A 72,089-nucleotide genomic window follows, 5' to 3' on the forward strand; every position below is an offset into this window, starting at 1 on the left:
TGAGTCAAAGAATGGAAGAGCTTACGAGGGACCGAGAAAGGCAATCCGAGCACAATCTGTGCGGATCTCAAGAAGCACATACATACGATCCATATAGTTAATTTGATTTGTATCGCCAGGATCAGGATAATAAGGAGACTCACCATCCTAGGAGGTCTCATTGGGATTTAGGTTTGAGATTTGAAATTCTTGAATTAAAAAAAACAGAAACTCTCGAAGAATTCCTGTATTGGATTAGCGAAGTTCGTGATATCCTAGAATTTAAAGAAGTTCCAAAGGATTGACGGGTGAGAATAATTCTCCTAAAGCTTAAGGGTCGAACTACAGCTTGATGGCGCAAGCTCAAACAAACCCTGAGGCATCAAGTTCATGCACCTATTGAACGATGGGAGCACATGGAGCAAAAATTGTGCGCTCAATTTCTTTCACTTAAATACCACCGAGAACTATATCATAAATATCAAAACTTAAAATAAGGTACAAAGTTAGTGGATCAATACATTGAAGAATTTCATGATTTGGTTGCGCGAAATGACATTCGAGAGAGCGATGAGCAACTAGAAGGCGCGTCAATGTTGGACGATGTATATTAGGCATTTAAACTTCTAATTACAAGACATATTGAACTTTGTTGAATGTTGGATGATGTTCGAAGCTCATTAGAAGGTGCGTCAATGGGAAAGGGCTTCTCAACTAAAGACCTTAATTAGGTCTAGTCAAGCTGCTAAACCTGCAGAGCGGGCCCTAGTGGTTCCTAATGCTAAAGTTGTCCCACCCTACTGACACCCCAATGCTACTAACCCACCAATGGTTGTGAGTCAAAATGCCCCGGTAGGAGTTCAAGCGAGAACCACTACTTCTAATGTCCCCATTAAATGCTATACTTATGGAAAACCTGGTCATAAGTCCACTGAATGTCGTGAAAAAACTTTATTCATCGAAATATCTCATGAAGAAGAATATTCAAATTTTGATCCTGAGTTTGATGCTATCTATGATCCCAAAATCAAATCGTTTGAAGAAGAACCATAAGAGAAAAAGGTTGTGGAAGAAGATGTGTTCTTGCCAGATAGAGAAGAAACACTCATTTCTAGGAGGGTTTGTTTAGCTCTTAGTCAAGAAGCGAGTGATCGTTGGCTTAGAACCCACATTTTTGAGTTTGCCTGTACCATAAATGGAAAAGTGTGTAGATTTATCATAAATTCTGGCTGTTGTGAGAATGTTATATCTGTTGAGGCTATGACCAAATTAAAATTAGGTTATAGAACTCACCCCTGTCCGTATCAGATGTCTTGGCTTTAAAAGAGCATAGATGTGCGTACTGATCGACAGTGTTTGGTCAAATTTTCTATTGAAAATATCTATTTTGACCAAGTGTAGTGTGATGTGCTTCACATGGATGCGAGTCTGTTATCCATAATGGTCGAACTAACACTAATTCCTTTACCTTTGAGGGAAGAAAAATCCAATTGAAGCCATCCAAAGAGTTGCCTCCATATGTTTTCACATCTCAAACATCATCTACCACCCCAAACTCCCACCCTACTACTTTCAAGAGTGCTGCCTCGAAGGTAAGCTCTCTAGTGCATTTATTAAACAACATGAACTTTATGAAGTTTTAAATCAATCCAGTATGTGTTACTTCTTGTTTTTTGTTGATGCTAACACTGCGCATAGTGAGTCAAATCTGAATGTCGTGAATTTTAGAGTGTCACCTTTGCTTGAAGAGTTTAAGAAAGTTTTCCCTGAAGAATTACCAGCTGGATTACACCCACTTCAGGATATCCAATATCATATCAATTTTCATTCAGGGTCTGTTTTACCACATGCTCCGCATTATCGAATAAGTCCTACGAAGTATGAAGAACTTCGTAGACAAGTTGAAGAGTTGTTAACTAAGGGTCATATTCGTGAAAGCCTTAGTCCTTGTGTCGTTCTTGCTCTTCTAGTACCTAAAAGAATGATACTTAGAGAATGTGCATTGATAGTCGAGCTATCAATAAGATTATCATTAAGTATAGGTTCCCCATTCTAAGATTAGATGATCTTTTGAACCAATTGATTGGTTCAAAAATATTTTTCAAATTGTATTTTAGAAATGGATATCATCAGATTAGAGTTAGACCTGAGGATGAGTGGAAGACCGAACTTAAAACTCGTGATAGGCTTTATGAATGGCTTGTGATGCCTTTTGGGTTGTCCAATGCCCTATCGACATTCATGAGAATCATGAACTAAGTCTTCAGACCTTACATCAGGAAATTCTTAGTTGTCTATTTTGATGTTATTCTTATCTATAGCCAAAGTGAATTGGATCATTTGCAATACTTAAAGTTAGTGTTTGAAATTTTTAGAAGAAAGCAATTCTATGCTTCGGTCGATAGGTGTGTTTTTCTGACCACAGAAGTTTTATTCCTTGGTTATGTGGTGCCGACCTCAAGCATATATGTAGACCCATCCAATGTTGAGTCTATTCGAGATTGGCCTATGCAGGACCCATCCATGGCCTGTGCAGGACTCTCATTTTTTCCAATCCTGCTCTTGCAGGACCCATCCATGGCCAACATGCTGGAGAATTTAGCTAATCCTGCTGAGAAAGCGCGTTTAGAGGAACGGATGTCACGCATAAAGGAAGACCCATCTTTGAAGCCTATTCTAGAAGAGATTGAGAGTGGAGGTCCGGCTTCTATGATGAAGTAAGCACTACCTAAGTTGTAGCCTTGGAGTTGGAATTTGTAGGTATACTAACAGTGGGCTATATCATTCATTCCTATTACCTGTTTCTTCAGGTATTGGAATGATCCTGAAGTTTTCCATGCAATGGGCAGTGGTGCTGCTGGAGAGGCTGAAACTTCTGCTGATCTATCTGCACCAGCTGAAGGTGAAGAAGATTCTGGATATGAAGATGAATCTTCGGTTCACCACACAGCTAGTGTTGGTAATGTAGAGGTGCGTTGTTGGTTGTCCGTTCAGTTTCATGCAGATAATTTTTCTGATGTTTTGTTTTCTGCTGGGTTTAATGATATCATTTGCATGTCCCACGACATTTGCCGCTTACCTTTTAAAAATCATTTTTTCGTAGCTCCATGACGCATGTTCCGTGCAATTTTAGGTGACGCGTCAGTGAGTGTTCGAGACCTCCATGTTGTTGCTTATTGTCACCTGAAAAGATACATTAGCTGTTTTGGCATAATTGACAAAACATGGTGCTATAATGGTGATAATTGTCTATTTGCTTTCTGATTTGCTTGTAATACACGTTTCATTTAGTATCCCAGTTTCTTGTTACAATAATTTTTTTTGTTTAAAGTTTCCACAGTACAGGATTTTGGGAGGGCGAATGAAAACATTGCAATGTTTGAAGGAGCAATTTAATGGTTCCAAAAGAGGAATCAGTGTTTTTTTTTTTTTTGAAAGAAGGAATCAGTGACTTTTATGCAATTATGGTTTGGATAATGTGAAAATCTTTTGCATTCTAGAAGTTGTGGCTTTTTCTACGAGTTTACCAGCAGGGAAGCTTGTTCTTGTGCTCCACATTCAGTTCATTTTTTTAAATTTCATCTTTATGTGTCCTTTCAGTTGTCTGTTGCAATGCCTAGGGGTGCACACGAGCTGGGCTTGAGACGAGCTCAGGCTCAAAAAGCTTGGTTTGTTCAAGCCGAGCTTGAAAGTAGTGTGTACAAACTCAGGTCCAGTTCAAGCTCAAGTTTGGCACAGCTCGGCTTGAGCCAACTTTGATTTCATTAAAAAAATTAAAACAACAGTACAAAGGGCAGGAATTGAACCCTAGACTTCATATGTAATCACCAAACACCCTACCCACCTGGTTGAAACCGTTTTCTATGCTTATTATTAAACAAACATTCTACATATCCTATCACTAGCTACCATATGACTATTAGTTGAGTTTAGTTGGGTTAATCGAGTTTAATCAAGATCGAATGCCTGATCAAGCTCAGCTCGTTTACTTAGACGAGTCCGAGCCAGGCCAATGCTGCTCTTTGTGCAGCCCTCGCAATGCCTGGTAATAGGTGATTTGGACAACCTCAAACTAGCTTTATTTCACGCTGCAAACTTTTATCACAATGACATTGGATTTGAGATCATCTGCTGAAGCGGGCCGCGTTTTTCAATGCCAAACACATGGATGTCCAGAATATAGATAATATATACAGTTTTATAGTGTCGAGCTTTTATAGTGTCAAGGACGAGCTTTTCCTTACTTTTAATTCTATTTTAGTCCTACATCACGTCTTCAACAATAGGCATCCTTTTGACGCCCGCTTTTTATTGGCTAACATGGAGAAGTGCCTTGGTATTCGAGTACACCCTTCATGGTTTTTTGACTTCTACGCTTCTTTTTTCATGCGGGTCTACAGGGTTTGAAGAATGCACTAGCATCTGGGGCAGACAAAGCTGAGGAAGACTCAGAAGGCCGGACAGCTCTTCATTTTGCTTGCGGTTATGGTGAGGTAAATCCATTTTCTTTGGGAAGCCCAGTGGTGTTTTCTTGCTCAATCTCTTGCCCTTTAAACAGAATGCCTTGATTTCCCCAGCTCTTCATATGCTCATTTCTAGTCCATTTCCTATTCGAGGATATATAAATTTATCCAGATAATTGGATGGGGACATACTTGCAGTAGGAGACGTGTAAGGAATTGCTCTTCCTTGTAGGTGGTACTCATGATTTGCTGAATCATGTAGGTGGAATGTGCTCGGGTCCTTCTCGAAGCCAAAGCACAAGTAGATGCACTTGACAAGAACAAGAATACCGCCCTTCACTACGCAGCAGGTTACGGTAGGAAGGAATGCGTTGCCCTTCTCCTTGAGCATGTAGCTTCTGTGTAAGAACACCATCTTCTTAATACTGGGTCTTGGCAAAAAACACTCGTAGTTTCTGGCTTTTCTCAACTGGCCTGTGCTAGTGCACCCCCAATCCGGCATGCACCAGGCTAGCCTATGCCCCTCTCTCCGCCCCCCCCCCCCTCTTTCCCATCAGGAAATTTAACGTTGAGAACTCTAGTTGCCGTATGATATGGTAAAATGAACATTATCTGGGCGAAGGCCATGGTTTTTGGGGAGTTGGGGCATTGCTTGCAGTGCATGCAGACAGCCTACTTCTTCGTGTGCTTTGGTTTAGAATGTCCAGTCTTTCCTGTTGCTGTTCCACATCTAAAACGAGGCTTAAATGTGACAGGACATTACAAAACTTGGATGGGAAGACACCCATAGATGTCGCCAAATTGAACGACCAGAAGAAGGTGCTGAAATTGCTCGAGAAAGATGCGTTCCTATGAGGCTTCAGTTTGGGAACTGCTCCAGTGTTCCATGTGATGCCTGTTTCAGTCGAACAGGAGGCTTGGTTTTGTTGGGGGGAAATGGAGGACTCCGTGTTTTCCTTGTGCCTAGTTATCTGTTTTTCTTTATCAAATACTTGCAAGTTCCTATATTTTTCTGTGCTTTGAGTGGCATCGACCTTTATTAGATGTTTATATGCATCTATTCAGTGTTTGTTTTTGCTGCGCACACAACCAGAACTATGAACAAGACATTTTTCACATAATTAAAGAAGGCAAAGGGTCACAGACGGTGGTACCAAAAGGAGGTACGCTGATCGAAGCACACGGATTACATCCATTTTATAGTTCCTCGTAGCTGCTTGCGTGCTGTTTCAAGCTTCCAGTTACTGTAGTATCCTCTGCACCTTGGAAGGACTCGCTTGCCTTCTCTTTGGTTTTGTCATAGACATGGCCAGCTGCGTCTTTGGCTTGCTGAGCCCCCTCCTTCACCTTGTCTTTGATCGCAGCGTAGGCGGAACCGGCCATGTCCTTGCCTTCATTCGGCTTGTCTGTGGTCACGTCATAGGCACGGCCAGCTGCCTCTTTTTTCTGAGCACCTTCTTCGGCCTTGTCCATTTTCTTGCAAACATGGCTGGTGGCATCCTTGGCTCCCTCTTTTGCTTTCTCCTTTGCCTGGCTCAGCTGCTGCTCAGCCTGCTGAACGGTTTCCTTTGTATTGTCACGCCAAAGAGAGAGAGAGAGAGAGAGAGAGAGAGAGAGAGAGAGAAGCAGGTTATATGTTAACCCCCATAACACCCCCCCGAAACACGCAGGTGCCTTTTCTCAGGTCTGAATGAGCACCACATATGTAAGCACGTGTGGTTCATTTCCCCGTGTGTCTGCATCACTTAGCATCAAAGTCCAGTGCATTTGCAAAGAATTAAGTATCAAAGCTTTCTCGCCATTAGCACCATGAAACGACGTTTCGAGTAATGTACCAAAATGTCCTCCAGCCAAAAAATGAAAGATAACCTTTCATTTTCGCCCTAAGCAGTAAACACCTCTGCTTGAAGAGTCTCAACCTCAAAATATGACGCCCTCTCCGTTCCGAATCACCCTTACACCTCTGGAGGAGCACCCTTTGCCGTCGTCTGCTACCGCAGGAGCACCCTTTGCCATCGTTTGATGTTCGGACCACCCTTTATCGTGCAACTGAGGATCTATCTGATATTAAATCAACAAGAGTAGATTCAAAAGTATACTCTGCAGCTGGTAGCTTCATGTTCTTCAGCAGAACTTCTGACAACAACTCTGTATCAGGGGTCAGATCCCACATATCCTTGGCAAGCAAATGAGCTCATTCGTAAAGGCAACCCACTGCACCATTCAAATCGATACAGTTTCTCAGATGTTTGTTTCTCAAATGTTTGTTATGTTCAGAGGTGGCGGAGATGTGGATGTCCGATGTCGGCGGTGGAGGCATTGGGTGCAGCTTGCTAACGGGCGAAATTCGAGGCTCAACTAGGTTCACGAGCGACAACAGCTCGAAGATGGCTTCCGGCGAGGGATTTACCTGCGACAATAGATACCCGAACAAGGTAGGAATGTGGGTGGCGACGGGAGACCCAGGTGTCCGCGACAAGTCAAGGCATCGCTTCCCGCCAGCACAAAGACAAAAAGGGGAAAGCGACGACAAACCAGAGAGGAGAGAAGAAGAAAGAAGGGGAAGAAGAAAAAAGGTGAGGAAGGGATGGGGTTTGCCGGCGGAGGTCGGCGATGACCCGATTCCATCCGATCTCTGGTTGAGGAAAGGAAAAGAGGAGAAAAGAACTCTGGCGACTGCATGCAAGGGGGGAGAAAGGAAACATAGGAGGAGGCAGTGGGGGTCACGACAGCAGCGCGACTCTGACCGATTTGGGGGTAATCAAAGAGAGAGAGAGGGGGAGAATTTTGTGCCCTAGATGGGACATTTTATATCAAAAAATAATGACGAATTAACGACGAAAACATTTCGTCTCAAACACCACCACAAATTAGCGAGGGAGTAGCAACGAAGTTTGAGAGGAAACAATTCGTCGAAAATTTGCCACGGATTTTGAGACAAAATTTTTCCGTCTCTAATTTCGCAACTAATTCCAATTTTAGGGATGCCTAGTTTTTTTAGCTAATCCATCACAAATTTGTGATGAATTATTTTCGTCGCAAACGTCTGTCACTAATTAACGTCTTTCTTGTAGTGTATTCCCTTAGACAAGATTTCTGAATTACATAAAGATGAACATTTTAAAAGAGACAAAACAATCAAATTAGTGTCATCAATGTATTTTTGGCCCCATTTGTGAAAAGACGTGAATAGATTTGTTGAAAAATGTCATATAGCAAAGGAAAATGTTACCAATGCAAGATTCTATCTACCGTTACCTATTCCTGAGAAACCTTGGCAAGATATAACAATGGACTTTGTTCTAGGGTTGCCAAAGACATCGCATGATCTTGATTCTATTTTTATCGTGGTAGATAGATATACTAAATTAGCGCAATTTAATCCTTGTCAGAAAACTATGGATGCTTCTCATATAGCTGATTTGTTCTTTAAAGAAATCTACAAATTATATGAAATTCCTAAAATTATTACTTTTGATAGAGATGTTAGATTTGTAAGACATTTTTGGCATCAATTATGAAAAAAGTTAGAAACCACCTTGAAATTTAGTATTGTTCATCACCCTCAGATTCACAATCAAACTGAAGTTGTGGATCGGCCTTTAGGAAACCTTTTGCATGCATTAATAAATGATAAACCAAAATCTTGGCCACACATACTTGCAAAAGTTGAATTTGCGTTCAATAAATATGTAAATCGTTCTGCTGTTTTAATCAATTTTCTATTCTTTATGGTTTTAATCTTTATTCACCTGTTGATTTAGCTTATATTCCTCTTGTTGAACCTGTTTTAAATTCTGTACAAGATCATTTTTTTTTCTGCAAGATATGCATGAACAGGTACATCAAAGGCTTCAAGACAACATCAGTAAGTATAAATCAAGCTATGATAAAAAGCATCGATATGTACTTTTTAAAACTGGAGATCTGGTATGGGTTACTTTGACAAAAGAACGTTTACCTCCACCATGTTAAATTAGCGCCTAAGCGCATTGGTCCTTGTGCAATTACTAATGTTATTAATTTTAATGCTTACATGGTTCCATTGCCACCTCATTTCAAGACTTTGGACGTGTTCAATGTCAAGCGTTTGGAGTGGTACCATGAAGATGAAAGTGACGAGGATTTGGCTCCAAGGATGAAGCCTTTTCAACCTGGGGGGATGCTGCAGAGCATTCAGAAGATCCAAGCACGATCCTAATCTAACTCTCCAGACGAGATCAGGGCAACGTTACCTGAGATGATTCAATCCCATTAAGGACTTTTCTGGTCCAAGTGGATCCTCAAAGTAATCATTGTCCATCGATATTTCAATTTGATGGTTGATTCCATTTTGTCTAGCCTGAAATCATATTAGATTTTTTTTGTTTTATCTTATTTATTTTATTTTTTTTATAGGTATCGGATTCTACGGATCCAAATAGTTCTAGTGTCCTGTAAGATCTTTTTGTGACACTAAAAGGTGTACGGGGTTGCCAGGTAGTTTTTCTTTTTTTTGCCTTAATGAAAATTTTAAGCTTTTTAATATGGGTCCAGTTCATAGAGTTGTTTGGATCTTGCCCAAAATCCAAACCCATATAAAACCCCATGTGGCACCACTTTTGGAAGACCATTTTAGACATCATTTAAATTTCCTAGTTTGACTCAAAAGTCAAAGTGGCTATTGAAAGTTTTTTAATGCTATGATTCAAAATAGGCCATTTCATTGGCCTTGGGGGGGCAACAACATTGAGGAGGTCTCCCCTCCATTATAAAGACCATTTTTTGAGGTTTAAGAGTCCAAGAGGGAAGGTCGACCAACAACTTGATTTTTTTTTAGAAGAGAAAAAATTCTGGAAAAGAGGAAGTATATGCCAGAAGTGTGTCTGCTGGTTCAACAAGGGAGAAGACCTTGTGCTTTGGTGGTGTTGTGCATGGACATAGGCATGAGCCTTAGTTGTTGTTTGTGATTTGATCTGAAATAAATAGGTACCTTTGGTTTCTTCAGCTCAATCTCGTTGAGGGCGGTCAGAGTAGCTGCTGAAGATTGAGTTTCAGTTGGCTGCGATCATATACAAATTTATATTACCTTTGTTTTAGCATTTCCTGCAATTTTATGAAAGAGAGTTTATGGTTTGTGGAATCTTGTTGTGTTGGACTGTAGTAACTTGTTAGATAAACTATTGTTCTATGATTGTGTTTGAAACGAAGTTTTTGACATGTTAAGTTGCTTGTTGTCATTAATCTTTACTAAGTTTCAGATTTCGTTTCTGAGATTCGGATATTATTGTCTACTTGAATTCGTGTGGACAAGTTTTAGGCAATGTTCGATAATTTGTTCGCTTCTCCCAAACAGCTGAAAAAAAATTATGAACCTTAGTTTGTTGGAAAGCTAACGTCCAACCCTACATCTTTCATGTTAATCATTTTATCAAAATCAATTTCGTGAAGTGTCTAAAATTCCTGGTAAATTCAGTGGCTTGATTGAGAATTGCATGTTTGTCTGTTATTTACATTTCCTGACAGGGTTTAGTATCTTGTCATGTTCTCATAAACGGTTGATCAAAAAATTCCGAATCTTAATTTGTTGAAAAGCTAACATCCAAAACTCCAACTTTCATGTTTATCACTTTTCCTGAATCTGTTTCGTTGTTGGTCTAAAATAGTTGTCAATCTCTATTACTCAAATGATATTTTGGTTCTGGACTGACTATTGCATTTCTTATAGTGTTCCGTATTTGAAGCGTATCTTTATCATCCCTGTTGCTTTTGTCGAATTTAATGATGTTCTGAAAAGATAACATCCTTATTAAAAATCCTCATGTTTTGGGTTTATGTGAATCGATCGTTCGTTGTGTCAAAAAGTTGATTATTTTTTCTGCATGCTTGAAATCCCGTTCATCATCTGGTTTAGCTTAGAAGAGAAAATACAACGTATTTTAGACATAATTTTCAATATATCAATCCAAAAAATTGCAAATCTGGGTTTGTTGGAAAGATAACAAAATTTGGCATAACTTACCTGTTTGAAGTTTTTCCAAACTCCATAGTCTTAGGGCCCAAAAATCCCTCCTAAGTCGATCGATTGAACAACGACTGGACCTCCAACGAGAAGTTTGTCTAGTCCAACAACACATAAATCGAACACATATTTGATTTCTGTGTTCTTGGACCCGTTGAAAACGTGTGCCTGTTATGCATATTTTTCATGTTTACGCCAACTGCTAAAAGAGATTTTCTGTCTCAAATCGAAGATCGTTTGAGTCATGTTCAAACTCTCCTGATACAACTCTTAACTTCCAAGCGTGGAGATCCATTTGAATCTCGAATTGTGGATCGACTTCATCTTCATCTCCACATCAATATGGTTATAGTAATGTACAAATAGTTCATGTGCCCTCATATATCAATTCCTAATTTTATGAAGGGCTAAATTGAAAAGAAGATTATAGAGTGATTAGAATTAAGTTATGGTCCACAAAACCATGTATAATGGCTGTTGTTTTTTGCCTCATCATTAAGAAATAAGAATGTCCCTCTCTTGTTAGGTTAAAAAAAAAGAAAGGCCAAAGAAGTTTTGAAAGATCTAACCCATCAAGATCTACCGATGCAAAAATAAATTTGAGTAGGCTTCTGCATTATGTTTTATGTATTTATTTATGATCTTTCAATGATTTAGTATGAACAAATTTAGTGATAAAAAAACATGATTTCCCTAATCAGAAATCCAACAGAACTAGTTTTCTTGTTATTTTTAACTTATATATAACGATTATGGCATTTATCACCTTTTGTATTATTTAGGCATCAAGGGAATAGCCCTATAAGTCATTGTTTACTTTATTTCTGCAGTTTCCCTGTTTTTAATAAAATATCCTGAAATTTTTATTTTTATTTTTCATTATTTTTTAAATTTTTATGAAAAATCAAAAGTTTAAAATAACCAATTCAAAATTATTCAATTCAAATCGATTCAGGCCGATTCTCTGAATCATTTAAAAAAATGATTTGGTTCACAAACCCATGCTGACAACAATGGTGAAATCCAAAGTAATCTTATATAATGTCCTGCATCTTTTGGAAGAAATTTGAGTGATGAACTTATGTGGGAGAAGTAGCACCGATCACCCATTGTCATCATATATTTACAGCAACTGTTTGCCCTTTCTCAGCAACCTGACGGACCGTTCTCTAGCATTGTTAGGGCTGGTTTGTGTTCGATTTGTAAAGAGCTCGTTTGAGCTTATAAAAATAGGCTCGACAAGTCAGGCATGAACAATACGTGTTCAGCTCAGCTCAGATCGTGTAAGTTCGTCAAGTAGCAACAGACATTCTATATATATTTTACATCATATATAGTCTAGAAAAAATGATTGGAAGTATTTGGTTTGCAAACAATAAATCTGGAGTTAAAATCTTATAGCCTTCAGTTCTAAAACAATGTTTTTTTTTGTAATCCTATAACTTATAGTCCAATTTTCTGTAAACAAGCCAGCTCAAAGCTCAGCTCCTCTAGCTTGGGCACATTATGAATTCCATCTAAGCTAGGCTCAGTACAAAAATGAACCAACCTTGAACACTTCAAGCTTGGCTCTTTCGGCTCATTTACCAGCCCTAGGCATTACACAATGGCATAACACTAGGATGCTTACTTTTAACTTCTACGCAACATTTTCAGTGTGTGCATCATTGATCCTGATCTTTGCATGTAATATCATGAAAAAATGCAAGCATTTCCCTTCTCTCCCATGATTCTTCGCTTTGAAAAGACTCATGCAAGCCTCACCTTAATCTCTTCCTCAACCATTGAGATGATCTCATTGATCCTGAAAATATGCAGAAAAGGAAAAAGTAAAAGAATACATTATATGACAATTGCAGCTTTTATCACATTATACAAGAAGCCACAACTACACAAATCATAGACAAGAAACTGTAGATAGGCACGCACCTATGTCACATGGGTACGAGTATGGGTACAGGTATGAAGGGTATGACACGGCAATTTCAAAAAATGCGGGTGTATATATATATATATATATATATTCAAAATAAATTGAATATAATCTAAATATATAGGTTATATCTAAAATATATATTATATACTGAAAATATAAAGTTATAAACTGAAAATATAATTATAAATTGAATACAAACTTGTATGTCCGGAGGGTAAAATGGGGTGTCCAGGTGTCGACGTGTGTCAACATGGGGACATGCGTGTCGACATAGGTATGGAGGGCAAAATGGAGTGTCCATGTGATATAGGCACACACACACATGCTCCATACCCAGGACAACATATGCAGGATCATGTGTATCTGACAAGGATGGAACTCCTGGATGGCTTTCATGTGGGAGGTAACATGTTCAAACCCCATATCCTCTCCTATCTTTGAAAACAAAAGTTTTGCTTTGACAATATATAAAATATAGTAAAAAAATATTGGTTATAAATTGAAAATATCACCTTTATCTATCTTTTCTTTTTAGAAAAATGATATAAAAAGGTAAAATATCACAAGATTTTCAAAAACAGATTTATTGCAACATTATTGCAATGTTATAATAATTTTATCGCAGTAATATCATGATATTTATAATAATTTTTAGTTTTTATTTATTTTCTACATTTTAAATATGCCTTTTTATATTTTTTATACTTCAAAATTTTTATAACTTTTATTTACATCTATACAATAACTTCATTATCTAAACAGATTTTTTTTTTACTTTTTTTGGTTGTTTTTTATATTTTTTTAGTGCCAAGATTTTTCCCAGATTCATACCTTTATTATTATGAGATTTGGCTTGCCGGGACTGATACCTGACTATGGTACAAAACCAAGACTTAGACGCAACTTCGCCTATATATAGGTCTATATAGAACAGCCCTAAATACAATGCCAATCCTTATTTCTTTTTTTCGGGAAAGTCAGCCAAAAGTAGGGGAAGAGTAAAGTTGAAAGAATACAAAGCAGTGGTTAGCATACACCACAACAAAGCTGACAGCTATTGTATCAACGGCAAATAAAAGATTCACTCTAATCTGACCTCTATCATAACAAAAGAATTAATTGAAATCAACAAGTTTGACTAGATGCATACCGACAGGTGTTGACATTAACTTCAGCAAGCCATGCCGTCAAGTACACCTGCATTTAGTAATTCCCCCATTAATAATTAGCAACTTAGCCAATTACTAAGTAACATATCCATAAAAGCTAAGTTGGTTAAAATGTTCACGAATTGGGTCTAGTAAATATCCTGTAGTTATTTATTTTTTCTTTGTAAAATTTGCCAATGATTATATACATCTCAATTTTCAACTTAAATATGTTATCAAGTGATTATTCATCAGAATGGCTTAAAACCACTGTTCAAGAGCTTGCATTTCTTCTTAAGATGATATTCATGGTTTAGTGCTTTACATTGTCAATTTTAAATATGTTCAACTACACACACAGCCCATGCCACCATGCAATGGTTTTACTTTAAATCTGTGTCGTACCAAGTGCACTCATGTCATGTCACATGCACATACCAATGAAGGAGAATATAAGATTAACATCCAAACTTGGCAAATATCAGAATATGGAAGTTGGAAAATGTATAATCACAAGAATGCAAACCAGTGAAATTATTGAACATTAGCAAAAGAGCACCTGCAGGACTTCGCTTTTTGGATGTCTATCAGACTTCCCAATAGCAGATTTACTGAATTCCCAGTTGTCTGCACTTGGAGGAGCTGGAATGCAACTTTCACTAGAAAAAAGGCCAATTCGATCCAAATCACCAAATTCTCCCTCATAAATCTCTTTAGACCGTTCAACATCATCTGTTTTTGCATTGACAGCTTCTTGGAAGGAGATGGAATGTAATTCAACCAAAAGCAGGCGCTGTTCATTTTACACAATGACATGAAATTTATTAGCTGACGAAGTGCATCTTGGGAAAGCAAAGTAAAAGACATGAATAAACAACATTTAGTTGGAGCAATCAAGGTAACCCAAAGATAGAAGATATAAATCCTGAAGGACTACAGAATACACAAACGTATTCCAATCATTGTTACTACTTACTAGTTTAGCTATCACATAAAGGGCTTTTACATCATTTAAAATCCTTATCAATGGGGCATACATAAGAAGAGAGGCAGGAAGCTGACATTACATGTCAATTTCAAGGGAGAGTCAAAGAAAGCATGATCTACAAAATGTATGACGGCTACAGTTGCTCGAATTTTTTGAGAGCACACAACATAAGAAAGCAGCTTTCAAGTCCCAAAGACACTTGTTGCCTCATTCGTGTCATCACCATTTTGTTCCTAGTTCACAAGGAATCAAATCAAGTGCCAATTTCTACCACCTGAGCCGCAAAGTTGATGCTAATCAACTAGGAGACGATTTTCTACTTTACCAGAACAAACCTCCAGACCTGTTGTAGTCCCATAGCCAATCATCATAAATGTTCTTTGTCTCCTTTTCTTACTATCATCATTAAAGAAAAGGAAACAAAACTCAAAGAATCTTACCACTACCAAGCAATTAGTACTCTAAAAGATGTTTTTAATCTTTGTTCCAGACACCTCATAAACTAGTACTAGGATGATAAAAAAGAACTGTCGTTTTTGTACACTTTCCTCAGTTCCTCACTACCACATTCCTTGAGCAATTGATTGAATTAATTTACATACCCCTTCAACATGGGTCATCAAAAGGACTTTGAATGACTCACCAAAGCACGCAAGCCAAAATCTATTAGAAGCATTGATTCCTATCCAAATACTGCATAGCCATATGGATAAACTCACAATAACTCATCAACTTAGTAGTAAAAAAGCACCAGTGCCAGGCCCCTTAAAAGGCCTAGCCAGCACCTAAAAGGGACTAGTTGGGACAAAAAAAGAGTTAAGAAAAACATAAAATTTACAATAAATTGCTAAAATTAACAGCAAACATATTTTCATTTTTTTCCATCCTATTGACTAGATCTCTGTGTAACTATGAGTAGTTTACACATATTCTAGGCCAATTTTTTTTTCTTGATTCAGAGGAATTCAACATTTCCAAAAAGGAAAAATGAAATCCAATAGCTGCATGTTGTAGGCTCAGTAGACAGAAAGAAGTGCCACCACTTTTTTTGGTAATATCATTAATATGCATCCTCATAAATTTACCAGAAATCCATGAAGGCGACAATTCATGCATGAGACAAGCAAACAACTTTAAATTTGTCAAGGAAATAACAACGTAGAACTTGTTAACATCCACTAAAGACAGGATATTAGCAGCAATCACACAGACATATGAGAAAAATCAAGACCTTTCCAATTATGCCAGATAAAGAAGAATCAAATGCTCAAAATGCAAAGCCTTAACACACCATTCTTTAAAAGAAAATTTTCCTGCAGACTGGTTCAAAAGATAAGATCGAGGGGTAACACTAGCTGCACTTGTCCTACATTAAAAACACACAAGGCACTTTAAATACTGCTTTTCAATAGCTTTTATATGAAAATTTCCCAGATTGATGACAAAGATGGGTTAGCACTGTGCATGGCTATACAAAAAATAATATTGTAAGCAAAAAAAAAATAATTACCTTCAAAAACAGCTCTGAGATGAACATTTGAACAATCTCTTGGGCCAGATTTTCTGAAATAATATGGAGACCACAAGAATGAAAAACTTAGGCCATTGATATAGGATAGCTCAAAACAGAAAGTAATTAGAGCATGGTTACATAATACAAAAACATGATAGTGATAAGCACTTAATTAGGTTTTTCTTCTCTTGCATCCGCAAGCAACTGCAATAGCAGTCTTTCTACTTTCCCATCTCCAAGATTTACGAAAACAATAAGCCAATAAGACTATTGCTTCTAACTCACTTACTCATGAATCATTAATTTTTCCTTCCAAATTCCTTTGAATTTCTTAAAAAGAAGAAGAAGAAGAATTCCAATGGGAAAGTTTCCAATTAAGCCCTCTACCCATCCACCATGGCCAGCATCCCTGCCTCCCTCTCTCTCTGTTAGAAGAATTTTGAAAAGGAATGACAAAAAAAGGAGAAGAAGCAGTGCCTTGGTTGATGGATGGCAGGTTTCCCTTGAAGAGAAAAGGAGTAAGCAAATGATGGATGACAGAGTCTATATATGACATATGGCAGATTTCCTAAGGTTTCCAAAAAAAAGGGGGACACAAGATGATAATGGGCGTTGGGCAAGATTATGGTGTACTTTATGGACAATTACAAAAGCCCAGACCATGATTACAGTACTGCATCCTTTTAGATGGTGGAGAAGGTGACCAATGGTGGCAGTTTTTGCAGGGCATTTGGTATAGAAACAAAGTGCAGGAGGTTCACAGAAGTATTTGCCCAAGATAATTGCGTCCACTCACCTCCCTAAAAGAGGTACCTGAAGTGCCATAAACTGCACATACAATTATAATGACTTGAAACAAGGAAACACAGATTCCTCTATGATAGAACACCCTTGGAACCAACCTAAATCCTTCAAGTTATGGATGGCAAGGTTTAGCAAACTATGGCATGAACCTGCAATGGTTTATCTGTAGCAAGAAGATGTTTGAGATAACAGTTTAACTATCTAGCTGATGGAAATTGAGCGTCTAAACCTGAAAAACAAAGCACCTAATGACAACAGGCAATCAACATATTTGCTTAAACATTCCAAGCAAGCACCTAATGATACATGTGATATGACAAACATTCCACAACAGATTACTGTTACACAAGTCAGTACTATCAAAATGAAGCATGATCACTGGGAATTTCTAATATGAGAGTTAAATCTGAAGATATTAGGCTGAGCTTGATCTGGCTTTTCTCAAGTTTTGGATGTCAAGTCACAGATGAGTTCTGATAACACATAGGCCCGCTGGTGTAATTCATTCGAAATGGAAAATATCCTGACATTACCTTATATGAATCAATCAACACCTGTCACATGGGTGCAGGTGCGGGTGCGGCACTTTCAAAAAACTTGGGTGCGGGGGTGTGACTATATATATATATATATATATATATATATATATATATATATATATATATATATATATATATATATATATATATATATATATATATATATAAAAAAAAATTGTGCAGGGGAGGGGTTGGAGGGGTCAAGCTGATGAGTTGTGGAGCCTGATTCAGAGTTTTTGCCCTTGCAGAAAGGGGGGTCCGGGGGCTCACCCCGGCGCGGGTCCACACTCTCTCAAAGTTCTTATTCGATTTCGAGTTCATTTAAAAAAAACAATCTTTTAATGGAAAATATCTTGTCTTTGTTTTTCAAAATTTGAGAAATATTCAGATATTATGTTTTCTCAAAAAATTCACACTTTATGAGAAGGTGTCAATTAAATCCCGAAATCTGTGAATTTGAGTTGTGACTAACTAATGATTCAAACTCGTGAAGTGGATTCTGGCTTTACCTGGACCCTGGCTGAAGCCGCTGAACTCACAAAGGCCGAGTCAGCGTGGGGACCAATCTAGATTTGATATCCATTAGGGTAAAACCCTTTTTTTATGTCTACTCTCCAACATCCATATCAAATCAGGACTCTGATGAGACAGAGAGAGAGCCCCAGTTTCCGTCCGGAAACGAATGAGAGACAATCATATCTGACCAGGTAAATGACCTATAAAACGAAAAGCAAAACTTATTGAACGCGTAAAGAACAAGTCCAGAAGTATTCTATTGCAGTGCAACAAAATAATGTTGCATTGTTCCATAAATGTCCTCAATCTAAAATACCCCATTTATGTGAAAAAATTATCCACGCACAACATGAGAGAGATTTACGTTTGGGTGCTTTATAGTGTCGAGGGATCCCCTGTTTCCCAAGAAACCAAACGTCTTCCCCCTCCAACTCCTCGTCTCGAAATAGCAAAATTGGCGGCAACTGCCTCTGCATGAACAGCTCTCTCTCTCTCTCTCTCTCTCTCTCTCTCTCTCTCTCTCTCTCTCTCTCTCTATATATATATATATATATATATATATATATATCCACGTGACTCTCTGGTGCACTGTACTCATACTGAAAAAGCTGCACCCGATACTCTCTCTCTCTCTCTGCATGCACAAGTTTCATGCTTTCTGCTACTTGTGATTCTTCTTTCTGAGTGCTTGCAAGATTATAAGTTTGGGTACAAAACTCCAACAAGAGGGGCTCTCTCATCAGAGAAAAGAGAAGAGAGGGTGAGACAGTGGGTGATGGGGTCGTGGCGCCGTGAGGTGCCTCCCATGGAGGAGACGGTGCAGGCGTTGATCGACACAGTGGTGTCCCCTCTCCTCCCTAGGCGTTCCTCTTCCAGAACTCCTGTCGAATCCCTCCAGCAGTCCTTCGGGAAGCAGGTTCCATCTCTATCTCCCTCTGCTTCCTGATTTTTTCCCTCTTTCTTGCTTTCTGTTTGAAACCGAAAGTTGGTGCATGTGAAACGTCCATTTTTTTGTGATTTTTCCTGGGGACAAACACATCTTTTTTGGTGAACTTGTTTTTTTTTCTGGGTTCGCATTACGCCCCCCAGAACAAAATTTTAAAAAAAATGGACACAAATGACACTGGGTGCGGTCAACGCACCCAGGGTCGGGTTGGCCGCACCCGCGTCGACGGGGGTGCGGCACCCGGTTTGCCGAGTCCCTGTGACATAGATCAACACAATAGTACCTGAAGTGCAGAGCATAAAAGAATTGGATTATGAGGGACCAACATGAGCAATTTGCCAGAAAGATGCAAGAGCAAGAGAAGAACTTCTCTACAGAGCTTGTAGACAAACTGTAAAGATCTTAAAGTTTCAAAAAGAGCACAAACATGTTACTGCTACTTGAATTTTTAGAAGAACATTATTAGCGAAGAGACAATATATACCTGACTATAAGAGGAGCACAGTCAAATGAGACAGTTCCAAATGAGACGATAGAGAAAAAAAATGAAACTAGATAAAAATCCATGCAACCACATTGATGATGGAATTTTAATGTGACAAGATACACCACACATTCTTTAAGGTATGAAGATCTTTAGCACCTTCTTTGAAGTTTCTTATAACGAGACAAAAAGAAAAAGCATCCAAGTTTTTCAGCATCGAAATGCATACCAAAGCATGAGATTGCCAAAAATGAGAAAACTGGGATGCCAGCACCATCACCAGCATCATGACTGTTCACTGGTTGGAACCTAAATTGCACTATCTGGCTACCAGCAGATCCCTTTAAAAAACATCGCATAGATCTAGAAGCATCCAACATATGAGAAACAGCGGCTACCTGTAATCATGTCAAGATAGTATGCCTGAAACTTTAAAGCTCATCTTGAGCACAAGGCTTCAACATAATGTCAACAAAGTAAATCAAATGTTTAGCATACATTTGCAACTGAACTTCCAAATCTACCAGCATGGCAGGGGATAAATATCAAAAATAAGAAAAAGGAACACAAAAGGGATAAAAAAAATTTATTTAAACAACTAAAAAGAAAAAGAATGTACTGAAGCAACTTGATTTCATTAGTCCAGAATCACCTAGATCATGTTATATCATTTTATTGATTGACTATTTCAAATTTCAATACCAAACACTTGATTCTCCCTTGTTGCTTGCAATCATCTACTTCTAGCCCAATCTGCCACTATTACTACCTAGAGGTTTCACATATGCACTGGAACACTTATGAATTCCTAAATCTCATTACTTATAGGATATAGGAAGTAAAATAAAATTAATGGACCAATTTTGAATGTGCCATAGAAGTCATGAAAAAATTAAAAACTTCAGTCTCTCATGGTTAAAGGGGACCCAACTTCATCCCTAGAAGTAAAAGAAAAAGAGATAAAGAAATTTGCAGCTATATCTAAAAAGAGAACTGGAAGATACAATACTTCGCAATAATGACATCGATTGGATATTTCTAAGAAAAGGAAATACTTTTGATGGAATAACTTTGAATGGATAACAAATGGATGTTTTGGAGTTCCATCATTAAGAAAAACTCGAGTGTAGAAGGGAGTAAACATGCAAACATCACCCTACACATACAGATGATGGATAGCTTTTGCCTTCTTTTCTTCATCTCTTTTTGGATCATTCATTTGCACATATCTGATCTTTTCAAGTATGAAATATCACTTATCTTCCTTGCTTTCCACAGATCTGCACAGATGTTCTTTGGGTTTAATTTATGCCGTCATTCCTAATTATTCTAATATTCCAAGAGCATGAAACCGATAAGCTGTTCCATATCTACTTTCTCAGTAACACCTTTCTTTCTCTTATTCGCAAACACCCAACCCGTTCTTCCAAGAATCACATACAGATTGTTCAATATATTGCATGATTTTCTTGCCAGAAAACATATCCAGAAGTTTCTCATGCTTACTTGCCCACCCAAAATATCAAAGAACCAAAGAAAAAGTACTAACATATAAAGCATTAGAAAGATTAAAAAATAGTTCACTTTAAAAAATCAAGTTCTTCATAATCACTTCAAGTAACATCACTGATTGACTCCATGATTGAGAAACTAGGAAACTCTTTTGCACAATCAATTATTCAGGAACAGTGTGAAGCATACACACCAGCTCTTCATAAGATGCTGACAGTTTGACCCAACAAAGCTCCTGCATAAAAAGAATTAAACATTAGATGGTTTACCAGATGAAAGCAACCAAATGGAAATAGAGAAGTCATTGACCAAAAAGGAGAGCAGAGATGATTTTAATAGACAAAGGCCAAGCATCTGCTTGAACTTAAAACATCAATTCTTCGACATAGAATAAATTAAAAAATTAGAAGAAATCAACAATGCAAGAAGAGCAAGTTCATAACTGAGCGGCCCATAGGTTTCACCATTTATCACTTTACATGAATTTCACCCTGACTTCAAAATTTACAACTTAATTACCGTAGAAACTGCATACTATTTAAGGAAAAAAGTTCAATAACCTTAGTGTACATATAAAAGGAAATAAGTGAAAGGTGTCACCTTGAAATACAATGAAAATTTTCAATATTCAAAAGCAAAGAACATTATCTAATGAAATCACCAACACATCAATGCCCAACGTTCAAATAAAAGCAACAAATATTCTTCAAGAACTAAAAACTAAACCTTAAGGCTGTTGAGACTAGTAAATCATGTGTATTACATGTAGTGTGCTACCCCCTATGTATTTTATGTGCACATTTTATTCTTTTCAGCGGCATTCTTGTACATTTACAGGTAGTGTGGAGACAACCATTTTTGTCCTGTGGTGAGATAGAAGGACATCTCCCTGTATGGATGTAGTCTTCTCATTTTCTTGCTTAATGAAGTTCTCTTTTGGTTACTCTCTGTTGTTATCCCCCTTCTCCTTCATCTTGTTGCTTTGATACAGGGCCGCTACATCAAGGACCAAACTTTTTTGATGTTTGAATTAATATTACACATAAAGTCTAAGTTTTCTGTCCCCAAACAAATTCATGCAATAAATGAAAGGAAGAATAATGCGATTTAACAGCATCAGAACAAATAAAGAACCATAGAAGTTAGATGTCAATTCTCAATCCTAAACTGCAAAAGCAGGCCCCAAATGAAGACAATGAGGTATAAGTTCAACATCAAAGAAGATATTTTGCCGACAATATCACGAAAAGGGAGAACTCGTAGCAAAACACTGCACAAATATTTAGGATAAAAATATTTTGATTGACATCTGATGATGCAAACCTTATTTGAGCAACCAAATTTACTCGCCTAACATTTGAATGAGAATTTCAGAAAAAAAGCTATTTGCATACCTGTCGCCTAGCTAACTTGGCACATGCTTTATCTTTGATCTTGCTCATTTCACCTAAAACACCAAGGTCCATAGCAGGCACATACCTGAAATAAAAAACTGACCGAAATTAACTGTGATTAACTTTACAAGCACATGGGGAACAATACTTAATTACTTATGTCAAAGGGGGAAATCCCTTAAGCTCCAAACAATTACTCTCTTTTTTTTTAAGAGGGACAAAGAAAAATGATCAAATTATCGAAATTAAGGTGTGAAGGAAAACTAGGGGGGGGGGGGGGAGGGAGCTAGGGTTTTCGACTCACCTTCTCGAGAGGTAGAAATTGACGAGGGAGGAAGCATGCGATCGGCCTTCAGTAGAAGCCGAGATCCATTTATGCCGGCCAGAGACGATCCTCGACCACTGGTTCCTCAGATTCCGCTGAGCGGCCGGCCTCCAAAGTCGGATAACAGAGGGATCGTAAGCGCTAGGAGTCTTTCCTTCTCTTTCGTCCTCACCGCCTCCTTTGATCTCTACGCTTTGGGATTGCATGATTGCATCAACTTCGCCTCCACTCCGGCTCCGGCTGATCGACGAGGTGGCGTTGTGCTCGCAGTACGTGGCTCATTGACGTCTTCGACGGAGAACTCCTCCGCCTGATGGCCGGAAACCCTCCCGACGACTGGAATTCTCAGCCTCCAGGGACTCAACCCAGTTTTAAAACGTGGATTTTGTTTTTCGTTTGGAAGCACTAGGAAGCACTATCCCTAATGCCCTTACGTATCGTTTAAAAACATTGTCCCTAATGACACAATCGGACATGGAATGTAATGCCCCAAAAATCCTGGACTTGAAACTTTTTATGAAAAGGTTGAAAACTTTAAAATCGATAATTTATTAGAGTTTGAAATAGAGGTTCAACGAAAAATCATGTTTGAATTAGCAAGTTCCCAGACCTTGGGCGCATTACAGCGCAAGCTTTCTCTCAGAAATAGATTTGCAACTCAATATATTTATTGAAATAAAAAAATGGAGTTTGTGTAACACAGTTTTTATAATTTAGAGTTTAATCAAATGAGAGATTTTCAAAAAAACTTTATACCAAATTTACCAAAATGTCTTCAGGAGCGAAACGTCAGGGAAAAAGTCTCATCTTGATCACATCATGACATCTTGCCATAGCACTCCGAAACATCACCTGCCTATAAAATGGGTCAGTTTCACAAAAAAATTGTAGGTGCACAAGTGAGACAATATAGAACCGAAATAACAATTTAGAACAAGAGATGAGTTATATCAAGCATGTGAAATAGACTATGCAAATAAATAAGTATTTCTAACATGAACAATTGAGTATACACACAAATAAAGGTTTTCAATGTGAGAAATTTAATATCACCGAGTAAGAGTTCATTCCACATAAAACATACACAATTTCACGGCAAGCAAATATATTAATCATAAGATTTAAGTTGTAACGTCCTGAAATTTTAACTCAATTTTTTTTGCGATTTTTTTTTTAACAACGGAAACAAGTAATATTATGGGGTTAAGCATTCCAGAACATTACAGTGGAGAGCAAGCCAAAACATTTATTTCATTTCACTATCAATGAATAATCACATCAGTCTTAAAGACATACAATGAACTCGAACTATCCCTGAAACAATAAATCCAAAACCTCGATCGAAGCCTCAGCCCGCAATCACTCATATACTTTATTCATCACCTGAAAAGTAGTAAATTTATAAGGATTAGACTACAACTGTCTAAGTAGAAATTACTGTAATTTTTCTTGCAGGTATATCATGAATCTAGTATGTGATGTGGGTGTCATGTGTGATTTTCAGCATATACAAAAACATGTAAAGCAGACTATGCAACAGTGATAACAGACATATATCTAAGCAGGTAAGCAGATTATGCAACAATTGTAATTAATCAAGTAAAGCATATACAGGATTAAATAAGAAACTATACAACAACAATAGCATGTATTTCATTTAATCTAACAACCACAACATTAACATGGATAACATTTAGTTACACATCAACATCTCACATGTTACAATTTCTAAAGCATGCTAAAAGTACAAAACTATACTCTGAAAGAGTTGTGAAGCTATAAATCTAGCAATTTACTCAGTGTGATACCTAAAATGTTATAATTAATGTTTATCTTTATTTATCCCGCGGGTACACGCGGGTCGAATCAACTGTAACAGAAGAGAACATTTGGGGGTTTATTATTCATGGGATTAACCCGAACGTTCTAACCGAAACTGTAAATCTTAAGGGATCGGCCAGTGACCGAGAGAACCCCCCAAAGGCCAAAACCAAAATAGTATGCATCCCTAACTTCTGCAGAAGAAAATGAAGCTACTACCTAGGACACATTTGGTAGTCCAGGTCTCCCAACTCCGAGGACTGGGGACCAACAAGTCACCTTAGCTCGAAACAGTTAAACACATGTCCCCGAAGTTTTGTACCACCTACCCTCTCCAAGGTAATCCCAAGAACTGAGTGGGTTGATCTTTTTATTTAATTAATTTTTCAAAGTACAGAGGCATTTTCCCAACTTCTTTATACTACCATAGCAATATATTCTAAACCTTAGTCATTTTACCAAGGTTTATAAAACAGTCCCAATCTTCTGTCATATTGGTTGCATAAACCCACTCAAAGTACTCCAGTGCCTTTAAACCAGTCAAACACACAAGCCCCGGTACCTTTAAACCAGTCGGGCACAACATTTACAATTAAGTTTTCATCATTTTATTGTCATAGCACACGAGCTAATAGCCCAAGTACCCGTATCGGGTAATCAATCCAATATAGCCCATTAGGCAAGGTTTTTCCAAGTATCTGCCTTGCAGAAAGGCACATGTTCATATGTCAATAAGTACACCATCATATGTTTGGAACCAGTATAACAACCTCATTCTTGAAACATAGTTAACATGCTGCATATAAGCAATTCAAATCATACATTTTCTGACCAACAAGCAGTTTAAGCACGTGGTATTTCATGTAAATCAGTCACAGCACTAGAGAAACCTGGAAGTATGCAATTTATTGTTTAAACATATTACCAAGTCTGATCTGTTGTTTCAACCTTGAAAACACACAAACCAAATTTTAGTTTTTTTCTGGAAATCCATGTAGCATAATCAGAGAACCACAATCTGTTTGAATCCGGTTTTATAATTTGAACATTCTCAAATATGTAGGTAAACATAACAGAACCATAAGCTGTGTGGATCCGATGCATAATTTGAACATTTTCAAATACACATTATGACCGAACCATAGGCTGTTTGGATAGATTTATAATTTGAACATACATAACATAACAAAACTATAAGTTATGCGGATAAGATTCATAATTTGAACATAAATAATATAACATGTAATCATTGTATATGTCAAATGCTAAGAATTGAACTTACTACAACCTGTGTTACACAGAAATCAAGATGTCCCATTTAACTTGCAGATAGAAGATGGTCCATTACACCAAATATGTAAATCAACCAAAATACTTTTATTTCTTAAAATTCAACCTATATTATCTTTCAAGTGTTGAAGTTTGTTCTTTCTTGGGCAAAGATGACAAAACAAGAAACATGCCAGCATTTGCATCAAGATCTCGCAGTATTGTCATTAGCGTAGACCTAATTAACTAAATGGCATGTTCACTATCATTGTATGGAACATGAAAATAAAATCTATAAGTTGGTCAGGCCATCAATATACAAGTTATAGCATACATGATGCTCATCAGCCTCATAAGCACCTACGGAAGCATGCACAAACATACCATTAAATATTGAATGCTCACACAGAATTCACAGGCCAGCCTTTATTCTGATATATATATATATATATATATATATATATATATATATATATATATATATTTGTTTATTATATATATGTATATGTATAAGTAGAGTGATTCAAAAGGAACATATCTGAACAGATTAATTTAAAATCATCCGGTAATAATGAATATCCTATTCAGGGTTCAAGCATGATCAGAATGACAATTTATACATCTAATGTCAACTACTCAGATCAGGAGTATTACCCACGAAAATATGCACATTCTTGCTAGGAACAGTTACCGAAATTACCCAAATCAAACTATCAATTATTTAACATTATACAGACTAATGCAGTTACAAAGATCGACTGAGCTGTAGTTTACTAGAACCAAAAATCCAGATTCCGTCATGATCAATAATTTAACAAAGAATTTAGCAGGATTCACAAACAGAATATATGTAAAAAAAAAAAGAAGCTATTTACAGAAATTTTTAAAAAAATAAACACTCACGATTGTAACATATATTAATGTAAAGATCCGAAATACAACCCGCCCCCCAAATTTCCAGTTAGCTTTGTTTTTTTTTTTCATAACAACCGAAGACCATATCATATTGTGTATGAAACAGGGTTTTCCCGTAGGCAACATCTACAGAAACCCCTCCCAAAACCTGTTGATTTGAGTTTCTTGCAACTTATCCAATGGGATGCAGGGTAACCGGAATACCCAGTCTGTCGAAAAAGATCTCTGGCAACCGATGGTCCAGACGGTTCAAAATGGCAGCCGGAATACCTAATTGACCAACTCGGGTTTTCCGGCAACCATAACCCCCACCCTTCTTTGAGTTAGGGTTACACACGAGAAACCCCCAAATCTGGGGTCGCAGCCGCCGGAAAACCCAACATTCTACCATCGTTGGTTTTCCGGTGGCCAAGAACCCCATCCGATACATCTAAACAGGCATTCTTTCTTGATTAACCCAAAACACACCCGGATCCAATCAACACCGAACAAGAAAAGTGTAGAAACCCTACCTTTCCTGGCGATAGGAGGTTTTTCCGCGTCGGTTCCTCCTGCAGCCATGCGAGAAATCAGGAGGGGGACGAGAGCCAGAGGGTAGGAGAGAATGGGAGAAAGATGAGAGGGCCAGCGAGAGTGGGAGAGGAGGTCAGTTACCCCTGCGGGTCTGGTTTGACCGAACACCGTTTCGGTTTGGGTCCTCCTTTTGGTCTAAGTTCATTATTGTGGATCTTTACTCGTTTGTTATGGATCCAAGATCCATTATGCTCATAAAACCCTTTTTGAAATCCGGATCTAAGGATCCAAAATTCTCTTCATATTAGGATTTGGACCCACGGATCCAAATTACTCTATCTTGGATTCCAAGTGACTTATAATGGACCCAAGAAATTTTTTAATTGGATCCCTACCCCTTTTTACCTCCCCGATGTCCGGGATCCAAAAAGAAATATTGTGGATCTAAACTTCACATAAGCTACTACGGATCCCATGAAAGTGTTATAGATCCGATAAAGAAATTTTCCTCATTAAAATCCGGTTTCAACGTCGTGGATCAGCTCCATTTGTCCTGGATCAAATATCCAATATGACCCTGATATTGAGAATCTAAAACCAGAGATACGATCCATTTGACCAAAATCTATTATTAAGTATTCAAATTAAGGTTCGTGAATCAATATCTAAGATCCAAAAGGGAATATCAAAAATTCAAACATGATATTATGAATCCGATATTGAAGATCAAAACAAAATATCCGATATTCAAATACAAATAACACATACAATAAATAAAAATATTCGTGTACCAGTTCAAGGACATAAATTTCAAGTTTATTTATCGGATAAAATTCATGGGTATTACACAAGCAATTACACAACAAGCAGTTCTATTAATTATAAGGCGCAAGCAGTTCGTAAATCACAAGCTATAAGCAATTGCACCACAAACAGTTTATAAGTTATACACGGTAGGCAATCACACGACAACAATTATATTAATCAAAAACTGTAAGTAGCTCATAAGACAAGCAAATACATTAGTCCAAGTTATAAACAATTCGTAGATTACGAGTTGTAAACCATTACATTGCAAGATATTGTACCAATCACAAGGTATGGGCAGTGTGCAAATTACAAACTATAAGCAATTGTACAATCAAACAATTGCATTAACCATAAGATGTGAACAATTCATATATTATGAGTTGCAAGCAGTTACATTAGTCATAAGGGACTCAAGCCCCACAAGTGCTACAACAAGCACAAATAGTTTAACCAAGTAGTAAAGCAATTTAGATACATCATATTGCAACTAGCAAAATGCTATTATCATAAGCATTTAACTAGTACAAACAACTAATTATTACTAGCAAGGAACTAGTGTAACACTACCACAGGCGTGTATAATTCAACAAGTAGTATACTGAACTATTGAGTAAACAAGCAAGTCATGTCACATCGCGCACATCTCAAATAATGTAAATAGGTTAGCTTATGTTTCGATATTAGCTGACCAGGCGGGTACACGCAAGACACGAAACGTAGAAATAGCCGAGACCAGTCCAAGGGTTTATTGTGTTTGAGATAACCCAAATGGCTAACTGAGTTCGCTCTTAAGGGGACGACCAGTGACTAAGAGAGTAAATCCCAAAAGGCATAGATGGCCCATGAATGCATCAAAACTTCTGCAGAAGTGTCCTGAAAGCTATCTTTTGTAACATGTTTTCCCTTACTCTGATGACTAGGGAAGCTGAGTTTTTTGCCCGAAATAGCCATTAATAGCTCATCCATCAGAGTTTTGTACCATCATGTCCTCTCTCTTGGCGGGAGTCAGCAAGTCGAATGGGCACGACAGGGGTTTCTTAATCGTCGCCCCATTCTACATGCTCTGATCTGTTAGGCCCACACGAGCATCTTGCCTGTGAAGGCGAAACTGTCACCATTAGTTGATTCATACGTGCCAGTGCACGTTCAAGACAACTACACACATCTCATTCTACTCATCGCAGTACACAACGTACCTGTTTAAAAGTACAACTACGATGAAAAAGGTCAACTTATTATCAGGGTGAAAACATCACCATTTTGTGATCTCAAACACGCATCATTGCACGTTCGAGGTAGACATATACTTCTCATCTTACTCATCGTAGTACGCAACATACTTATTCAAAAGTACAACTACGATGAGAGGGGTATGAATTTCTCAAAGGGAATCCCCACAACATTGTTTTGCCAATAATACATGGTATAGCCATTCAAGTTAAAACTTGTCATGCTCTGGTCTTTTAGAACCCTACGAGCATCTTGCATGTTAGGCGAATAACAACATTATATGATTTCAATAATGTGTCAAAACACGTTTCGAGGTTACCACATACCTCTCATCTGATCATTGCAACACCAACGTGATGTACCTGTCCAAAGGTACGACCATTCCTGACAAAAGGTACGACTACGATAAAAAGGAAAACGATTTCTCAACAGAAATCCCAACACAAAAGTTTTGCAAAGATTCAATACAAATAAAAAAATGCTCAGATGTCAGATTCTCTCTTTTGGAGTGACGAAGGAGTCTCTCATTTGATCATCATAGTACTTCCATGATGCGCATGTCTACAAGTATGTTACGACGAAGGAGTATAGGTTTCTCAGAAGAACCCTAACACAAAATCTTGCAAAGATTCAAGGAATACCAAAGTGCTCATTCAACATGTTTTATCTTTTAAAACCATAGTACAACATTGTGTCATTCACACATATGAGATCGCTATGGATCTCGCATCTCATTTTACCTTAATATCAATATATTGAGCATTTTGAAGAAAACTGGATTCGCTTAAGGAATCCCTCTTTTAAAGAACTATAGCGCACTAACACAACTTTCATTGTTTTGAAAATAAGTGAAAATAGGATATGAACGAGGTTGCATTCATGTAGGTACATATTTACCACAAATGTGAGCCAGTGCACATTATAACATTACGGCAAGTAAAAATCAACACTCGATTTGTGAAGCCGCACATCGAACGTAAAGTGTGTAAACAGTGCACAAGGTACAAAAATGTACCTCGGCCAAATAAAATGCGTAGGTAATGCACGAGGTACAAAACTGTACCTCGATCAAATGTATATACAAACAAATAAGGGCACAAGTAATGCACGAGCTACGAAAACATACCTTAGCCAAATGAACATGCAGACAAGTAAATACGCAAATAATGCAAGAGGTACCAAACCACACCTCAGCCACGTATCTGTGCAAGTAAGTAAATCTACAAATAATGCACAAGGAACAAAACCATACCTTGACCCATAAACATGCAGGCAAATAAATATTCAAAGCAAATAAGTACAAGAAAAATAAAGTAAATTGAAGCATATTTAGCATGGTTATTTTAATTATTTCAATTTAATTTAGTTCATCTACTGCCCTTTTTGCGCAACTTTCCCCTACCTTGGGAGTTTGGGTCGCTGCGAGCGCCTACGAGTGTAGGTGGTGTAAGACCAAGGCTACAGGGCACGAGCGGGATCCGTCATGCGAGCTCTAAACAAATAAAGGTGATAATTAACATACAGAAAGTTTTGACCGAGTTGGGGTTGACCTCATGCAGTGCAGTGGAAGTAGGGGCGGCATGTGTGGGCTCGACAACCTGGCAAGCCCAGACCTGAACGACTAACCCGAAGGCTGAGGTTAAGCAAACCCCTACCAACTATACAATTATACCACTGAGATTCGAGCTTGCCAAGTCCCAACACATGGTGATGTGCACTAACTACTCTTGCCAGAAAAGTGGACCCCCCGATGGTCCTACCGAAAGGGGGATCAGGCAGGGGGATCGCCTCCAAAAGCCGAAAGGTGGCAAGCCAAAAATAGGAGGGTGGCAGAGGCATCACCCCTGCCAGCCGAAAACAGGAGGGCGGCAGGGGCGAGCCCCTGCCTGCCAGAAAAGTGAGAGGTTGCAAGGGGCGAGCCCTTGCCCGCCACTAACAAAAAGGGAGGGGCTCAGTCACTCCCCTGCCAAAAAAGGGAGCACAGGGAGGGGGCTCGACCCCTCCCCTACCAAGAAGGGAACACAGGGAGAGAGGGGAGGCACAAGAGGGGGCTTCAGCCTCCTGGCGAATGCAAAGAGAGAGAGAGAGAGAGGGGAGGCGCGACAGGGGGCCGTCGGCCTCCCTGCGAACACAGAAGAAAGGGGGGAGAAGGCACGACAGGGAGCCACCGACCGGCCCTCCGACATCCCAAAAAGAGGAAGACGTACTTGGAGAGAGGGCGGGGTCAACTGTCGTGCGAGGTCGCGGTTTTCGGAAATAGGGAACAGGAGGGGTTGGTTGCGATGCTACAAAAAATCGCAAGGAACGATAGAGGGGGAGGCGTCAGGGTTTGTCGGAAACCGCAATGAGAGAGAGAGAGAGAGAGAGAGAGAGGTATGCAGCAGCGCGGGGAAGAGGGTTTAAAAAAAACCCTCGCCCCTGTGGTTTCTTAACCCTAATGGGTTGGCAGGTCCGGGTCGGATCCAGATCCGCCCCGTTTTTGGAGTTTTTTACATGAAAACCGACAAGTACAACAATATTTTAATATTTTTTATTATATTTCAATACTTTTGATATTCTTTAATAAAAAACATGCATTTTTATCTATTAAAATATCAAAAGATGTTTTATTGATTAAAAAATAAATAAAAAAACCTTTTTTATTGTGGGAAGGCCTTGGTGATTCTTGGCCTTGTTCATGTGAACACATGACATCTATTTTTGTAAAGGCACTTGCACACAAATCTTTTTTTAATCAGGAGTTGTAAATACTTCTTTATTCAGCAAGGAGTTAAACTAATGAAGGGAGGGATTTGAGAGCTCTTGATTCCTAGCCGACTCTTACGGCCCCTTCAAATCCATTATCCCAATCAACAGACAAATATGTTGTGAATGCTTTCATTGCCTGTAATTGCTTCCTATGCCCTCTCATTTCCCTCCAATGCTATCCTCCCAAACACAGCATGATAGGAGATCTACCATGACCAACGAATCATGTCAAAACGTTCAGGACACTGGTTCAGGTTGAGCATACCCAATGATGCAGGTTTCTTCTGAAACCGGTTGTCTTCTTCCCATCTAAGGCGTGTTTGCCTGCAACAGACACTCTCCGCGGCATGGATGCCGCAAAAAGTTTGTCCGTGGTAAGCAAATGGCCCTCCTCAACGGAAAACATTTCAACTGAAAGAGGATCCTTTCCTCGCAGAAAGGGAACCCCCATGAAAATGCATCGAAGGTGGCTTTCCGCAGCATGCAAACGTACCCCTAGGGCATGTTTGATGCGCCGTTCCTAGCGGGATTCAGACGGAAATCCTGCTAGGAACAACAAAATCAGACAAACGTTGGAAGCGGCGGACGACGTTCGGCACGTCCGCCGCGTCCATAATCGTATGTAATTTTTGATCCACCTCCCCTCTGTTACAAAAAGAACAAGAACGGAGGGGACGAAAATGAAAAAAAAAATGCATCGACGGGCGCACCCGTCGATGCGTGTCTCTCTCTGTGTGCAAGGGCTCCATCGGGTGGCTCCTCCTCCTTGTCTGCCGCTGGCCACGGCAACTCCGCCGCCCCTCAGCCCCTTCCTCCACGTCCAGAGCCTGCCCGACCCTCTCTTCACCGTGGTGGAGCTCGATCGATGGAGCCCGGCTTCCCAACCCCCCCCCCCCCCCCCTCTCTCTCTTCACCGCAGCGAAGCATGCCCGGTCATCTATTCAACGAGTTAGAGCTTGGCTACTCAAGCGTAAAAGAGAGAGGAACTCCGAATTGAGGAGAACGAGAAAGCACAATGGTTCCCCTGCTCCTCCTCTTCTGTGAGTGCTTTTTTGTATTTGAATGTTTTAGGTCATTTTCCCTATGTTTGAGGGGTTTCTTTGTGTGGGTAGAGCACTTGGTGAATAAGCATTGTTGGTTTTGTTTTAGGGGTTTCTCTTCTGGATTTTTTTTTTATTTGGCAGATGTACTCGTAGGAGCTCTTACGCTAATTTTCTTATGCTCTGTTTAATTGTAAATTTTTGTGTTCATTTCAATTGAAAATTTTGTGTTCTGGTTGGGTTGGGTTTTGGTTAGAATCATGTGATTGGTTTTTTCAATTCTCTTTCATCAACCCAGGAGGTTTTTTTATGGAGATTCTTCTGTCATTTTGTTTCCATAGGCTATGGTTTGCTTGGGTTGAATGAATGCTAAAAGTCCACCCTTCTTACAACAATAGGTTGTAGGGAGCTTCCAATTCCTGAACACATGGATATCTATCACCTCAACAGAAAAATTGAAGCTTCAGATATGTTTGCCCTTGAGTTTAGTGGACGGATTTGATACTTTATCTTGGTCATAGGATAGGGTTAAAAATATCAATTTCAATTTTGTGTTGGTGGTGGGAAAATGTTGTGAATGGCATTGCAATGAATTGCGGGATACTGTAGGAGTCACTTTTTGAGGATGTATCGTTGAAAATAGCAGGATGAGAATGCATAGCTGTCAGTGTTATTGTTTTTTTTTATAAATGAGTGGTGTGGGGAGTTGGTGCTATGGCAAACCTTTGGAAATCGTTTGGGGTTAATAACAACTCTGTTTGATTAGGTTGGTTGTTTGCCATTCTTACAACTGCCAATGAACCACCATTGAAATAGCTAATATTTGAGTGTTATTGTTTTTTTATAAATGGGTGGTGTGGGGAGTTGGTGTTATGGCAAACCTTTGGAAATTGTTTGGGGTTAATAACAACTTTGTTTGATTAGGTTGGTTGTTTGCCATTCTTACAGCTGCCAATGAACCACCATTGAAATAGCTAATATTTGAGTGTTATTGCTTTTATGAATGGGTGGTTTGGGGAGTTGGTACTATGGCAAATCTTTGAAAATAGTTTGGGGTTAATAACAACTCCGTTTGATTGGAGAAGTAGTTATTTTTCATTCTTAGTTGATTTTTATCATGCTGAAAGAAATATGAACAATATTCCTTTGAGCATGGTGGGATAGACCCTCTATAATTATGCTATAATAAGATATTTAATTGGATTTTAGATATAATTTCATAATTGGATTCATATCCGGGCAAAAAACCATAATAAACTTGTTAAAACATGTTAAATCGTGAACAAATCGGATCATACAATCCAAAATGAAGTAATTCAACCCATTATCCATGATTGTACAAGTTGTCCACATATCATCATCAAACAACGGACATTTGGAACATAGCATTTGAGTACGGTCCAAACAAACATTGGACTTGGAACAGTTATTACGGAACGAACAGAACCAATGTTCTGTTCCATTCTTTTTGTTCATTTCCTCCAACCCTGGACAAGCCATCAAACGTACCCCTAGTGTTCACTTGAGCCCATGTAGGCGGGAAAGGAGTCTGGTTCCCACTCATCCCCAATGTCACCCATCTTCATACCCCTCTTAAATCTTTTTATGCTAGTTGTTCTGATCAAATATAACCTTATAGATAGATTCAACATTGTCAATTTAATATGAATCGACATTTGGATCGTATTTTTCAACAAAAAATGATTTTTTGAATAACAAAAGTTTGTGTTTTGTCAATCGTTGATTTAAAAAACCACCAAAAAATCGTGCACACAAGCCGGATTTCAGTGATTTAAATGATGAACACTAAAGGAATGAGGTAGATCAAAACGGCTGGCATCAATGAAATCCCAAGAAGTGCTCTCTAATTTGATAGGAAAGGACTCTACTTTTCATGCAGACCTTTTGCATGAAAGTGGGCGTGACAAAAAAGGTAAAAGGCTCCCTTTTAGACCCAAGATACCAGAGGCATGTTGAAAAGTAACAAAATACCGGGATCAATTCCCATCATATACCTAGATAAAAGGGAAACGTGTTATTAAAGAGAGAACCTTGATTGGAAGTATTGTTGAATGTATTGTCAGACGGTTATGACGATTCTTAGGCTTAGTTTGTTTTATTCCCCATGTAAAGGAAATGCTTTTCATGAGAAAGGGTACGGATTTTTCTAAAATCTTATCGACTCAGCCTTTTCATGAGAAAGCTTTCTTAAGGAGGCATCAACAAATTTACACTATAAAAAGTGGTAGGTGATGAAAAAAACTAAGAGCCCACTTGTGCCAGCATAGAACTTTTCCACCATGATAATTTGCTGTTGTATCATTCATGGTGAAAATATTACATTGGGATTGTCAGTTCAGCACTTTCCCGTGAAAGATGTATGAAACAAACGAGGACTTAAATTTTTCTCAACTTTTTTTTATTGCAATGTTTTCCCTTGGACTATCCAAAACAAAAAAACTCGTGACAGTTTCTCAAGTTAAGTGAAACATAAGTGCGAGTTGTGGTTGTGATTCAGTTGAGAACCCTTCTCCCTCGAATCCTGTAAAAGTTGGTCACAAGAGTGACCTTGTGACCAACAATCACAACATTTGGATTCTTAGGCGTAATTTCTCATACCATCTGTGACCAAAGTGAATGCATGATTCTTGGATTTTTTAGCTTCCTGTGATTGCAAATCACAATCATAGCACTTTCTCAAGTTCAGTGAAACATGAAAAAGCAAAAGTTATCATTGTGATTCTCACTTGAGTATGCTTCTCCCGTGAATCCGGTCAAAGTTGGCCAGAAGACTGACCCTGTGACCAACAGTCACAGTTTATTGTGATTGCTCATCTCACTTGTGACCAGAGCAAACAGGTCCCGGTCTCACCCATGCAACTCTCAGACAATTCTCGATACATTGTTTTGCCATGTCTAGGGTCACGCATTTCAGATTGAATCCAGTTTTTAATAAAACATTTATTATAAGATCACAGGAAAAATAAATCAATGAAAAACATAGGCTAATCAGGCCCCACTTTTCTTACACGCTGAATTAATACGCTCATCCTTTACCCAAGACTTTGAATTATAGGAATGCATCCGTTTTTGTACATTAATATTCAAATGCTGTGATGATACATATGAACATTCTGAGAAAGAATTGAGATGAATTTTTTATAATTTCCAACAGATTAAGCTTTCTTAGAACAATTGAAGAGCACAGATTACCTTTCGCGCAACAAGATGGCAAGATGTTGATCCCAAGACCGGACCTGGGCCTCCAAGAGGGCTATGTTGAAGGACCCTGCTTGAACCAGAGCAAGGGTCATAAAAAAACATGCATTATGTTCAAGCCTTCAAGCCTTTTTATGTCAAAAAATTTAATATAAAACATGGTTTCTCATCAAAACAATTTGATGTAAAGCATTTTTTCTAGCAAACAAGCATCGAAAAACATATCTACAAGTTCAATTTAAGGAAAAAACACTTGCTACATTGAAAACAAATTGGTCCATTAGCCAGTCTATATTGAAACAATTCAAGAAACAAAATTTGTACACTATTATTACCTATCATAGTCCAACTATATTCACAATTCACAAGAGGCACTATGTAACAAAAGTTGATACTTATAGAACTATCTAATGATTCAAGCATTTTAAATAAGGTCTTGGCCTGCCCAATCTGCTGAATCTTTTCTATTTGAAATGAGCTAACAGTTTTTTTTCAATGGGATTAAAAAAAATCTAAATGGGAAAATTGAGCTGGCAGTTATCAAACAAGATGAAGATCATAGCCTGTTCTGGACCCTCAGCTCAGGAAGCTTCTCTATTAAAAAATTTAATATTAATAGAGATCTTCATTACGAGAAAAAAAAGAAAAACAAAATTAACAATAAAATTTATATAAAACAAAATCATGCCATCTCCATAAAGCTGTTAAGATATTGTACTCGGTATATATATATATATATATATATATATATATATATATATATATATATATATATATATATATATATATATACTCATTTATAATTACAATAGGCAATACACTCTAGGGCTATTTTAGTCTTTTGACCTTACAATAGAATCTGCCCATTAGAGGTAGAACTGCCTTTTATTTTTTATTTATTTATTTTTGTAATAAGTGTAATTTTTGAGAGATTTTTTATTTTTTAATAGTCAAGGGCTTTTTAGTTCTTGACTAATGGAGTCATTGGGGCCTCCCAATGGTTAGTGTAACACCCTGCCAAATTTCTAGGAGATTTCTTTTTTGAAACACAACTGAAGATTTTTTAGAACCAATTCGAAACTATCCCCAAACTCGAGGGCATCACAGAGTTAGAACCAAACTATAACAATTTGAATGTCACAAAATGGTTTCATTTATATCATAAATGAAATTCTAAAGTTTGTACACAAAAATACAAAAGGAAACAGAAGAGTACAGTCTAGTCCCCGTGTGCCTCGACATCAGTCCACCTATTCCGCAGTGAAAAAATGAGTGTTAAACACATAATGTCTCAGAACAATTTTGCAGACCCTTACTAGGTCTCAACAAGCAAACAATAAAATAAATAACGGTTACAATAATAATCTATTTAACCCTTAAATCATTCAATGATGATACGAGCAAACAAATCATTCAGATACAATTCACGCATACTTTGACGCGTACATAAGCAAACCATTCACACATATTCTCGTGCAAATATTAAACATACAACGCACACATACATGTATGAGTGCATAAGCAAACAATTCACGCATACTCTTATGCGCATAAATAATTCAAACATATAATCATATGTACCAGTACTTACACATACAATTATGCGCACAGGTTATTCGAGTGTACACTTATGTTTACAAGCAAATCATGCATACAGTTATGCAGATATATCACTCAAGCCTACCACTGAGCTCACAAACATTTCACATACACAAAATTTTATGAGTCAATACTCATCAAATTGTTGCTATTTTATTGTGCACGTCAGCCACACAATTTTAAAAATCATAATAAGTTGAATCATCCCATGATGATTTAAAACGCAATACACATTTTTATGTGAATGTCATAAGACTCATAACACTCAAGTCAAGCACACCTTTATGCGTGATCTGTAAAAAAAACTATACATATTTTTATGCGTAGATCATAGCACACAACATACACATACTTTAGTGTGTACATATCATACAACTCAAGTGTATGAGTAGCTTGTGCCTACTCTTACACACAATCAATCAAGCATACAATTATGCAATTGATATCAATCAAGAATGCATTTGTGCTAACTTTGAATTTGGACATGCAATTATAATAACGCATAGTTCAACGTACAATTAAGCTTATACGGAATTCAAAAACACAATTATGTTCACATTAAAATCAATATGTAACCATATTCATATTAAATTCAGCATACATTTATGCATAAACAGAATTAAAGCATGCAATCATGACTTACCTTATGCATGATCACATTTCCTTTATCTTTCCAATGAATATCACTTGCATTACTTGATGATATAGAAAGGGAGAGAGAAAGAGAGTTTCATGAAAAGGGAAAGGAAAGAGAGTTTCATGAAAAGGGAGAAGAGAAAAGAGAGGGAAGATGTGGTTTACATCTGACTCGATGGGAACAACTTCAGTCTACGTTCACTTATTTACTACAGTGTCGGTGTTGCGCAGGTTCACGATTGACTCACTTGTTTGACCTCAATAGTACGAACCAATGTCACCCATTTGTTTCAAAAGGTGATTACGGTAGGACTTTAACTTGACCGCAAAAAGTGTCGCTACGACAGGACTTTAACTTGACCATATTTAGTGTGACAACGACATAACTTTAACCTGACCACATTTAGTGTCACAACATCAAGACTTTAACCTAATTGCATTTAACATCACTACGACAAGACTTTAACTTGACCTCAATAGTGCGGGCATGTTTACAATTGACCCACTTGCTCGACCTCAATAGTACGAGCCAATATCACCCCATTTCTTAATGTGGTTACAACATGACTTTAACCTGACTACCTTTAAGAGTCACTACGACAGGACTTTAGCCTGACCGCTTTTAGTGTGACTTTCCTTATACTTCGAGAACTTTTCTCAAAACATGTCATTTCACAAGTAAATACACATGCTTTAGCATTTTATCACTATTAATTACACTTGGGTCAATACCCATAAGTTTCGTACTATTCAACCATGCATCTTATGCATCACATCAAATTTGTCATACTTGTAAATATTAAACACGAGTAACAGAATCTCGAATTTGAAATAAAATCATTTGGGTCAATACCCTACAATTCAATACTTTTCAAACATGCATCATACACATCACAAATCATGTCATACTTGCAAATATTTAACTCGAATAGCAAAACCTCACATTTGAAGGAATCATTTGGGTAATCACCCATCACTTTCACGTTCAAAATTACATATTACACAAAACAAGATGAATAGCAACACCTTCGCATTCAAAGTAATCATTTAGGTCAATACCCATCATTTCCATATTCGAAAGTGTATATTACATAAAACATGAATAGTGAAACCTTCACATTCAAAATAATCATTTGGGTCAATACCCATCACTTTCACATTTGAAAGTGTACATAAAGGAACGCATCACATAAGCAATCACACATATGCCTCAATTGCATACGCACATACCACAACACACAAGCATTCATACGTATGCCTCAATTGCATACGCACATACCACATCACCCAAGTCTTCGCACGTATGCTTCAATTGCATACGTGCGTGTTATATATCAACACTAAGCTATTTTTAACCCACCTCAATCGCACGTACCTCATGAATATCATCGTTCACTATATTTTCCCAATAATACGAGGCCTTATCAATGGTGACACTCCAACCGAACTAAGCACTAAGAGTCCACTCGAGCGCAAGCACGAGCGTATATTCGTCTACTAGGAACCAGATCACGAAAGGAGTCAGACAAGGACTTGACTCCTAGAAATGAATGTAACGGAAATATGCACCCCGGGCACTAAGGGTGGCAAAATCTGACACGCCCCGCCAACCCGCTTCTTAGCCGGGTTTGAGTTTGGCTTAAACGGGTTCGTGTCGTAAACGGGTCGACCGCCTAACCCGTTTATTAAACGGGTCCGGTTCGTGTTAGGGGTATGCTAACCCGCCAACCCGTTTGACCCGTTTAATAAACGGGTTAGGCGGGCGGGTCAACCCGTTTACACGAACCCGTCAACCCACAACCCGTGTTATCAGGTCGACCCGTTTAATAAACGGGTTGCCATGTCGCGTAATCGTGTCGAGTCGACCCGACCCGTTTATTAAACGGGTTAACCGTGTCGGGTCGGGTTACCCATTTAATAAATGGGTTGTGTTCGTGTTTGCCACATCTGACCCGTTTAATAAACGGGTCGGGTTCGTGTTTAGTTGTTCTGACCCACCAACCCGTCGACCCGACACGATTGCCACCCCTACCGAGCACACACACACAAACATATTTCTCATATGTATGCTATAATCACATACATACACACCACATCACATTTATCACCCACCATTTGCCACATTCACAAATGTCAAACACGAACGACGAAACTTTGACTTCGCAAGGATCATTTGAGTTCAATACCCTTAAATTCACAGCAAAACAAATACAATTCAATTATAAGTATACATCCACCCATCTCTGTGCATCTTGTCCTATGCAATTACCTTCTAATGCGTGTGCAATTAGTCTTATGCAGTTAAAATTTCTAATGCATGCACCATACATTCCAGCCATTTTCATATAAACCATTCTATACATCAACATGTATTTATATGTATGCCAATTGCATATGTACGCCTCACATCAAACACACATTCGTACATATGCCACAACTACATACGTACATCTCACATGAAACAAATATTCATAGGTTGAAGAAACACACCTCCTCCAAAGATGAATACTCGATTTTTGCTATGTCAAGACCCGAAAATCACAAAAGAACTTACAAGACTCCTCACTTTAGAAGAAGCTCAAATGACTATGAATACAAGAAGAAGATAATGTTAGGTCACATCATGTTAAAATGTATAATTCAATCTTTGTAATCTTATATATATTTTATATATATAAAGGATGATACATATATGGTATATATGCATATGTATCTTCCTAATTATATATATAAAATATATATTTCTCTATTATTAGGCATAGGGGTAGTTTAGTCATTTCCCCTTTTTTAACGCATGTAACATTTAGAATGTGTTTGTAATTTTACTTTTCTTTTTCTTTTTTATTATTCATTTTTTGTGGTTTGCGCCACCTAGGGAGGCTCCCCAAAGAGTCGTTGGGGAGCCCCCAACGGTCACAAATGTGACCGTTGGGTGCTCCCAACGACTCCTTTGGGAGCCCCCTATGTGGCTCCTCTCTTGTGTTATAAATAGGGGTCTCCCCCTTGTAATTTACTTACTCCTTTGGAGGAGCTTTTGCTCCATGTAATGGGTGTTACACCCTTCCTCTCTTCAATAATATTAACTTATGCCTTATAGGCATTTTTGCCCCTTTGTGGGTTTATGTGTTAGCACATTATGTGCTTGTGTTTTCCCCTTTAGTGGGTATATTCGCACTTCATGTGCATGTGCATTGGTTCATTATTGAACCTAATATATTCAAAGTCGTTTCCTTACATGGTATCAGAGCAAGGTTGGGATCGAGTTGCCCTTTGTTGCATTGGGAAGCATGCTATTCAAGAAATTTTAAAGAAGAATGGTGAAGTTCTCGTTTCTCTCTTTTGCTTCTTAAAATTATTTGGTATGCATTATATTTCTTTAAGTACTATGCATTATGAAGAATTAGATATGTTTTTGCATATGTGTTTCTCTCTTTTGCTTCTTAAAAATATTTGGTATGCATTATATTTCTTTAAGTATTGAGCATTATAAAGAATTAGATATGTTTTTTTTTCTGTCATTATGAGTTTGGATTCTTAACAATTTCATTGATTTTTTTTATATTATTCTCTTTCGTATGTCTTTTCTTGAAAAATAAGTTTTTTAAATAAAGTTAAGTTAGAAGTAAAATGTATGTGAGAGATGTAGCATTGCTGACATACTCTCATCATAATTATTTCATATTAAAGGTATGTGTTTACCCTCTAAAATGTCCTATATGAGTTTTTTTCATAATAACATGTCTTTGAAAAATGATGTTTTATTTTCCTACCTAATGAGCTCTTTTTCATACGAGCAATGTTTGATTAAGAAGGCATTTTTATAATATCGGTTGAATTAAGTTTTAAAAATGATCTCATAAAATATGGTTATTCTCTTTTCATTCTTCAATTCAATTTCAAGAATATGTTTTATTATAAGATTTATGGTCTTCATTAATGTTGCATACTTATTACATATGTTTTAAATATTTCATGTTGTGTTTATTTAAAACATATTCATGCCATTGGTTATAATCTATTAAGTCATATAATATTATGAATTTTTGTTTATAGATTTATGCCATAACGCAATCCTAGTATTCTCTTTGGGATTTTCTCCACTTTAATAAAGTTTTCCCTCATTTGAGAATTTTGTTTGTTAGATCTCTCTTTGAGAGGCCTTTTGATCCTTGTGAATCTTCTTATGAGTATATACTCTTTGAGAAGATTTCATGATTGTTATAAGCTTCTTTTTAATATTGGTTTTTTATTAGATTTTTTAAAATATTACCATCTTTGTGAAAGCTTGAGAGTCTCAAGCATTTGCTCCTTTTATAAAATACATGCATTATTGCATGTTTGCTATTATTATGTTTTTTTCGTATTTTGTTCAAGTGTTGTGAGAGTGTCTTCGTACACTTCTTTTATAAAGTATTCATGCTTGTATGCGTATTGTCTATTCATAGACATTTTCACATGGTACTCTTTTTTCAATAAAGAGATGATATATATTGCCTTCCTTAGGGCTTGTTTTGTCCCTTAGTGGACTTGTGAGATTGTTTCTTTTATCATTATAAGTGCTTCCGCAATATCTTGTTACATGTTGTCCTAAATTTGCTCATTTAAAATTATTGCCATTCTACATCTTGGTATGCATATAATTGCAATTTATAAAGGCTTGATTTGATTCTTGGATTATTCAAATCCGTCCTCACACATGACATTGCTTAAATATTTCATGTTGTGATTAATTATGTTGGACCTTTGAATCGACCCTCTTTGTAAAATCACATATTTGGAAAATGATTTCCCTAAGTGTTCATTATGACATTTATTTTTATCCATCACAAGTTATATGATGCATCCATCCTTTTTGTATGGCCTTATTGTTATATTAGAGATGATTGTTGAGGTGAGTTAAGGGCACCTTGTGTTATGTCATTTTAGATTGTCCAATTACCATATTAAAGATGGTTGTTGAGGTGAGTTATGGGCATCTTGGGACTCTAGAATGATTTGTTATATGATCTCTAATTATGAGTGTGTCACTCGTTTTCTTTTGGCCATTGATCTTATGGATGCTCTTATTTATATATAAATGTGATGGATATATGGTGTCTTGGAACCTTAAATGTTTTAAGGTATATTTAATTCAAGGGTGTTGGGGATTATTGCCCAACCTTTTATTGCTTATGAATCTTATGAGTGCATTTGCACATTTGTGATTTCGTGTTTTGTGCTTTTGTGCACAAGTATTCCAAGTGTTCTTGGTATGTGTATGTTCTTACATTTATATCGTTCCATCGATTATAGTATCTTATTAAAGATACTTTTACATGCTTTTGTGCACAAGTGTTCCAAGTGTTCTTGTTGTGCGTATGTGCACATATTTATTTTCAAAATATTGTCCAAGGTTTTATTTATATGTTTGTCATTAAAAGTTTTATTGCCTCAAAAGTCTTCTCCTCTTATACCTCTTATCTAAGTATCATCATATGTAGACAAGAGATATTATTACACCATTGTGTGTTGGTAGCCCTTTGTTGGCTTTGTTTTCTTGGTCTAGTAGCTGAACACACTTATCTTGAGTGTTATTATATGTAGATAAGGCACGTTGATTCACACCATGGTGTGTGATTTTAGTCATTGTTGGCATTTGTGTCCTTGTTCTAGTCGCTGAGATGTATGCTCATGGTTGACTTCTTTCACTCATTTCAAGTGTCATTTTATGTAGACAAGATATGTATTGTGTTTTAGCCCATGATTGACTTGATACTCTTGTTCTAGTAGCTGAACATACTTGGTCTTGAGTGTATTTTTACGAAGACAAGAGATGCTTTTGGTCCATGTTGGCGTGCATTCTCTTGTTCTTATCGTTGATACACTCATTTCAAGTATTATTCCATGTAGACAAGAGGTTCTTTTACACACTGTTGTGTGTGTCCTTTGCCTTTAATGGCATTATATTTATGTTCTTGATCTAGTAGCTTACACACTTGATTTGTGGGTTTTGGAGGACTAATGAGGTAGTTGCTTGTAATGGATGAATTATTGTTGAAATTTGTGAAATTTCATTCATATTTTGTCTTTTAAAGATATAAGTGAATCTTATCATTAATATGCATATTTTAAAATCAAATTGATTTTTTGATCACCTTTTATATTTGATATGCAAAATGAGTTTTTGTAATTGCAATCATTTGAGTGAGATGTTCCTAAATGTGTAAGGTTCTCTACTCAAATAACTCTCATTATTTTCCCTCTTAAGTGGACTTAAAACCTTTTGAACTCTTGTGTTTTATACACTCTTTTGAGCATTTCCCTCTTGAAATCGCTTTCAAAGGACTTGCTAAAATCAATAACACTTATCTTTCTATCTTATCGGTTCATATAATATTACTTGACTAAAGTATGATTTGAGCATGATCATTAATGACGCTTTTAGGTGCTGATTCATTTTATGATATTATATGCATATGCTCATTATGGCCTTTTGGCCTTCATTCAATAAATTATGTGCAACTTATGCCTCTTCGTAGGCTTCTTGTGGTGTCCCTTGTGGACCATTATGTTATTCCTTGTTATGAGGTTATGTTTGTCCAATGTTGGACTTTATGAATGCATTATGCATTCTTGTAATTTGTTTCCGCTCCCTCTTCAACATGGTATATGATTATGAAAAATTGGTTTTCTAAAATCATTTTGCATACATAAGTAATTATCTTGTTTCATCAAATCCTGTGCTTCAAATAAAATAATTGTGTTTTTACTATGCATAGAATATCTTTTTGCACCATTACTTTTGGATGAATTGTATGATATGATTTTTGGTTAATTCATCTTATTTGGAATATTTCACTTGATTAAAGTGCAAAGATATTTTTTACTTAGACCTTTTCTTGATTTGTTCCACAGGATCTTGAAGATGAGAGGAAAAAAAGTACCTTGGATAGATCATGAAAGGTGCTCATCGTTAAAGACTTTGGAGGAAGACATTTGCAAATTTCAATGGCATTCGGACTGAAGGCTCTTGAAGCCTTGAGATTCTTCCTCTTGCATTCTTCAATCTTTTCGTTGTCTCATGCAAAGTTTGAGGGGGGTGTTAAAATGTATCATTCAATCTTTGTAATCTTATATATATTTTATATATATAAAGGATGATACATATATGGTATATATGCATATGTATCTTCCTAATTATATATATAAAATATATATTTCTCTATTATTAGGCATAGGGGTAGTTTAGTCATTTCCCCTTTTTTAACGCATGTAACATTTAGAATGTGTTTGTAATTTTACTTTTCTTTTTCTTTTTTATTATTCATTTTTTGTGGTTTGCGCCACCTAGGGAGGCTCCCCAAAGAGTCGTTGGGGAGCCCCCAACGGTCACAAATGTGACCGTTGGGTGCTCCCAACGACTCCTTTGGGAGCCCCCTATGTGGCTCCTCTCTTGTGTTATAAATAGGGGTCTCCCCCTTGTAATTTACTTACTCCTTTGGAGGAGCTTTTGCTCCATGTAATGGGTGTTACACCCTTCCTCTCTTCAATAATATTAACTTATGCCTTATAGGCATTTTTGCCCCTTTGTGGGTTTATGTGTTAGCACATTATGTGCTTGTGTTTTCCCCTTTAGTGGGTATATTCGCACTTCATGTGCATGTGCATTGGTTCATTATTGAACCTAATATATTCAAAGTCGTTTCCTTACATGGTATCAGAGCAAGGTTGGGATCGAGTTGCCCTTTGTTGCATTGGGAAGCATGCTATTCAAGAAATTTTAAAGAAGAATGGTGAAGTTCTCGTTTCTCTCTTTTGCTTCTTAAAATTATTTGGTATGCATTATATTTCTTTAAGTACTATGCATTATGAAGAATTAGATATGTTTTTGCATATGTGTTTCTCTCTTTTGCTTCTTAAAAATATTTGGTATGCATTATATTTCTTTAAGCATTGAGCATTATAAAGAATTAGATATGTTTTTTTTTCATGTCATTATGAGTTTGGATTCTTAACAATTTCATTGATCTTTTTATATTATTCTCTTTCGTATGTCTTTTCTTGAAAAATAAGTTTTTTAAATAAAGTTATGTTAGAAGTAAAATGTTTGTGAGAGATGTAGCATTGCTCACATACTCTCATCATAATTATTTCATATTAAAGGTATGTGTTTACCCTCTAAAATGTCCTATATGAGGTTTTTTCATAATAACATGTGTCTTTGAAAAATGATGTTTTATTTTCCTACCTAATGAGCTCTTTTTAATACGAGCAATGTTTGATTAAGAAGGCATTTTTATAATATCGGTTGAATTAAGTTTTAAAAATGATCTCATAAAATATGGTTATTCTCTTTTCATTCTTCAATTCAATTTCAAGAATATGTTTTATTATAAGATTTATGGTCTTCATTAATGTTGCATACTTATTTCATATGTTTTAAATATTTCATGTTGTGTTTATTTAAAACATATTCATGCCATTGGTTATAATCTATTAAGTCATATAATATTATGAATTTTTGTTTATAGATTTATGTCATAACGCAATCCTACTATTCTCTTTGGGATTTTCTCTACTTTAATAAAGTTTTCCCTCATTTGAGAATTTTGTTTGTTGGATCTCTCTTTGAGAGGCCTTTTGATCCTTGTGAATCTTCTTATGAGTATATATTCTTTGAGAAGATTTCATGATTGTTATAAGCTTCTTTTTAATATTGGTTTTTTATGAGATTTTTTTAAAATATTACCATCTTTGTGAAAGCTTGAGATTTTTTAAAATGTAAAGGGTAATTTAGGCTTTTCACATTTTACGCATATTTCAATAGGAATATGTTTGTATTTTTTATTTTCCTTATTCTTCTTTCTTTTTTCTCTTTTATTTTGTACCTTGTACTTGCCTTGGGGGGGCAATCTAGTTGTTGGGCCCCTCCAACTGTAAATTTTTCTCTCGGTTCCTGTATTGAGAAAGAGAAGAGAAATAGAGAGGGAGAGAAAAGGGAGAGAGCGACTTCGGCTGTCACGATTTCTATATGAAATCGTGACCTAAACTTAGGTATTTAAGTTACACTAAGGTATGGTCCGGGTCTGGTGTATCCAGACCCGATAAATGAAAAACAAAAAATTACATTACATGTTACATAGAAAAGGTACATGGATCGGATCCTATGCACCTTTTTCACCCCCCCTCAAGTTGATCATGGTTTTGGACCATGAACAACTTGCTTTTAAGCATCCAAAAGCGATCCTTGGTTAACCCTTTTGTAAATATGTTTGCAACCTGTCTTTCAGTACTGACAAACTCAGGTTCAATCTCTTTTTCTTCAACCTTTTGTCTCACAAAGTGTTGGTCGATCTCAATGTGTTTGGCACGACTGTGATGTACTGGATTGAATGACATACTGATAGCACTTTGATTGTCGCAGAACAAGGCAGTGTGGGAGATCTTTTCTCCTACTTCAGTTAGAAGATGCCTGATCCATGTGACTTCGGCAGTGGCAGCAGCCATGGATCTATATTCAACCTCAGTGCTTGATCTAGCGATAGCTTTTTGTTTTCTACTGCTCCAAGAGACTAAATTTCTTCCAATGAAGGCACAATATCCTGATGTAGATCTTCTTTCGTCGGGATCTCTTGCCCAATCTGCATCACAATATACAGCAATTTCGTGCTCGTTTTGGCCATGGGACTGTGGTAAATATATCAATCCATCCCCAATAGTCTCTTTCAGATATCTAAGGATCCTCTTGACCGCTTCCATATGTCCAGTACGTGGCGCATGCATAAATTGAGACACTTAATTGACTGAATAAACAATATCAGGTCTAGTGAATGTGAGGTATTGTAACATTCCTATTATGCTGCGATACCTGGTGGGGTCATCACACAGATCTCCATCATGAGCGCTAAGTTTTTGATGAAGTACACTCGGAGTTCCTAGAGGTTTGCAGTCTTTCATGCCTGTCTTGCTGAGAACATCTACGGTGTACTTGTGTTGAGTGAGTGTCAATCCATGAGCCTGGTTGTCAACTTCTACACCAAGGAAATAGCGTAGAACTCCAAGGTCTTTCATTTTGAACCTTTGACCTAATAAGTCTTTTATTTCATGAATGTGGTCCGCAGAGTTTCCTGTGATGATAATATCATCGACATAAATTAATAATAGAGTGGTCACAGACTGGCTTTTAAAAATAAATAATGAGTGGTCCAGCATGGAACGTGAAAATCCATGTTTCTGAATTTCAGATGAGAAGCTATCAAACCAAGAGCGAGAGGCTTGCTTCAGGCCGTAGATGGCTCTTTTTAACCTGCATACATGGGTTTTACAATTTTGTTCTTGATATCCAGGGGGTTGTTCCATGTATACCTCCTCCTTCAAATCCCCATGTAAGAATGCATTTTTTACATCAAGCTGGCTCAACTTCCATCCATGTTCAACAGCCAGGGAAATGATAATTCGAATCGTTCCCATTCTTACAACCGGACTAAAAGTCTCATCATAATCTTGCCCTGCTTCTTGAGTGAATCATTTTGCTACAAGCCTTGCTTTATATCGTTCAATAGTTCTATCTGGCTTGTACTTGATTTTGTAGACCCATTTGCATCCGACAACATTTTTGTCGAGTGGTCTGGGAACAACTTCCCATGTTCCACATTCATGCAAGGCTTGCATTTCATCATTCATGGCTTCTACCCATTTCATAGAAGTTGTTGCCTGATAATACATGATGGGCTCTTCATCCTTATTGATGGCAGTTAAAAACAATTGAAGGTCCAAGGAGAAGTTGTTATAGCTAACCCACCTGTCAATAGGATGCCGTATGCGGTTTGATTTTCTGACTGCGAGGGTATGAGAAGGAGTAGGATTGGCGGCTGAGACCTGATCTAAAAGACTTGATGTTGTCGGTCTCTGTCTGGAATAGACAATGCCTTTGTATCTGCCCGGTACTTCCTCTGCATTCTGTGACCCCGACGTCCCAGTGTTCTCAAAAACCTCTTCTTCTTGTCGCACGCAATCTGAGGAACATGTTTCATTGGAGCCAGCAAAAAGTTATGAGCTTAGCCAAGGATGGTAAATTTCAGTTGGCATACTCGTTGTGTTAGCTTCGTGATCAAAATTTTGTTCATCAAAGACAACATTTCTTGAGGTTCTGATGCGTTTGTTGTTGGGATCATAACACCTATACCCTTTGTAGTCATCTGCATATCCTACAAATCTGCACTTTTGGGCTTTGTCTTGAAACTTGTTTCGCAGGGACTGATCGATATGCACATAGCAAACACATCCAAAACACGCAGATCATAATAACTGGGATAAGTTCCAAAAAGACAGTGATAAGGAGACTTATTTTCCAGAATAACCATAGGCAGTCTGTTTATCACATGCACAACAGAATGGAAGGCTTCTGTCCATAAGTTGAAGGGAAGATTGCTGTCATGAAGCATACTCATGGCACTTTCAACGATATGCCTGTGCTTTCGTTCAGCAATTCCATTTTGTTGAGGGGTGTGAGGACAGGACACCCTTCTTCCTATTCCATTACTTTGAAGAAAAGAGATAAAATCACGGGATGAGAATTCCCCACCTCCATCACATTGGAAAAATTGAATGGACTCAGAAAATTGATTTTTGACAAGTGAAAGAAAATTTTGAAACAAAGAGAAGACTTCCGACTTATTTTTTATGAAATATATCCAAGTGTATCGAGTATAGCTATCAACAAAGATTAGATAGTATTTGCTCCCAGATCCAGAAACAACTGGGGCTAGTCCTCATACATCAGAACAGATAATCTCAAAAGGTTTTGAAGCTCTCTTATTAATGGAATGAAAAGACAATACATGACTCTTGCAGGAAAGACAACTGGAACATTTGTGACTGTTCTCATCCCTATTTAGACTTTCTTTTGGAATGAGATTATTAGATACAAGTTTCTCAATGAAATGACCCCCACAATGTCCTAATCGACTATGCCATAAGAATGGCTTATTACATTCAAAAATACTAAAAACATTAGCAGAAGAAGATGAACACGACTCTAATGAAGGCTCTGAATTCAGGTGGACAGGGCGGACAGCATGACAAGGAGCTTCTTCAAAGACATACATATTGCCTCGTCTCTTTCCTTCAGCGAATGTTTCCCTCGTGCGAAGGTCCTTGACCTGCACAGAGAAGGGAGTGAATTCAACTGAAGCATTATTATCATCAATAAGTTTGGAGACAGAGACAATATTTTTCTTAATGTCAGGAGCATGAAGAACGTCAGAAAGAGTAAGAGTGGAATGTGACATGGGAATGACAGTTTTTCCAACATGAGAAACAGGATGGTGGGACCCATCTCCAGTGACAATCTTACTTTTTCCAAAATAAGGAATGGGATTAGAAATCTTACCTGCATCACCTGTTACATGAGTCGCTGCCCCTGAGTCGACAAACCAGGTGCCTTCATCGCTCTGCTTCAATTTCAACTCTGACAAGGCAGATATCAACAAATCTTTAATCTCTCCACTGCTTGAGAACTTCCTCTTGTTTTCTGTCTGTGGACCCTTTCCTTTATTCTCTGGATTATGCCAACAATTTGCCTTGATATGCCCCTTTTTATTACAAAGGAAGCAGGTAGGAATGGATCTTGGCCCCTGCGCATGAGCTAACATATTTGGAGTGGGAAGTAAACCACGCCCTCCGTGTCCACTTCGCCCTTGTCCTCCTCGTCCGCGTCATCTACCATAAGACACCCCTGTGGCAAAAACTTCTTGAGAATTTGTGTGAACGTGAGATTCCTCAGAGAACCCTTTCAGAGTCATCTCATACTGAATTAATTTTGCTCGCAACTCATCAAAGGTAGGTAGAGCAGGGAGACATAATAAGGAAGTGACGATCATGTTGTAGTCGGATCCCAATCCACTCAGAGTCTGTTGTACCATATCGCTATCATTCACCGCGCATCCTATAACTGCAAGTTGATCTGTGATAGTCTTCATCTTGTTCAGATATTCCATGATGGTCATGGAATCTTTTCTCAACATCTGGAATTCCCTATTGAGAAAAACCATTCTCGCTTGCGAAACTTGTGAATATGTTTGAACCAATTTTTCCCAAAGTTGCAGAGCAGTACAATTGTCGGGGATGGCAACAAGGACCTCTTGGGACAAGGTGGAAGTGATGTAAGCAACCACTGATTGATCTTTCCTTTCCCAGTTGAGGTACTCAACATTCTTGACATACACAATTGAACTTACTCCTTTGTCGTCTTTTTCTTCTCTCGTAACAAATTCGAGTGGGACGGGAGTGGTTCCATCAAGGTGACCTAAGAGACCTTGACTCCTTATAAAAGGAATAATTTGCCTCTTCCAAATCAAGAAGTTTGAGGTAGTTAACTTTTCAGAAACGAGTTGAGTGAGAAAACTTGAGGAAAGGTTGGATGAAGATCCATGAAAAGGGTTTTAACAAGAAGGAGAACCGCCTTTTTTTGAGTTTTTGAGTATTGACAGATTGCTCAATCTGCAGTCAGAGTGGTTTGCTGATGGCCCTTTTTTTTTCCGGCTGTAGTAACTCAAGGATAGACCGATCAGAAACTGTCAGAAGAAAGCACTGAGTTTTCAATGTGAATCCCACTTGTAACAGTCAAAACAAGAATGATACGAAAAAAAAAATTAAGGCAAAGGAATGAAACAGATTTTTTGTCCCACAACAGGCTGAACAACAAAAATTTTGTTGGATCCTGCGTGAACAGATTAGGGATTCACGTGAGATGTGAATCCACTAAATGAAGTAATCGCAGAAATGAAGTACACGTGAAATTAGGGATTCACGTGTGATTCACTGCGTGAAAAAAAATTGGGAAAACAAAAAAGGGGAAAACGAGAGGTTGATATTGAAACCGTGATAAAAAATCAAGATTCACGTGAGATGTGAAACAATTAGGGATTCACTGCGTGAAAAAATGAGAAAACAGAAAGGATAAAAAAAAAAAACAAGATTCACGTGAGATGTGAACTGATTAGGGATTCACGTGAATCCTGTGTGACGTGAACTGATTAGGGATTCACGTGAAATGTGAATCCACTAAAGGAAGAGATCGTGGAAATGAAATCCACGTGATATTAGAGATTCACGGCAAGAAAAAAGGTGGGAAAACAGAAAGAGAAAGGAGAAGTGGAGATTGGAATCGTGGTAAAAGAAAAAACTGAAGGAGATGAAGAAAAGAGTAGGCGAAACATCAAACCTTATTTTCGGCACCTTCGGAATCCACTTCCACCCTTAGTTGGATCTTGGCTCTGATACCATGTAAATTTTTCTCTCGGTTCCTGTATTGAGAAAGAGAAGAGAAATAGAGAGGGAGAGAAAAGGGAGAGAGCGACTTCGGCTGTCACGATTTCTATATGAAATCGTGACCTAAACTTAGGTATTTAAGTTACACTAAGGTATGGGTCCGGGTCTGGTGTATCCAGACCCGATAAATGAAAAACAAAAAATTACATTACATGTTACATAGAAAAGGTACATGGATTGGATCCATGGATCGGATCCTATGCACCTTTTTCACCAACGACTAGATTGGAGCCCCTCCAAGGGTCCCTCTTTTGGTCCTCATAAATAGGGGTTCTCCCCATGTACATTTTAAGCTTGAGAGCTCAAGCTCCTTTACATTTCAATAAAGATAATTATTTGTATGCCTTTGTGCATGTGTGTGCTACTTTTATGCCTTTGTGCATAATTATTCAAGTGACCTTTGGGTGCCTTTGTGCACATCTCTTGTGAAAAATTAGTGTTTGTATGCATATTGTCTCTTTGAAGACATTTTTACAGATCCATCTAGTGTTAGAATATTCAAGAGGATTTACAAAGCTCCTATTAGATTTGTGTCTTATGACTCATTTGAACTCAAAGTATAGAGCTTATCTTATGTCCATCCACTCATATGTAGAACCGTCATCTTATAATAATGCTAAGAATCATCAAGAGTGGATTAGAGCCATGAACAATTAATTAAAAGCTCTAGAAAAAGCAAAAGTTTGAGAAATTCAAACATTACCTAAAAAATCATAGGGTATAGATGAGTTTACAAAATTAAAACCAAAAGTGATAAGACATTAGAGAGATATAAAGTCAAACTTAAAGCTAAAAGATATAGTCAAGAATACAAAATAGACTATAAAGAAACATTTGCTCCACTTTATGGTACCAGGACAAGTGATTTTACCCTCCGTACCTGTGTCGACACGTGTCCCTGTGTCGACATTGAGACACACAATTTTACCCTTCGTACATACAAGTTTGTATTCAATTTATAATTTATAATTATATTTTCAGTTTATAACTTTATATTTTTAGTATATAATATATATATAGTCGTGTCCTCATACCTACATTTTTGGAATTGTTGTGACGTACCCTCCTCCATACCCGTACCTAGGTGACATAGGCTCCAGTTGCTCGAATGACTATTGCTAGAACTCTTGTTACTATAGCGTCGATTAGAAAATGGCCTATCTTTAAAATGGACGTTAAAACTGCTTTTTTGAATGATAATCTTAATGAGAAAGTTTATATGGAACCTCTCTAAGGATTAGGGTTGGCACATGAAAAAGTCATTTGCTTGCAGAAGGCCTTGTACGACTTAAAACAAGCCCCTAAGACTTTGTATGATCGATTTAATAGTGATGATTCAACGAGGTTTTAAATCTTATTATATTGAAACTGCATTGTTTGTTAAGTCTTCTAATGCAAATATAATAATGTTACTTTTTTATGTGGATGACATGATTATCACTGTAGGTGATCAACATGGAGTTAGTCATATCAAAGATGTTCTCAATGCTAACTTTGATATGGCAGATCATGGCTTTCTACGTTATTCTTTTGGTATTGAAGTTGCATATTCACCTCGTGGCTATTTTTTATCACAAATACAACCGAAATAATAGAACGATCAAGGATTTATGATGAAAAACGAGTTGAGACTACAAAGGTCATCAATGCCAAGATGAAGAAGGATGATGAAAAACCTCTAAACGAGCCAACTTTATACAGACAGATAATTGGAGCTCTAACTTACCTTTTTATTACTCGACTTGATATTGCTCATGTCATTCACTCCGCTAGCCAATTTCAGCATGCTCCTACAAAAATGCATATGACTGTTGTAATGAAGATTATTGAATATATTAAAAACAAGTTGATACTACAAAGGTCATCAATGCCAAGATGAAGAAGAATGATGAAAAAACTCTGAAGGAGCCAACTTTATACAGACAGATAATTGGAGCTCTAACTTACCTTTCTATAAATCGACTTGATATTGCTCATGTCATTCACTTTGCTAGCCAATTTCAGCATGCTCCTACAAAAATGCACAAAAATACATATAACGGATATAATGAAGAAATATATTAAAAATACTATTAGTTATGGTTTATTTTTGTCATCTTCTTCCCTATTAGAAGTCATTATATATTCAGACTTTGACTGGGGTGGATATCTGAATGATTGATGCTCAACTACAAGTTTTGTGTCTTTGAAGGTGATACTTGATTTGGTGAAAATGCAAGAAACAACACGTATCCCTATCTTCAAAAGAAGCAGAGTACCGAGTTATGACAATTAAACTTCTAAGTTGGTATGGTTGAGACAATTGTTAAAAGACTTGAGAGTTCACATAGCAGAACCCTCAAGATTATGTTGTTACAACAAAAGTAAAGTTTACATCAGGGGTAATCACATACTTCATGAGTGAACCAAACAAAACGAAATTGATTGCCATTATGTCAGAGAAAAATTCTTGAAGAAGACCATTACATTGCCATATGTACCATCAGAGTATAAACTACAGGATTTCTTCACCAAAGCGCTTTCATCACCGAGATTTCAATTCCTCCTTGGCAAACTCTCGATTGTGGTACCGTGAGTTTGAGGGGGAGTGTTAAGATACTGTATTTGGTATATATATATATATACTCATTTATAAAGGTAAGAGGTATTACCCTCTAGGGGTATTTTAGCCTTTTGACCTTATAATAGAATCTACCCAGTAGGGGCATAATTGTTTTTTATTATGTATTTATTTATTTTTGTAATAAGTGTAATAGTCAAGGGCCTTTTAGTTCTTGACTAATAGAGCCATTGGAACCTCCCAACAGCTAGATTTCTAGCAATTGGGAGTCCCCCAACAACTAGAAGGGAGTCTCTCACTCCCATTTACTTGTATAAATATGGGGTCTTTTCCCTTTTTCATATAATGCATTTTGTGTGCATAACACATGCAATAATATTATTATTTTTAAAGTGTTGGTTTGGCCCTTAGTGGCATTTGGTGTTTGAATCCATATTGGGTTATCTTCTTGCTTCTTATGCATAAACCCTATTACGTTGTGGTTTGTGAGATTGTTCTCATTTCATTACCAAAGCATCTTAACAGCTAGCAATGTGCAACTTCCCATTCCGCAAAAGCCCAAAAAGAAGTCACATCATTAAGGAAAAAAAATCTGCCACCCACGCAAGTTTAGCACATATATCAAGAATGGCAACAGAGGAAAACTTTAAAACTCGACTCCCAACAATAAGAAAACAGAAAAAAAAATTCTATAAAACTAAAACTAGTGAAAGGCAAAATTCTGAAAGAAGGTATTATGCCATGGGAAGCATGAGAAACAGAAGAATGTGCATACCTCCTCTGAGAAGCTGCAATAAAGGCACCAATTTGGTTCAGCCGTGTTGACCACAAAAAAACAGAGCTGCAACACCCAAACTTGCTGCCATGGACTCCATACGATTCTCCCACCCCACCACAAACTTACCCACAAAAGGATTGGCGCCTACCACTTACATGCCAAAGGATTATTCTTTGAAGAGTGACACATGGATTCCAGAAATTGCATGAAAATCAAGACAAAAAGTTTGTGATTCAGCCACTGTCACTAACCATATCCACCTTCAGATGTCGCTCAAGATTATTAAACCCAAAACATCAACCTCCACAAGGGCTTGAAGAGTGTGTATATAAGAGCACATGACAGTTATCACTAGCAACAGCAAATGTGTTTGAACTTGCATCAGCAGCAATGCATAAAATGCTACCACCTGAAACCCAGATTGTTAAAATAAGCCCAACACAAATTATGAGTCATTGCACGAGTTTTTTCTTAAAATGGATATACATAAACACATCAGCAGATATACTCCTAAGTAGACATTGATTACCCTTTAAATCATTTACAGTAGCAACTTTATGCCCAGTGGATAGTTCCCATGTGTAGATAAGCCCATCAAATCTGCCAATGACTCCGTAACCAGATAATACATTTGCTGCAGAGGACCTGAAAAAGTTTGACAACAATTTATAAGCTATAGAGCCATCCTGACTATATGGCAGTGTGCACATCCATATTGTTCATTCCTTTTCATCCCTAATATAATAGGTACTATAATAGTTAAAAAGTAACGGTTCTAAGAAGACATTACTCGTGCCAAAAGCAAGTTCTGCTAGAAAAGCCAAACTGGAGGTGAATAAAAAAACCCAGCAGGAAATGGAAAGTTTTTTACAAAAATAATAAATCTTCAAAATTTAATAATACAAGAAATTAAAAATAAATGCAGATTGCGCCAACTCTCAAAAATAGGAACCTAAATTGTCATCCTCAATACAAAAATTATTCTAACTTAGCTATTTTAAGCATGATAAATAGTTAAGAGCTGAAACAAAACGTGATCATGCAGCACGATAGTTACAGGTTATGAGGCAAATGTATACACATTCTAAACTTCATTGACCTTATACATTGGCAGGGGATCTCAAATAACTTGTTGAAACTATTGAAACAAAGAAATCCAAAATGAGCATAGAAAATTCACAAAAAATCCACTCCGATGGCTTCATAGACAGGGTTTATGAACTTTTTGGCTCAAAGCACATTCTGTAACTAACTGAAACCATGAAAGAGCATTTATATTCGTGTAAAGCAATCTTACAGAAAACAAAAAAACTTAAACATTCTAGAAAACCAAAAAACATAAAATTGGTTTAGAATATCAGTTCTATAGCTTTATAATTTCAACAAAAAAAGAAGCTTCCAGCAAAATACCCTGTATCCAGTATGCTTCCGAGAACTACTGTATTTTTCACCAAAAGAGCCAGCCTCCAGCTCCCCACAGAACTATTGCCAGAATCCTTTACATGGTGATTTGACAAATATGCATCATAAGAAACTGCTGAGACTAGAAGCCAGACACCTACATCCTCCCCTTCTATTGGAGAACAGGAAAACTTTCCAGAGGTCCCTGAAAAGGACAATTCCGAAGTTCTTAAAATATCAGCCCGATACCTGTCTTCATCACTGGAACAAGTACGATCATTCTTCTGACAAGGAAAGAAGCCAAAGGGAAGAAATTGGTATATGGAGCAGCCCGAATAGGAGAACTTCGCCAGGAGGACCCTCCTTGATATGTCCCTGACAGAAAAAGGTTATGACCAGGAAAATAACTGAATGTATGCCATCTTAAGGAAATTAGAATTTGAATTGTAATAAAAGTGGGTAAAATAAATCGTCTAAGAGAGAGATTATAAAGGTCAGTGGACACTTCACTTGTGAACATATTGCATTGCAAAAATTTAAATTTAGGCCACATCTCTTAACTTCAAACAGGTGTGTTTTTTCCTTATGTTTCATCTAATGACTGAAGAAACTTTAAGGCTCAAATTGCAGGGTTCAGAATCTCAATGCACATATTATCAAGAACTCTAGCAACATGATACTTTGGGCTTTAGCGGCTGAGAGCATGTGGTGGAAGCAACATTGAGTCTCGGTAGTAACAAATCGTATCAGTAGTTAACTTTTTTAATAGGACTGCCTAGAAGAAACAGAAACAGAAGGAAGATGCACATCAATAGAGCAAGAAGACAGTTTGTGCAAGTGCAATCATCAAATGTTCAACAATGTGGCAAAGCATAGTTTGCATGTGCTTGCATTGTGCATATGTGCATCAGAAGGAAGGCACACATACAAGCACGTGCACTTCTAGATGCTTCCATGCATGGTTGCCCAGTTGCTCATGGAAACTTGACCATGAATGCACCAACCACATACTAGTAGCATACACCAAACAAAGACATGTAACCAATAATAATCTCCAAATTTGTCCACCTGCCAAACAATTTCTAGCACATGGAATATTGTATTGAGATGATATGCAAAATAATTTGATGAAAAATATGCAAAAATGCATTTGATTAATCTTGTACTAGAGAGCATGAAGCATACCATAAACCAAATCCTCCAACACCATCATGGCCAACAATTATATAGGCCCAATGTGGCATCTTTTTCAACTCCATTATGAAAGAAGAGATGTGAGTGAAGCCTGGAAGCATAAATTCCTCCATATCCATGCTATAGGATAATAGAAATGTCAAAAACATCAATTAAACTTTGTCAACATCCAACAATTCCATAATCAGATCTCAAACTATAGAAACAAAATGAGCAGTGTAAAGGTTTATTCTTGTATTTTCTATACCATGGCATCCACATGCTAACCTATGAAAGGTAGTTGATCCAAAAGAAAGAGAAGGCAGTAATTGTTGGATCAGCTTATCCAAATATCAAAGAAAATCAGACAAAAAAAAAACTGAAAGAAGCGATTTACAATTTATGTATGGAAACTATTGGCAAATATCATAACTGAATAGCCTTAGAAGTTTTATCAACTCACAAGCTATACTAATGAAACAAACGGCTACTTTATTCAAATTCACCCTCTTTTCTTTGTCCTAGTTTTAAGCAAATGCGCTGATCTGCAAAAGATGGCACAAAATATTTTCGGTTTACAGCTTTAGCAAATCTTTGTTAAACACAATATGCTTAGATTTTAGTCCATTTCTAGGCAAAGAACATATCTGAATATTTGATATTATCAGATGTAGTACATGTCCTTGTGTTGCAACACAGAAATAAGACAAGTAATCAGCAACTACACGATTGATTTGATGCAAGCTAGTCCAAAACCTTACAATAAAAAACTTGTGATCATATCAGCGAAGTATGCATTCCCCAAAATGTGAACACTTAATCGCTACATCTACAAAATTTGAAAACTTAGGACACCACCTGAAGCTATGTCACATGGATTCAGCCAACCAGGTGTCGCACACATGTCGCATTGACGCGATGCGGGTGCGCATGCGGCACCTGGTGAGGTCAACCCGACCCTGGGTGCGGTCAAAGCACCCAGAGTCATATTCGTCCAAATTTTAGACTTAAAAAAATATTGCCCGATGAAATGGGCTTGAGCTTGAGGATTAGGGCAAAACTGTTTTGCCCTCTTTCATGTCTTCCAAGTTCCGACGCTGCTGAGCTGCGACACCCCGATGCCTACTATCGTCCGGCGAGCACGAACTCAGTCTCCATCTCCAAGGTACGTTATTCTCTCTCGTTCTCTCCTTCAATCTATCTCTCAATCTCAATCTCCACTCGTCTCAATCTCTCGACTACCTCTCTCTCTGAGAACACCAACCATCAATCCTCATTGTTGGCCTCATTCTCCGCAACGTTGAAGTACCTCATCTCATAGACACTCTGGTCTTTGTTGGATGCAATCACATGCAACCAATCTCTTCCATTGTGTTTCTTCAAGTACTTCTTTGTCAAAATAGGAACCAAAAGCTACCACTATCATGTATTGAAACCAAATGCACTGACCATGCTATATCTTGAAAGAAAGCGTTTAATAAAGGAAATTATCTGAAGGTTCCCTTCTTACTTGCATAATGCGACTGATACAGTTCTTTTGCCAGACTGTTCCGTTTTAATTTGGACAATGCACACTAAGATATAGGGCATTACCCAGGGTTATTTGCATCAGACCCGTGAAGGTCAGCTTGCAATTCTTGTGGTTTGACGGAATTGCACACACACATGCAACTCTATTTCCCAAAATTTGCAAAGAATATGTTAGATTTATTTCATTTTTCATGAATGTATTTCTCTTCCTTCTTCCAAGAGAAAGATCTTTATTTTTGCTTCATTTTTTTCAAGTCTTGGATACGTTTTGTTTCTATTGAAAGTAATAAGTAGGATACTTTTTCAAGTTTCAACACAAGACTCAAAAGTAATGAATAGAATAAAATTGTAGATTGTTAATTTGATTTATTGCATGCATGATGATGATATTGTGATAACTGTTTTTTATTTCATTAGTGTTCCTGTTGTTAACTGTTAAAGCTTAATATATATATATATATATATATATATATATATATATTGCCGCACCCCCACACCCGCACCCATGTGACATAGACCTGAAGTTGCTTCAAATTGAGTGACAAAACCATAGAAGAGCTTCAGGACCATCATGTACACTTATGCTACAAAATAATTGAAATAATTAATTTGGTTTGTGTACTCCATAGATCTCTGAAGTAATCCATTAAGACCAACTACGGTAAAAGAACCTAAGCAAGTCACTCTCATTGTCGTAGTTTGTATATGTCCAACAAAGATGGGAACTATGCAAAGCAATCCACATAAAGTAGCAATTAAGTTTGTCCACCAAAAACAGATAATGAGAACATGCTCACACACATGCACCCCCCCCCCGACACACACACACACACACACACACACCGATGGCATATTGGAGTCCTTGAATTCTCTAAAATGAAGGACCTGCAACTAACGCAGGCAAAGAGCCAAAAGGGAAAAGCTTCAGCCGTACAAACTTTACCAATTCTTGTGGTAAGCAGAACCAATTTTGAGCTCATAACGAGTCCCAGCTATACGAGCCGAGATTGAATTAGCTCGTTTACGAAAAAGATACATTGTTTCACAGCTGGAAGCAATAACATTCAGACTCTAGACCTATTGAGCCAACCTTGAGCTTGTTTGTTTACAAATTAAAAAAACATTGGCAATAGGATTAGACTTTTACTTAGGGAAACTATACACGCCAAGCCGAGCTGAATACATGTTCATGTTCAGCCCACTGAATCTGTTTTACAAGTAGGAACAAGCTCTTTACGAGCAGACACGAGTAGCTTATCTCATTTCCCAAGCCTACCCGCAACCTAAGTGAGTGACTGTGCGAGAGGCCATACCTTTTCAAAAACAACTAAAAGAAATGAAAATGTGGGAAGCTGCAATGGTTTCCAAAGCTTGATCTTTTGGAGTCTATGTCACATAGGTGCAGGTGCGGGAGGGTATATAATTTTTAACAGTTAACAGCAGTAACACTAATTTTTAACAGTATTTTTTTTCAAGTCCAGATTTGGACATTTATGACCCTGGGTGCGTTGACTGCACCCAGAGTCGGCTTGACCACACCAGGTGACGCACCCTCATCCGAGTCGTGTCACGTCGACGCGGGTGCGGCACCCTGTTGGCCGAATCCCTGTGACATAGTTTGGAGTCCTAATATGTTAAAATTTCTTAAAATACCACATAAACAAAAGGACAGATAAAAATAAACTTCCTCTTTTCTAACATCCCAACCATTTGAAATTTTAGACTAAATACGATAGTCGTTAATTAAGTCTATTCACTGCACTATGATCTATACTATGCTTTGCTACAGGGATTCCTGGAGTTTAAAGTCTAACATAGAAGGTGAACTTTTAGAAGCAAAGCAATGAAAAATAAAAAAGACGACAGGTTTATAACTCTTCCCAAATACTATGTCACATAGGTGCGGGTACGGTTGAGGATGCGGCACTTTAAAAAAACTTGGGTGTGGGGGTGCGGGGAGTATATATATATATATATATATATATATATATATATATATATATATATATAGAGAGAGAGAGAGAGAGAGAGATAAAAAATGGACTTGATTAGGGTTAACTGAATCTACTTTTGGATAGAAATGGACCTCAGTGTGGTTGACTTCACCTAACACAAAGGAAGTTGTGTCCAAGTGTCGCACCCGCCCGGGCGCAGGTGCGATGTGGGTGTGGTGCCATGTTAGAAGAGTCAGTATGACATAGCCCAAATATATTATTGGTATTTTGTGTTTAATTAGGGAGAGATGCTTTTTAGATATGTGAGGAGTTTGGATCTTTATAACGCAGTTGGTTCAACATCAAGGTTTGGGGAGAAAACTTTTTCACAATTTCAGAGAGCAAGAGCTGTCAAGGCTTCATATTTGAAACTGATGCCCAGGTTAAGATAACATTTTCCTGCATGATATGATATGAGGAATTTGTTTAATGTTGCACTTGGATTATAAGGCCTAGGGTTGGGTCAGGTCCTTGGGGCAAGCTCATTGTTGAAAATGTTGGGCTAGCTGAAGTCTGGTCCAAAATATCCTTGATTGAAATGCTTAGATGGATTGATAGGCTTCGTGAAAGCAACTCTGAGTTGAATGGCTCTGACTGGCTAAAGATTGCATTTGCACTATTTTGCCCCAAGATATGGGCGAGCTCCCAGACTACCAAGTGCATTAAACTGGCTTTGTATTAAACTCATCTTGCTAATCAATCTGATCTATGTCTAACCAAGTATGTGTTTACAGGTCCAAAAAATATATAGCTTTTGTATGATTTATACTCTATAGCTTGAAAATTCAAAATAAGCTAATGCAATAGTGCATCATTTCCATTTACTCATTTTTTTAGTATTTTAAGATTTTGAAATTTTAGCCAAGAAAGAAAAGAAACAATCCAATCTGACTTTCTCTGATCCAGCTTAGACCTCTCGTTATTTCTGATCCAACTCAAGTTGAACAAAATTGACCTCAACATGCCAGCTAAGTAGTTTTGGTAGGGGGGGGGGGGGGTACACACACATAATAGGTGTGCACCTATCTATTCTAAGGGCCTATTGAAGACTGAATAACTAAAGAACTCATTCAATCAGATTAAGTTGCAAATAGATGGCCAATGGCTAGGCCAAAGAGCCTCTTAGTTCTTTATTCTTTCACAGATTATTAATAGGATCACTCCTTCACAATTGGAATTTATTGCAGTCCTAAGGATATCAATAAACCTGAAACTGCCACTGTGGCTCAAGCTATGTCATTACAAAAGGACAAAACAATGATGTGATTATTAATCAAATAATCTGTTATATTGTACTTATATATAAATATATATGTTAGATGGAGAGTCAAACTGGGTTTGACTGCTCCCAACGGCTAGAAATTCAAGCCATTGCCCAGTCAAACCTAGTTTGACAAATCCCAACGGCTAGAATTTCTAACTGTTGGGAGCTTGGCTCCCTCTCTCCACCCTCTTGTATATATAGGGGTGTTCTCCCCTTTGATTTGTAAGCCTTTTGGCACACTTATTTGTTGAATAGATTATATTTTTTCCCTTTATATGGGTTTGTGAGTGTGTTCTTTTAGAACACTTTGTAGTTCACTTTGTGAGTGTTGCAAGTGAATTCTTTGAGAGAACACTTTGGTTCGTGGATTGTAGTCTTGTTTTTTTACATGGTAATAGAGCGAGGTTGCTCTTGACTTTTGAAGATTGCTTGTTGCCTCATTTTTTGTGTTCAGCAGAAAGGAAGTCCTTCTTGGTGAATCAAGTGTTCGCGGAATTGTGCAAGTGTGGCTTGTTGGCTCGTGCGATCATAGAGGTGTGCTTGTTCTTCTTCATCTCTTTTCTCTTCATTTTTCTCTTTTCTCGTTCTCTTCTCTTTCTTTCTCCTTCTTAAGCCCTTGTAAAAATGGATGGCAATGATAATGTCATCATTAAACCCATAAAGCTCAATTATTTCAATTATGTAACATGAGCTTCTATCATGAAGCACCTTATTTTGAGAAAGGGATTGTGGGTTCTCACTAAGGTAGAGGGTGAGAAAGAGATACTTCTAAAAGAAAATGAAGAAACTAAAGCCATAGCCACACTTACGAGAAAAAGTGAAAGGAGTGAAGGATGGGAAATGCCAAGATCATGTCTTGGCTTATTAGTAGTGTGGATGTGAAAAAATGTTCAAATCTTGCCAAATTTGAACATGCTAACAAGGCTTGAAATTATCTTCAAATAATGTAATTTCTTAAAGATATTGCACATATATATAACGTGCAAGATAAAGTTCGGACTATGGTCCAAGAGGATAAAATTATTAAAGAATATTATAATGGCATATCCGAACTTTGAGAAGAATTGGCGCTTCTAGGGCCAAAGTGGCAATGTCTCGAAGACATAGAACTCTGCCAAAGACAAATAAATGCAGAACACTTTTATTAATTCATTAACAGTCTAAGACCATAATTTGAATCTACCAAGTTTATTCCTCTCTATAGAGGAAAAGTGCCCTCTATTGAAAACACTATAGAAGAGTTGAGTATGGAAAAAAATAGATTGAAAATGCATGTAAGCAAAAGTGAAGATGACTCGGTCTTAGCCATGAGAGAAAGAAAATGAATTGTTATTTTTCTCATGAACCGGGACACACTAAGCCCCAATGTCCTAAACTAAACGGGACATATGAAAAGGTGGCTTCGGTTGACTCTTCTCAAGAGTCAAAAGACAAGGACTTTCACACATATCAAGAATCATCTGTTGGAAGCATGCCTCTAGCTCAATTAGTTGAAGCTCTTCAACCTTTTCTTAGAGGATCATCTTCCTATGTTGGGGCTGCAATATCATTTTATTTGGACCTAGGTAAGATTTCTTGGCTTCTTGACTCTGGTGCATCTTTTCACATGACCCCAAACAATGATATTTTATCTGAATGCTATAGCAACTCAAGTACATCAAAAGTTTTTACGGCCAATGGTACGCCACTTAAAATCAAAGGAATAGAAAGTTTTGAAAAAGATCTTTCAAACTCTAAAAAAATATATATATAACAAAAATTAAATACATTCCTAAATTAAATTTGAGTAATATCTCATTTTCAAATAAATGTTTGGTGCAGGATCTCCTTAAGCTTATTGGACAAGCCCATAGAGAAGGAGGCCTCTACTATAAGGATTTTTTAGAGATACCGAAAGATGCTTTTTGTTGTAATGTCCAAAAAATGGACTTGAAATTGTGGCATAAAAGATTAGGACATCCCAGTGCATCTAAAATCTGTTTTTTTCAAATTTGTAAAAATTTTGTAATCTTGGTGATTTCACTTGTGAAGATTGTTCTTGAAAAAATGAAAAGATAACTATTTAAAGGTAAAACTTTTATTTTCTCTAGACCTTTTGAGTTGGTTCATTCGGATGTTTGGGGTCCAGCACTGGTTATGTCTAAAGGTGGATATGCATATTATGTTATATTTGTGGATGACTTTACTATATATACTTGGATTTACTTCCTTGAGCATAAATCAGAAGTTTTTTTCTCATTTTCAAAGTTTTCATAAGATGGTCAAAAATATATTTAAAAATAATCTCTATATTTTAAACTTATTAAGGGAGAGAATTTTTGTCAAAAGAATTTAAAAACTATCTGAACTCACATGGCATCACGCATCAAATATCTTGTCCAGACACATCACAACAAAATGGCCTAGTCGAGAGAAAACATAGGCACATTATTGAAACTTCAAGAACTTTTACTTATTGTAGTTATGTGCCTAAGATTTTTTGGGCAGAAGTTGTCCTTACTGCTGCTTATCTTAAAAACAGAATGCCATCTTCTCTATACACAACACCTCCCAGTTGAAAAACTCTTTAAACTCTTCGCTTATTCAAGATTACGAACTTTTGGTTGCAAATGCTTTATTTTTACCAATAAGAATGACAAGTTTTCTTCTAAAGCTATCCCTTGTGCCTTCTTTAGTTATGCCGACAACAAAAAACGATATAGGTGTTATTATTCTAAAAATGAAAAATTATACATCTCTTGAAATGTTACCTTCTTGAAAAAAGAAAATTTCTTTGATAAGGATCAACCCAAGGAAGTAACCGAGTATTCTTTTTTGTTTGACCTTGTTTCCAAACAAGATATTGATAATTGTGACTGAGAGCATGATTTGGAGAATGTTATTGAATCTAGTGACTTTGACTCACTTGATGGAATGTCCCACAATGATCAAACTTATATATAATATTCTAAAAGGGAAAATCAAAACCCTTCAATATGCACTTGAAAAGTTTTCTAACCATAGTAAAGATGATCAATAAATTAGGAAATCATCTAGAATATCAAGAACCCCATCCAAATTTGTATCCTATGGTTCTTTTTCTTTAAAATATCAAACATGCATAGCCCTAATTCACTCGTATGTAGAACCCTCATCTTATGCTTAGGCTAAAAAACACCCTGAATGGGTTGAAGCTACGAGGGTAGAACTTGGTTTATTCAAAATCTTCCACCAAAAAAAAAAAAAAACCATAAGTTGTAAATGGGTATATAAAATAAAAACCAAAATTGATGGAACTCTTGAACGATATAAAGCTAGGCTTGTTGCAAAGGGATATCTGCAAGAACATGGCATCAATTATGAAGAAACTTTTGCTTTGATTACTCGCATGACTACAGTTAGAACTCTTATTACAGTAGTGTCAATTAAGAACTAGTCTATATATCAAATGGATATCAAAAGCATTTTTTTAAATGAAAAACTTATGAAAGAAGTACGCATGGAAGCACTACCTGGTATGAGACTTTTTCAAGAAAAGATTCATCACCTTCAAAAGGCGTTATATGGGTTGAAACAAGCACCCAAAGCCTGGTATGATAGATTCAACAAAGTTATGTTCGATATTGGTTTTAGATCTTGCTTGATTGACACTGTTTTGTTTGTTAAGGATTTTGATGCAGATACTGTCATTTTATTGTTCTATGTAGATGATAGCATAACCACCGGAGGCGACAAACAAGGAGTTCAATATATAAAACAAATTCTTAAAACTAGTTTTGAAATGACTGATTTGGGTTTCCTACATTACTTTCTAAGAATAGAAATTGCTTATTCCCCTAGAGGTTATTTATTATCTCAGTCCAAGTTTGCTTTTGAAATTATTCTCAGATATGAAATATCAAATGATCCTGAAGTAACAAATGTCAAGATGAAAATTGATGATGGGAAGACTCTGAATGATCCAACTCCTTATTCTTATCAGAGCTCTTTCTTACCTAAATATTACTAGACCTGATATAACACATGTACACACAGCTAGTCAGTTTCAGCATGCTCCCACATCGGTTCACATGAGAATCATTTTGCTTATTATTAAATATTTTAAAATTTCTCTTTTTAGAGGCTTGTTTATGTCTTCCTCTTCTGCATTAGATTTACTTGCATATACAAATGCAGACTAGGGAAGTGATTCAAACAATAGACACTCAACCACAGGTTTTTGTGTTTTCTTAGGTGAATCATTGATCTTGTGAAGGTGCAAAAAAGCAACAAGTCTATTTTTCCTTAACTGAAGCTGAGTACCAAGCCATGGCTACTACCACAATAGAGGTAATGTGGCCGTGGTTGCTATGAGAACCAAGATTCTAGGAGCTTCAAAGATAAGTTGTGACAATAAGAGTAATATCTATATTGCCAACAATAACGTCTTTCACGAAAGAACGAAGCACATTGAAATGGACTGCCATTATGTTCGAAAGAAATATTTTTAAAGAATAATCGATCTGCCTTATGTCACATCAGAGTACCAGTTGGTGGACTTTTTTTTACCAAACCTCTCTCTACTTCTAGATTTCACTTCCTTTTAGGCAAACTTTTGGTTATCCTACCATAAGTTTGAGAGGGAGTTAAATTGTGTGTGTATATATATATACATATATATTGTATATAAATATATAAGTTAGAAGGAGAGTCAAATTGGGTTTGAATGCACCCAATGACTAAAAATTCTAGCCGTTAGACACAGTCAAACTTAGTTTTCCTGCTCTCAATGGCTAGAATTTCTAGCAGTTGGGAGCTTGGCTCCCTCTCGCTTTTGAGTCTCTCTTCTCTCTACCCTCTTATATATATATAGGGATGTTCTCCCCTTTGATTTGTAAGCCTTTTGGCAGACTTCTTTGTTGAATAGATTATAATTTTATTCCCTTTATATGGGTGTGTGAGTGTGTTCTTTTAGATCACCTTGTGGTTCATTTTGTGAGTATTGTAAGTGGATTCCTTAAAGGAACATTTTGGCACGTGGATTGTAGTCTTGTTGAATTTTTACATAACCGAGGATGGCCTTCCATATACACCGGAGTCTGACACTTTTCCCTTACAGATTTTTTGTAGATTTTCAGCTCATCTTGCCAGGTTATGTTTAACGGTCCTTACCCTTGTCTAAAGTGTTTAGGTTTATGAGTTGTAATGGAGATAATTTTAGTTGCAAAGACGGATCTCCCAATTTGGATACTGATGTTAGATGTAATGTAAATAATTATTGTTACTTTAGAGTGATTAGGAGGGGCTAATCCCTCAATTTCATTATTGGGAACAGGGGGAAACAAGGGAAAAAGAAGACTGGTTATGGGATTTGAGAAAGGAACTAGAGATAGAATACAATTCAGGTTAAGGTTAAGTTGATCCTTGTATATTTCACCAACTGTGGTTTTCTCGTAAGAAACTTTTTGACATAGGTTTGACAAATATACAATTAAGTGAGTACTATACATTTGGAAACACTGGCCTGCATAAAGTTGAGCATCATGTCTAATAAGTCCTATTCATTTATTCACCTTCAACTAAGAAAAAGTCTTGAACTATCACTCATTACAAACGGGAACAACCAAATCCACAAGACAGCAAAACACACAGCACCAAAAGCACAAACCCTGGAGAAAATAGACAGTATCAGAGAAAAATAAAAGAATGAGAAGGATAACAGAGAACATAATACCTCCATGTGGTATTCATGACCCATACACTTAATTTCCCCCCTTTTTCTGCAGCAACAAGATAGCAGGGTTCACAGACTAACAGACAGCATGCAGTTTCAACCATTCGTAACTTAGCCAGCACCGAAACATAACCAGCCTTTACTGATACAACTTTCACAGAATTTCCTTCATAAGCTGATTTACAAACAGAGCACAAGCATCTGATGTCTTGTTTACTACAAACATCAAATAGTAAATAGGCATGCATAGAGCGGTTAAAAGATCAAGTAGTCAAATAATTCTTGGAATAAACAGACATGAAATACCTGCACCAAGGCATTCTAATACTATCAAGCAAAACGAGGAACTTCCCATCGGGTGTGAATTGAATCATGGATCTCTCGCAAGAAATCTACAAGGAACCCATAGTTATTCACTCTCAGAAAATCAGGCCACTGTTACAGCAACAAACATTTGGATAAACCCAGTAACTTACATTCAGATCAGAATTGTAGTTGCAAAGAGGCAATACAGCCATTGCATAACCATGTAAAGAAGGACATTTTTTCCCTAGTTCCCTATCTGGGATTTCATAGATAAAAAGTGTCCTATTCATTTGTTCAGGAAGACCACAGATGACACATAAGAGGATACCACTCCCTTGCTTTCTCAACAGCATGGAAGAAACAGGAATCGGGTTCACGCAGCAACTAACAAGCTCAATGCAACTCATTGAAGAATTTGTGGACTTGGCTGCCAATGAATTGAGATCATCACATATAAAAGTCTCGAATCTTAGTTCATTAGGCATTAATTTGTCCTTTCCATCACCTTCTACTGGGATAGTCTTCACTGGGTCCTCAAACCATAATCTAGGACAGCTGTCTTCAGCAGGAATAGATAAAGAAGCTTGTTCTCTCCAGACATGTAGGACGTTTTTCTCCTCCAAAATATTTAGTTTATCTTCAATTTTCAGTTTTTCTTCATTTTCATTCTGAATAGGAAGAACAGAAGAGCATGCCAAGACTGCTCCATTTTTTGCTGTGTCAATAGCATCTTTATTCATAGCAGAGGTTTTCATGAATATATTTTTTGATTCAGGAATACTCTGCTGTGCCTCCAGATCATAGACATGATTATTGAGCTTGTTTTGATTTGGACACAAGTCAGCAGATAAATCACCCATGGCAACAACAGCCTGACTGGTCTCTGGTTCAAAAACTGCCTTCTTAGAAAGAAACTTCTCCACAGAACTTCTGTTTGTTGTACCATTGTCAACTATCAGTTTAGATTGATGACACTTCAAAGAGTTGGAAGAACAAGTAGCATATGGAAGCCCTGTCACATTGTGGGAAACAAGAACATACTCTCCAGTGGAGACTACAATTTGAGGGTGTTGGAGGGAAGCATTGATTGTCTCAGAATCAAATGTTTCACTATCAGCCTTTGGTGTGTGAACAGTGCATTTTACATCTGAAAAATCAACTGTATTTACTGCAGGTGAGAAGAACTGTCTCTGAATGGCAGAATCTGCTTGATTAAATGGAATATGCAAACTTGCAGATCCTGTATTGGGAATATCACTGTCAGGCCCAAGATGGCCGGTTTCAACTTTTGTTGCTTCTGGACACAACCTGACAGAATTAGCCCTCAATGGATGATAACCAGATTCATTACATTGGAAACCAGAATTATTCTGTTGCTTGTGTTTGTGGGAGGCAGATGAAGCAGAACTATGAGACTTTTTGTCGTTGGAATCATTTAGCACTGTTACAGGCACAGATTCTTCACTTTCTGATATACACTTCAAGTGTGTAATTGAAGAGCCTTTAAGCGCACAAAGATTTTCATGAATATTAATTTCAGAACTCTTATCCCCAGAAACATATGCATTGCCTCTATGCCCACTTGAAAGGAAATTTAAACTAGATGATACCAAATGAGGAGAGACAGATACATGGAACTCTCCAGTCTCCACAACATTATTGGATGGTAAATCTGCTCCATGCACTCTTGACTTTGGACAGTACATTTTTGAAGTCTTCAAATCCCAATTAAGCAAGCTGGTATTTTCCTGTTCATATCCACAGTTTCCAATAGGGTTGAGATCAACTGTATCAAGGCCAGCATTTGGAGGTGCATGAATGGAATCAAGACACCTATCATCCTCAAAGCTATCTGCAATAATAGGGCTAACATCTGCAGAAAACATTTTCTGTCAAACATCAAAACTAATGCATTTACTAACTTTGTACTTTCCATGTCACCAGAAGGAATGTCAGTACCTAATTCAAGAGGTGCACCCAAGACCTGCACTTGGTCCTCCTGAGCTGCTTCTGATGCCCTCACTGATGATTGCAGACGAAGGCCATCTGCAGTAAAAGTTACTAGAACTTCAGAATGCAAAACAAATTTTACGCAGAGAAGTTTCATTATCACTCAAAACAAAAGAATATGCTGTCTGCAGAGCTCAAGACAGAGATTAGCAATGAACAATTCTTACCATCAGATAAAACATCATCATTGTTAAAAGCCCCATGGCCCTTCACCAACATATTTACCCCATAAAAATCTCGAGATGTGCCTTTTCTAGCATGATCTGATTTCTTTTTCTGGTTCGCCTTCTTCTTACAAGTGTTCTGCTTTAGCAAAGGCAAAGCTTGAGGAAGCAGAATTTCCATCATTGACTTAGCAAAATCATTACCCATAATATCATAATCACTTTTTTCAGAATTTGAATATTGAGTTCCAAGACCGTTTTCCTCATCTGAATGCAGTTTGAAAACCAATCCTTCAGAAAGAGGAACGCTAGAAGCAGGTATTGAAGGATTTGGCACCTCCTCCGATATGGATGGTGGAGCATCTCCTGTTTGCAAATTTAACTTCAGTTCATCATCAGCATTCCTGCCCTCATTCGGCACATTAATTGCAATACTATCAGGACATAACATGCAAGTGTCAACAGCTACAATTTCATCAGTTGTAACTTCTGGATGGCTTTTGATGCTTTCAAGAGCAGGGTCAGCAGTATTATCTGCACAAAAAGTCTAACTATAAAC

The 72,089-nt window shown here is 37.2% G+C and overlaps 3 protein-coding genes across 5 annotated transcripts in view; 1 reads left to right on the forward strand and 2 right to left on the reverse strand.

Moving 5' to 3' along the window:
• Positions 1–2,502: 2,502 nt before the first annotated feature.
• LOC149838335 (ankyrin repeat domain-containing protein 2A-like) lies at positions 2,503–5,523 on the forward strand. The gene is made up of 5 exons (XM_090008227.1): positions 2,503–2,696; positions 2,790–2,949; positions 4,380–4,472; positions 4,705–4,844; positions 5,198–5,523. Exons 1-5 carry the CDS (start codon positions 2,503–2,505, stop codon positions 5,295–5,297), a joined length of 687 nt encoding a protein of 228 aa, XP_089864353.1. The 3' UTR covers positions 5,298–5,523.
• Positions 5,524–11,860: 6,337 nt separating this feature from the next.
• On the reverse strand, positions 11,861–27,172 carry LOC149838336 (uncharacterized). 3 transcript variants are annotated; one of them, XM_090007668.1, is made up of 9 exons: positions 27,066–27,152; positions 22,528–23,404; positions 22,224–22,308; positions 21,023–21,064; positions 19,547–19,715; positions 16,026–16,078; positions 14,087–14,320; positions 13,530–13,576; positions 11,861–12,247 (listed from the first exon to the last, which is right to left on the reverse strand). In XM_090007668.1, exons 2-9 carry the CDS (start codon positions 22,752–22,754, stop codon positions 12,193–12,195), a joined length of 912 nt encoding a protein of 303 aa, XP_089863794.1. In that variant the 5' UTR covers positions 22,755–23,404; positions 27,066–27,152; the 3' UTR covers positions 11,861–12,192. The 3 variants fall into 3 exon arrangements, with proteins under 3 accessions (XP_089863794.1, XP_089863795.1, XP_089863796.1); XM_090007669.1 differs by lacking the exon at positions 27,066–27,152 and adding an exon at positions 23,884–24,143; XM_090007670.1 differs by lacking the exon at positions 22,528–23,404 and having other exon boundaries at positions 22,224–22,321; positions 27,066–27,172.
• A 28,968-nt stretch (positions 27,173–56,140) lies between these two features.
• Positions 56,141–72,089, reverse strand: part of LOC149838337 (DNA binding protein) — a 17,869-nt gene continuing 1,920 nt past the window's right edge. The window contains exons 6-14 of the mRNA XM_090008228.1: positions 71,534–72,064; positions 71,316–71,402; positions 69,527–71,229; positions 69,357–69,442; positions 69,051–69,266; positions 58,583–58,711; positions 57,407–57,772; positions 56,526–56,641; positions 56,141–56,405 (exon numbers count right to left, since the gene is read on the reverse strand). Coding sequence (XP_089864354.1) covers positions 56,293–56,405; positions 56,526–56,641; positions 57,407–57,772; positions 58,583–58,711; positions 69,051–69,266; positions 69,357–69,442; positions 69,527–71,229; positions 71,316–71,402; positions 71,534–72,064 — 3,347 coding nt within the window. The 3' untranslated portion in view covers positions 56,141–56,292. The remainder of the gene's footprint in view (positions 56,406–56,525; positions 56,642–57,406; positions 57,773–58,582; positions 58,712–69,050; positions 69,267–69,356; positions 69,443–69,526; positions 71,230–71,315; positions 71,403–71,533; positions 72,065–72,089) is intronic.

Source organism: Nuphar pumila, chromosome 5 (assembly GCF_984573655.1).
Source record: "Nuphar pumila chromosome 5, dmNupPumi1.hap1.1, whole genome shotgun sequence".
Classification (NCBI taxonomy): Eukaryota; Viridiplantae; Streptophyta; class Magnoliopsida; order Nymphaeales; family Nymphaeaceae; genus Nuphar; species Nuphar pumila.

Coding starts and splice junctions, on each gene's coding strand:
- LOC149838336 (XM_090007668.1), bottom strand. CDS start 22,754: ATGCAATCCCAAAGCGTAGAGATCAAAGGAGGCGGTGAGGACGAAAGA. Junction 21,065..22,223: donor CCAAGTTAGCTAGGCGACAG/GTATGCAAATAG, acceptor CTTTTTATGCAG/GAGCTTTGTTGGGTCAAACT. Junction 14,321..16,025: donor TCTCAGAGCTGTTTTTGAAG/GTAATTATTTTT, acceptor TAAAATGAACAG/CGCCTGCTTTTGGTTGAATT.
- LOC149838335 (XM_090008227.1), top strand. CDS start 2,503: ATGGCCTGTGCAGGACTCTCATTTTTTCCAATCCTGCTCTTGCAGGAC. Junction 4,473..4,704: donor TTGCTTGCGGTTATGGTGAG/GTAAATCCATTT, acceptor TGAATCATGTAG/GTGGAATGTGCTCGGGTCCT. Junction 4,845..5,197: donor CTTGAGCATGTAGCTTCTGT/GTAAGAACACCA, acceptor TAAATGTGACAG/GACATTACAAAACTTGGATG.